The sequence below is a fragment of the Nicotiana tomentosiformis genome, chromosome 1 (genome assembly GCF_000390325.3).
Source record: "Nicotiana tomentosiformis chromosome 1, ASM39032v3, whole genome shotgun sequence".
NCBI lineage: Eukaryota > Viridiplantae > Streptophyta > Magnoliopsida > Solanales > Solanaceae > Nicotiana > Nicotiana tomentosiformis.
The window spans coordinates 30,692,003-30,748,685 of record NC_090812.1 but is presented as its reverse complement, the minus strand read 5'-3'; the positions used below and the strand labels follow the sequence as shown (position 1 = coordinate 30,748,685).

The following is a 56,683-nucleotide window of genomic DNA, read 5'->3' as shown; positions in this document are numbered from 1 at the left end:
GAGCCGAGGGAAGTGGGCGTGGATGTGAAGCTTGAATCACAGGTCATCCCAAGTAGAGGCAGTTTCAAGTACCTCGGGTCGGTTATCCGGGGGAGGGGAGATTGATGAGTATGTCACACACCGTATTGGGGTGGGATGGATGAAGTGGAGGTTAGCATCTGGAGTCCTATGTGACAAAGAGACTACCACCGATACTCAAAGGTAAGTTCTATAAAGCGATGGTTAGACCGGCCATGATGTATGGGACTGAGTGTTGGCCTGTCAAGAACTCACATATCCAGAAGATGAAAGTAGCAGAAATGAAGATGTTGAGGTAGATGTGCGGGCACACTAGGATAGATAAGATTAGGAATGATGATATTCGGGAGAAAGTGGGTGTGGCTCCCATTGATGACAAAATGCGGGAAGCGAGGCTTAGATGGTTCGGGCATGTACAGAGAAGAAGCCCAGATGCTCCGATAAGGAGGTGAGCGGCTAGCTGTGGAGGGCACGAGAAGAGGTAGAGGGCGGCCTAAGAAGTATTAGGGAGAGGTGATCAGGCAGGACATGGCTAGGCTTCAGATTTTCGAGGACATGGCTCTTGATAGGAAGTTGTGGAGGTCGAGTATTACGGTTAGGAGATAGTTGAGTTTTGCCTTACTTCGTACCTTTGTGAGACTAGTCTGGTAGGACTTTTGTCTAAGATAGCTAGTGGTGATGTGTCTTACTACTCTTTCGTTTCTCATAGTGTCAGATCTAATTACTGGCTATCGCTTTTGTTTTGCATCTATCTTCTGATTTTCATGTTGTTATTTTACTATAATCTTTATGGTGGTACTGATATTGTCTATTTTTGTCTTTTTGAGCCGAGGGTCTTTCAGAAACAGCGTCTCTATTCCTTCGGGGTAGAGGTAGAGTTTGCGTACACATTACCCTCCCCAAACCCTATTAGTGAGATTTTACTTTTACGTTGTTGTTGTAGTGATAGTGAATGGGAATATAATGAACAAGTGTTGGGAAAAATTTATTCAAATGCGGCATTTACATCAATTTAATAAATATATGACATGTGTAATTTATATATTTTATTTGATATACAAGTTTCTTTTTATGTGTGATTTTATGTAATATGTCTCAACTTTAACGAATATTCTGTCTTGGTTCCTTTTTTTGTTCCCCTATTTGTTTATTGGACGGATGCAAGTTGCAGTACTCATTGATTCATTCTTTCCGACGAGTACGACCTTACTTGTCATCCGCTCCTTCAATTATTAAAATGGAAAAGCAATAAAGTTGCAGTTGTGGGTCTTTGCATTAGAAAAATTGCTGGTAATAACTTTGCAATATTTGCTACTACTATCGATTTTGTTCACAGGTGATATTACTATGCTGGTCGCAATTTTACTCTATACTAACGTTTAAATCTTATCAACAGCTTTCTCTCTTTCTTTTTTCATTCTTTTCTACTTGTGGTTTTAAAATAAAAGGAAAAAGACCTGTTCAGGAAAGTACATGTATGACTTCTATCAGTTAGACTATCTTGTGTTATGCCTTTAGTTTTAAATTGTTCTTTTCTTTATTTTAATTGGACTTGGCAAAAATTAGTTCCAACCTCTGTTTTAAAAGGTGTTTCTGGGGCGAGGCGTACCAAAAACGCACCGGGGCGATGGTATGGGGCGAAAGTCTCAAGAGGCGTACGCCCCGCAATTTGGGGCGTACGCCCGGGACGTTCGGGGCGCGTTCTTTTAGTAAGGAGTAAGTCCCAGAGACTTTTTCAAATTAAAACAAAATTTGTTGAATTAGTCCTTCATATAATACCCAAATTCTCAAAAGTGAGTTTGATAATTACTCAAAAGGTTTAAAAAGGAACTCAAAAGTATTAAATTTAAAAGTAAAGATCTTTTTTATTGATTTAAGCCCTAATTCATGGTTTTTTTAAATTTTTATCTTGTCCGCTAGTCTGCTAATATCTCCCAAAAGCAACGAATATTTAATTTTTTTACAAATACAAAGAGAACTACATTTTTCTTCGTAACATCAAATTCAAAGTTCAAATTGCAGGTTAATCATCCTTTTTGTTCCTCCATATAGAAAACTTTATTCTTGTAGACTCAAATTACTTGTGCTTGTAAGTAACGTATAATAGATTATTTTGATTAGTTTTTTGTGGGGGTGGAGCACACATATATATAGTTTTCTTCAATATTTATGTAATTTTACCTGTTTATAAATATTAATTGTCATTATATTATTTTATAAAATATTAAAAATTAAATACCTATGGGGCTTACGCTCCGCTGAGGCATATGTAAAACGACCCGCCTTACGCCCACGCCTTTTAAAACATTGGTTCCAACTTGGGTTATATTTGCGATTTAAACTATTTTGGTCAGACTCACAGCTAAAGACCAATTAAAGCATGTCATAACTGCCCCTGGATGTTAAAGATAAAGCAATAACCATGCAACTACTATAATAGGCATTTTTTTCTTTGAAATACAAATCAAATTTACGATAAAGAAACATACGAATAAATCATATTGACTTTAATTACCAAAAAAAAAAATCATAGACTTTACAATATGAAATGACATGTTACTCTTTAATTCTTTTTCTTTCTTTTTGTTTTCTTAAAGAAAGAATTAGCAACTACGTACCTTACTCATAAAATCGAGTCTTTTAAAGACCCCCCCCCCCCCCCCCCAACCCCAAAACTTTGGAATTGAGCTCTTTAGAATTTTATTCTATCATTAGGGATCGTTTGGTACGCGAAATAAGATGGGATAAAAATATAAATTGAGCCTTTTTGTTGCATGAACGATATAAAGAGGTTTCCGTCTAAGTCTTCTAGTCCTCGATTCGGTCCTCTTGGAAGTTGGAAGTGAGGGGGCAGTGCTATGATCAATCTCGATTCCTTTCAATATAATCAACTATGAATGGGGATATTTTCGAAACTCACACAAGAAAAAAGAAGTGAGTTGGACCAAAAAAAAAAAGTAACTTAGACATAAAAAAGAAGTTTGAATAAGTTTATACCGTCAAGCAAACATAATATAAATTTAATCTCAGTATAAACAATCTCGGCTCCTTTCAATATAAACAAGTATGAATGGGGATATTTTCGAAACTCACACAAGAAAAAGAAAGTGAGTTAGACAGAAAGAAAAAAAAAAGTAACTTAGACATAAAAAAGAAGTGTGAATAAGTTTATACCGTCAAGCAAACATAATGTAACGACCCGGACAGTCGTTTTAAAAGTTATAGCCATGTTCCCCTATTTAATGCTCATTATGTGCTTTATAACCGTTATGTAACTTGCCGGGGTAGTCGGTTCGGGTCCGGAGAGATTTTAAAATGAATTGGAACACTTAGTTCTAAAGTTTAAAATTTTAAGTTGAAAAGGTTGGCTGGATGTCGATCTATGTGTAAACGATCCCGAAATAGAATTTTGATGATTCCAACAGCTCTGTGTGGTGATTTTGGACTTAGGAGCGTGACCAGAATTTTATTTGGAAGTTCGTATTAAAATTAGACTTGAAATGACTAAAATAAATAGGAATTTAAGTTTGAAATTTTGACCGGAAAGTTGACTTTTTGATATCGAGATCGGAATCTAACTCTGAAAATTTTTATAGCTCTGTTATATCATTTATGACTTGTGTGCAAAATTTGAGGTCAATTGGACTTGATTTGATAGGTTTCGACATCGAATGTAGAAGTTTAAAATTTTTAAGTTTCATTAAACTTGAATTGGGGTGTGATTTATGATTTTAGCGTTGTTTGATGTGATTTGAGATTTCAAATAAGTCCGTATGATATTTTAGGACTTGTTGGTGTATTTGGTTGACGTCCCGAGGGCCTCGGGATGAGTTTCGGATGGTTAACGGATCAAAAAGTGGGACTTAAACAGCTGCTACAAAAGCTGCTGCAAATTTTCTTCTGCCCAGAAATTGAGCCCAAAAAATCGAGCCGATGATCGAAGGCAAGGCTCGAGGACCATGATCGAAGGCAAAGCTCGAGGGCCATGATCGAAGGCAGGCTCGAGGGCCATGATCGAAGGCAAGGCTCGAGGGCCATGATATAAGGCCCAGGCTCGAGGGCCATGATCGAAGCCACGATCGAGGCCCAGGATCAAGGCCATAATCGAGAGCTGCCTGGGCAGAATTATAAAGGAGGGGATTTCGTCTCATTCGCCATTTTTGACGAATTGGAGCTTGAGTAGAGGCGATTTTTGATAGATTTTCAAGAAAAAATATTGGGGTTAGTGATTCTAACTCGGATTTGGTCAATATACATGAATATATCATTGTTTTCACCATTTAATTAGTGTTTTGAGATTAAAATTTTGAAAATTTTAGAAATCTCATAGAAATAAATTTTTGAGATTTCGGTGTCGATTTGGAGCCGGATTTGAGTGAAATGAATTCTGTTTTGTTTTCACGAGGTGTGCCATTATTTGGTGTAATTAAATGGTGACATACTAGTTGATTCATTTCCATTTTTATTTTATCTTATTATATTGTTAAATATTTTACCATGCCATTATTTATTTTTCAGTAGGGCCTGGCCTCGTCACTACTCTACCAAGGTTAGGCTTGGAACTTACTGGGTACCGTTGTGGTGTACTCATACTATACTTCTGTACATCTGTTTGTGCATATCCAGGTACATCTTACCAGTCCAGATATCAGTGAGTTACCTGTGTACGGAGACTTCGAGGTATATCTGCCAGCGTCCGCAGACTCCGGAGTCCCCTTCTATCATTATCATGTTGCTTGTTTATTTTTCCTTAAACCTTGATATATAGAGACATTGAGGATAATTTCTTAGAAGCTTGTAACTTATTTCTACCGGGTTTTAGGAGTTGTGATTATGTGAATTTGAAGATTATTTATTTCAGATTTCTATTGTTATTCCGCATTGATAGGCTTACCTAATTTTAGAGATTAGGTGTTATCACGACATCCTACGGAAGGAATTTGGGGCCGTGACAAGTTGGTATTAGAGCTCTAGGTTCATAGGTATTATGAGTCACAAGCAGGTTTAGTAGAGTCTTGCGGATCGGTACGGAGACGTTTGTACTTATCATCGGGAGGTTATGGAACTATTATGAGATATTCACTTCTTTGATTCCTTATCGTGCGCAATTGTTGACTTCAAAGTTCTAAATCATTATCTTTCTATTCTCTCACAGATTGTGAGGACATGCACAACTGGATCTGATGAATAGATACCCGCGCCCCCTGTTGGAGCCGCAAGAGGTCGGGGTCGGGGTCAAGGCAGAGGCCGAGCCATAGGCCGAGGAAGACCACGTGGTGCAGCAAGAGCACTGCACAAGCTGTTGCAGTAGAGCCACCAGTAGCTCCAGTTGGAGAGCAGGCACCTGAGACGCGTGTTACTACTCTTGCCTAGATTTTGAGCATGTTTTGCACTCTTGCTCAGGCAGGGTTAATTCCACTTGCTCCTGCCACATCTCAGGCTGGGGGAGGAGCACAGACTCTCGCCGCCCGTACTACAGAGTCACGGGCCCAAGTTTACCATGCCCTAGAGGTTTTACCAGTGCAGCTAGTTGTCCTAGTTCGGTCTGAGATTAGGACAGCAGTTTCAGAGTGGGAGCAGCTTAGGCTCGAGAGGTACAAGAAGTACCACCCTCCCACTTTCAGCGATTTAGCTTCAGATGATGCTCAGGGTTTTCTGGAGGAATGTCACTGTATCCTTCGTACTATGGGTATTGTGGATTCCAGTGAGGTTTCTTTCACGGCATTCTAGTTTAAAGGAGCAGCCTACCAGTGGTGGCAGGCATATGAGTTGGATAGTCCCGTTGAGGCATCTTTACTCACTTGGGCTCAATTTTCAGATGTGTTCTTAAGGGAGTATGTTCCTCAGAGTCTTAGAGAAGCATGGCACGCAGAGTTTGAGCAGCTGCGCCAGGGTTCTATGACCGTGTCAGAGTATGCGGTCCGATTTAGTGAGTTGGCTAGGCATGCACCAACCTTAGTTGCTACTGTTCAAGAGTGGGTTCGCAGATTTATTGAGGGTCTCCACCCTAGTATCAGATTCAGTATGGCCCAAGAGCTAGAGATGGACATCACATACCAACATGTGGTGTAAATTGCTAGGAGATTGGAAGGTATGCGGACTTGGGGAAGGGAAGAGAGGGAAGCTAAGAAACCCCGAGATTTTGGCACATATAATAATTCTCGTGCCCCAGTTGCATCCCGTCATGGTAGAGGTTATGTGAGTCGTCCTATTTATTCAGCACTTCCAGCTTCCAGTGGTATTCCGGCTACTCCCAGACCTCAGGTTCCATATTATGCACCGCCGGTATCTACTGTACCTCCTGTAAGGGGTGCTTTCAGCGAGCAGTCTAGTCGATCATGCCAGATCTAGTTCCAGCAACCACGTCCTCCGAGGGCTTGTTTTGAGTGTAGTGACACTCATCATATCATGAGAAATTGCCCCAGATTTATGAGGGATGCACCTCCACAGATTTCTTAGGCCCCACCCATTCCACAGGGCCCTCAGGCTTCTCAGGCCATAATTACTGCACCAGTTGCCACTCCACCTGCACAGCCAGCCAGAGGTGGAGGTCGGGCAAGTAGAGGTCACCCTAGAGGGGGAGGCCATGTCAGATATTACGCCCTCCGTGCTAGGACAGAGGTCGTTGCATCCGATTCTGTTATCACAGGTATTATTCCGGTCTGTCATAGAGATGCATCAATCTTATTTGATCCAGGCTCCATTTATTTTTATGTGTCATCTTATTTTGCCTCGCAATTGGGTGTATCCCGTAATTCTTTGAGTTCTTCTATTTATGTATCTACACCCGTGGGTGAATCTATTATTGTTGACCGCGTGTATCAGTCGTGTTTAATTGTTATCAGTGGTTTTGAGACCAGAGATGATTTATTATTGCTCAGTATGGTGGATTTCGATATTATTTTGGGCATGGACTGGTTGTCGCCCTATCACGCTATTCTTGATTGATACGCCAAGACGGTGACATTGGCTATGCCAGGTTTACCGCGGCTAGAGTGGAGAGGTACCTCGGATCATGTTCCTAGCAGGGTTGTTTTATTTCTTAAAGCTCAACGAATGGTTGAGAAGGGATGTGATGCGTATCTGGCCTATGTGAGAGATATCAGTATTGATACTCCTACCGTGGAGTCAGTTCCTGTAGTAAGGGATTTTCCTGATGTATTTCCAGTGAATATTCCGGGTATGCCACCCGATAAGGATATTGACTTTGGCATTGATTTGTTATTGGCCACTCAGTCGATTTCTATTTCACCATATCATATGGGCCCAGCAGAGTTGAAAGAATTAAAAGAACAGTTACAGGAGTTGCTTGATAAAGGTTTCATTCGGCCCAGTGTATCGCCTTGGGGTGCTCATGTCTTATTTGTAAAAAAGAATGATGGTTCTATGATGATGTGTATTGATTACCGTTAGCTGAACAAGGTTACAGTGAAGAACATGTATACTTTGCCACGTATTGATGATCTATTTGATCAGCTTCAGGGTGCCAGAGTGCTTTCTAAGATCGACTTGCATTCAGGCTATCATCAGTTAAAGATTCGGGAGCCAGATATACCGAAGACTACTTTTAGGACTTGGTATGGTCATTATGAGTTCCTTGTAATGTCATTTGGGCTAACCAACGCCCCAGTAACAATTATGCACTTAATGAGTAGTGTATTTCAGCCTTATCTTGATTCTTTCGTCATTGTGTTTATTGATGACATTCTAGTGTATTCCCGGAGTCGGGAAGATCATGAAGAGCACTTGAGGATTGTGCTTCAAACTTTGAGAGAAAAGAAATTATATGCAAAATTTTCAAAGTGTGAATTCTGGCTTGATTCGGTGGGATTTTTGGGCCATATAGTTTCGTGCGAGGGGATCAGGGTAGATCCTAAAAAGATTAAAGCAGTGCAGAGTTGGTCTAGACCATCCTCAGCTACGGAAATCCAGAGTTTCCTTGGTTTGACAGGGTATTATCGCCGATTTGTAGAGGGTTTCTCTTCTATTGCTGCACCTATGACCAAATTGACCCAGAAGGGTGCTCTGTTCAGTTGGACCGAGGAATGTGAGGAGAGCTTCCAAAAGCTCAAGACAACTTTGACTAAAGCCCCAGTGTTGGTATTACCTATGGGTTCATGGTCTTCGACCGTGTATTATGATGCATCGCGTATTGGTCTCGGCGCAGTGTTGATGCAGGACGGTAGGGTGATTGCCTACGCGTCCAGACAGTTAAAGGTACATGAGAAGAATTATCTGGTCCATGACCTTGAGTTAGCAGCTATTGTTCATGCCTTGAAGATTTGGTGGCATTATTTATATGGTGTCCATTATGAGGTCTACACCGATCACCGGAGACTACAACATCTGTTTAAACAGAAGGATCTTAATTTGCGATAGCGAAGATGGTTGGAGTTGCTTAAGGATTATGATATCACCATTCTCTATCATCCCGAAAAGGCCAATGTGGTGGTTGGTGCCTTGAGTCGTAAGGCAGAGAGTTTGGGCAGCTTAGCATATTTACCGGTAGCAGAAAGGCCTTTAGCCTTGGATGTGCAGGCCTTGGCCAACCAGTTTGTCATATTGGATCTTTTCCAGCCGAGCCGAGTTTTGGCTTGTGTGGTTTATCAGTCTTCTCTTTATGATCGTATCAGGGAGCGTCAGTATGATGACACCCATCTGCTTGTCCTTAAGGATACAGTTCTGCATGTTGATGCCAAAGAAGTCACTATTGGAGATGACGATGTATTACGGATGCAGGGCAGGCTATGTGTGCCTAATGTAGATGGTTTGCGTGAGTTGATTCTCCAGGAAACTCATAGTTCGCGGTACTACATTCATCCGGGTGATGCAAAGATGTATCAGGAATTGAGACAGCACTATTGGTGGAGGCGGATGAAGAAAGACATAGTGGAGTATGTAGCTCGGTGTCTAAATTGTCACCAGGTGAAATATGAGCATCAACGACCGGGTGGATTGCTTCAGAAGTTAGAGATTCCAGAATGGAAATGGGAGCGGATCACTATGGATTTCGTTGTTGGGCTCCCACGGACTCAGAGGAAGTTCGATGCAGTTTGGGTGATTGTGGATAGGTTAACCAAGTCATCTCATTTCATTCCTGTGATGACTACCTATTTTTCCGAGCAGTTGGCTCAAGTTTATATTCGCGAGATTGTGAGACTTCACGGTGTACCGGTATCTATCATCTCTGACCAGGGTACACAGTTTACCTCACAGTTTTGGAGGGTTGTACAGCGAGAGTTGGGTACTCGTGTGGAGTTGAGTACAACATTTCACCCTCGGACAGACGGGCAGTCCGAACGCACTATTCAGATATTGGAGGATATGCTTCGTGCGTGTGTGATAGATTTTGGGGGTGCTTGGGATCAGTTCTTACCACTTGCGGAGTTTGCTTACAACAATAGTTATTAGTCGAACATTTAGATAGAACCTTATGAGGCCTTATATGGAAGGCGATGCCGGTCTCCAGTGGGTTGGTTCGAATCGGGTGAAGCTAGATTATTGGGTACAGACTTGGTTTAAGACGCCTTGAAAAAGGTTAAATTGATTCAGGATCGACTTCGTACAGGCCAATCTAGACAAAAGAGTTATGCGGATCGGAAGGTTTATGATGTTGCGTTCATGGTTGGTGAGCGGGTCTTGCTCCGAATTTCGCCTATGAAGGGTGTTATGAGGTTCGGGAAGAAGGGCAAGTTGAGCCCTAGGTATATTGGGCCTTTTGAGATTCTGTAAAGAGTTAGAGAGGTGGCTTACATACTTGCACTACCACCTAGTCTCTCTGCAGTTCATTAGGTATTCCATGTTTCTATGCTCCAGAATTATTACGGCGATCCGTCTCATGTGTTAAACTTCAGTTCAGTTTAGTTGGACAAGGATCTATCTTATATTGAGGAACCAGTGGCTGTTTTGGACAGGCAGGTTCGAAAGCTGAGGTCAAAGAACATTGCTTCTGTGAAGGTGCAGTGGAGAGGCCAGCCAGAAGGAGAAGCTACTTGGGATACTGAGCGGGAGATGTAGAACAAATATCCACACCTATTTGATACTCCAGATATAATTCTAAACCCGTTCGAGGACGAACGTTTGTTTAAGAGTGGGAGGATGTAACGAGCCGGCCAGTCATTTTAAAAGTTATAGCCTCGTTTCCCTATTTAATGCTCATTCTGTGCTTTATAACCGTTATGTAACTTGTCGGGGTAGTCGGTTCGGGTCCGGAGAGATTTTAAAATGAATTGGAACACTTAGTTCCAAAGTTTAAAACTTAAGTTGAAAAGGTTGGCTAGATGTCGACCTATGTGTAAACCACCCCGGAATAGAATTTTAATGATTCCAACAGCTCTGTATGGTGATTTTGGACTTAGGAACGTGATCGGAATTTTATTTGGAAGTCCATAGTGAAATTAGGCTTGAAATGACTAAAAAAATAGGAATTTAAATTTGGAAGTTTGACCGGGAAGTTAACTTTTTGATATCAGGATCGGAATCCAGTTCTGTAAATTTTCATAGCTCTGTTATGTCATTTATGACTTGTGTACAAAATTTGAGGTCAATCGGACTTGATTTGATAGGTTTCGACATCGAATGTAGAAGTTGGAAATTCTTAAGTTTTATTAAGCTTGAATTGGGGTGTGATTTGTGATTTTAGCATTGTCTGATGTGATTTGAGGTTTCAAATAAGTTCGTATGTTGTTTTAGGATTTGTTGGTGTATTTGGTTGAGGTCCCGAGGGCCTTAGGTGAGTTTCGGATGGTTAACGGATCAAAAAGTGGGACTTAAAAAGCTCCTGCAATTTTTCTTCTGCCCAGAAATCGAGCTGATGATCGAAGGCAAGGCTCGAGGGCCATGATCGAAGGTAAGGCTCGAGGGCCATGATCGAAGGTAAGGCTCGAGGGCCATGATCGAAGTCAAAGTTCGAGGGCCATGATCGAAGGCAGGCTCGAGGGCCATGATCGAAGGCAAGGCTCAAGGGCCATGATCTAAGGCCCATGCTCGAGGGCCATGATCTAAGCCACGATCGAGGCCCAGGACCAAGGTCATGATCGAGGGCTGCCTAGGCAGAATTATAAAGGAGGGGACTTCGTCCCATTCGCCATTTTTGACGAATTGGAGCTTGAGCAGAGGTGATTTTTGATAGATTTTCAAGGAAAAATATTGGGGCAAGTGATTCTAACTTGGATTTGGTCAATATACACGAATATATCATTGTTTGCACCATTTAATTAGTGTTTTGAGATTGAAATTTAAGAAAATTTTAGAAATCTCATAGAAACGAATTTTTGAGATTTCGGAGTCGAATTTGAGTGAACCTTGTATGGTTGGACTCGTAATTGAATAGGTTATCGAATTTTGTGAGTTTCGCCGGATTCCGAGACGTGGGCCCCACAGGCGAATTTTGAGCTAATTTCGGATTTTATTGAAAAATATAGTATTTTCTTATGAAATTGATTCCTATAATTTTTGTTGGCTCTATCGAATTATTTTGGCTAGATTCGAGCCATTCAGAGTTGGATAATCGAGGAAAAGGCCTACTAGTGGATTAAATTGGAGCAAGTCAAGGTAAGTGACTTGTCTAACCTTGTAGGGGGGAAATTTCCCTAGGATTGATATTAATGTGATAATTGTAATGTGATGAAAGTTGTATACACGAGGTGACGAGTGTGTACACGGACTAAATGTGAAAGATTATGTTTTTAAATCGTGTAGATCATTGATGCATATTAATTAAATTATTAAATCTTGTTATATTCTCCATCATTGATTTGATTTATATACTTTAAATTTGTTTGACCTTCTCCTGCTAATTATTTTTACTTGTTAGCTGAAACTTGGTTTTTTTTATTCGGTGTATTAATTAAAGGTTGAATTTCTTTAATTTCAAATATTATTAAAAATGAAGTATTTTACATTTAAAAAATTGATATTTAAAACAAGGTAGTAAATTTGTGAATTATTATATTTGCTGAATATTTTGTGAGATTTTCGTACTAATTGTGATGGAGCCGTGATCTCTTTATTGTGGAAAAATATTATCATGAATTATTTTGGCATGAGTCGTGAGCTCTTTATTATGAAAAAATATTGTTGTTGATTTATTTTGGCAAATTGAAATATTTGGGCACTTGAGGTGCAAATTGTGATATATTGTGATATTGATACGCATGTGGTGGTATAAGGTTTGGGTGTTGAAACGCATGCTGTGAGATAAGGGTGGCTTGATACGCGTGGCTAGTAGGGAAAACTACTAGAAGTCATGCAGTGTGATAAGGATGGCTAAAACGTGGGATGCTATTTCGGAAAAAATATTTTCTTTAAAATAAATTGTGAAGGCTCTCGCAGTGATATAAGGAAATGAGATATTGTAAATTTATTTATAATTTGGGACTACGAGGCGGTACCTCGGGAGTGCCTTTGTTGATATTGATTTATGGCCGCAGTTGCCTTTGATTATTGTTGTGATTTTCTTGAAATTGAAAAGAATTATGTTTTGTTCCCACGAGGTATTAATTGTCATTATTTGGTGTAATTAAATGGTGACATACAAGTTTATTCATTTCCATTGTCATTTTATCTTATTATATTGTTAAATATTTTACCATGCCATTATTTATTTTCCAGTAGGGCCTGACCTCGTCACTACTCTACCAAGGTTAGGCTTGGAACTTACTGGGTACCGTTGTGGTGTACTCATACTATACTTCTGCACATCTGTTTGTGCATATCCAGGTACATCTTACCAGTCCAGATATCAGTGAGTTACCTGTGTACGGAGACTTCGAGGTATATCTGTCAGCGTCCGCAGATTCCGAAGTCCCCTTCTATCATTATCATGTTGCTTGTTTATTTTTCCTTAAACCTTGATATATAGAGACATTGAGGATAATTTCTTAGAAGCTTGTGACTTATTTCTACTGGGTTTTGGGAGTTGTAATTATGTGAATTTGAAGATTATTTATTTCAGATTTCTATTGTTATTCCGCATTGATAGGCTTACCTAGTTTTAGAGACTAGGTGTCATCACGACATCCTACGGAGGAAATTTGGGGTCGTGACACATAATATAAATTTAATCTCAGACCTAATCTTGGATATCTCATCTTATCCGTTCTTATCCCATCAAATTTGAAATTATTTTATTCCATCTCTCATGTAGGATAAACTAGTCTAGGAATTATAATCATGTAATAATTTAGTCCGCAAAGCATAATTTTCTATTTTCAACCCGCCCGCATAAACCCGCCCAGCCCCGCCTTGCATTAACTCTTCAATTTTTATTTTTTTTCGAGAGAATTCGATATGACATTTTTTCCTTTTCTTCTAATTAGTATTAATTTAATTTAAAAAATTTATACCATCTTACAAAATGTATGTTTAATATGTTCTAAATGTTATCATAATTTAATTAATTAGTACATGAAGGTAGACAAAAATACCTTACTAAATCATGTTACATGTAGCATGAATAAAAGAACAAAATCAAAGAAAAATAATTTTTTTCTCTGTTTACGAGATTCAAAAGTGTAGAATAGATGGTATCCTATGGAAATATTGGATCAAATGTAATGTAATGCCTTCATGGCATAGTTTTGCCAAATTTCATTGGGCGCCCTATTTAGTCGTCCCTTTTTAACTTGTACCCGTTTTATTTTTTCGTTTGTATCCATATCCGTTTTTTTGTTAAAGCATTTTAAAAAGACAATTTTGCCCTTCTTTAATAAAAGACTATTGACATTGTAGACTGCATGACAAAATTTCGGCATGTTTTGGTATGAAATTTTAGCAAATGAACTAAATAAGTTTAGCATGGATTAGCAAAAACTCATTAAAAAATTACATACTGCAAGATAAAAACTTAAGCATGTTTAGTCTGAAATTTTAACAAATGAACTAAAAAAATTCAGCTTGTTTAGACTGAAATTTCGGATAAAACTCATGACAAAAATGTAGACTGCAAGACAAAAGTTCAAAATTGTAGATTGCATGATAAATAACTTTAACATGCATTAGCATGAAGTTTTAGTTTCAACGTAAAAAATTTCACGAATGAGGTTGCAGATCACGCGATTAATGCGTGATGCAGGTTTTATATCTTTTGTCAGGGGTATAATTGTCATATTATTACGGATTTTTTGTTAGCTGGTTACCAAATCAATAATTTTTAAAACGACGAAGGTCCAAATATACCCCTGTACTTTCGAAAATGGTCTAAGAATACCCCTCGTTATACTATTGGGTTATCTATACCCCTGCAGTCATACTTTGGGTTCAAATATACCCCTCATTTAAACGGAGAGACACATGTCATCGTCTTGTTGGCCAATTCTAAATATCTTCTATTTAATTAAAAAGACTTATTACCCATACCCGAAAAGTAATTTTCTAAAGCAATTTTTTTTTTTTGTAAAAACTGGAAAAAAATTGAATTGTTTTTTTTACTAAAAACTGCCAGTTTTTTCAAAAAAAAATGCTTTAAAAAAAACTGAAAAATATTTTCTAAAATAATGTTTTTGTAAAAGCTGGAAAAAAAAATGAAAAGAAATTTTCTAAAACAATTAAAACTGAAAAAAAAAACCGATTTTTTTTAACTAAAAACTGAAAAAAAAAATATTTTTTCAGTTTTTACAAAAATATTGATTTAGAAAATTGCTTTTCAGTTTTTGTTTTTTAGTTTTTACAAAAACAATTGCTTTAGAAATTATTTTTTAGTTTTTTTAAAAGCAATATTTTTTTTAAAACTGAAAAAAAATATTTTCGATTTTTTCAGTTTTTAGTAAAAATATTTTTTAGTTTTTACAAAAACATTGCTTTAGAAAATTACTTTTCATTTTGTTTTTCAGTTTTTACAAAAAAATAGTTTTAGAAAATATTTTTCAGTTTTTTTAAAGCAGTCTTTTTGTAAAAACTGGAAAAAACTATTTTTGTTTTTTTTTCAGTTTTTTGTAAAAAAATAATAATAGTTTTTTTTAGTTTTTACAACAAAAAAAAATTACTTTAGAAAATTATTTTTCGGGTATGGGTAATGAGTCTTTTTAATTAATTAAAAGATATTTAGAATTGACCAATAGAACAATGACACGTGTCCCTCCGTTTAAATGACGGGTATATTTGAACCCAAAGTATGACTGCAGGGGTATAGATAACCGAATAGTATAACGAGGGGTATTCTTAGACCATTTTCGAAAGTGAAGGGTATATTTGACCCTTTGCCATTTTTAAAAATAGGATACAGGTTAATAGGTGACACAAATATAGGGTACGAGTGCAGATCCCTCGCATAGTTTCCGGTAGTAATTATAAATTTGTCTCGGCGGTATGAAATTCAATCAAATGACATTTTCAATTCGTTTGGCCAATAATTCATGGGTTCTCACCTATCACCACTTAAAAGTTTTTTCAATACTTTTACTTCATTTATAATTGTGTTGTGGACAATCAATTCAAATTTCACGTTTTTCTTATCACAGTTGCATAGGGTTTTAATTTTAACTTAGAAGAGGGGCCCTTAGCGTTTTAGATCATTAAGTTTTTGTTGGAAAAAAACTGCGCCGCCTCCCGAGTGATTTTTTGAAAAACAAAAAAAAAAAAAAAAAAAAAGCTGAACCCGCCCCGCACCCGCGAACTCTCTAACCCGCTCCACCACGCAGACTCCCATACTTACCACGTCCCATTGCCATCCCTACAAATGACACCTTAGAGTTCAACACCGCAGAGGAGTTAGAATATTGGTCCATCGATAAACTTGAATCTTAAAGTTGCTCTAGTATTTTGCTACGAATTAATTTGACAATTGTATAGCTATACAACTCAACTCAAGGCACATTTGAATAGAGAGATTGGGTTTCAAATTCATATATTTTTACATACTTCACTCATACATTTGGCTCAACATAATAAACCTTGGATTTTGAGATATCAACTCGAATCTTAGTTCATTCAAACCCCTAATTTTGGATTCATTTGAATGGCTAAAAATCAAGACATGGGATCTAGTTGTCCCTTATTCTGTTGTTAATAGAAGATATGGAATCCAACTAAATTTACCAAAAAACTATATGCATGTATAAAATAGGGAAAGGATTGTGTGGAGATTTGGGGAGCTGCACCGTAATAATTGTCAAATGCCGAGTTCCCCACCCCATTAACACGAAAAGAATAAGAATATTCGTGGGGGAGACAGTCATATTCTTTCTCTACATGCCTAGTGCGAACAGCGAACCTTTCGGTAACCAATAAAGCAAAAAATTAGTGGACAAAGAAATTTAGGAATCAAGATTGGAGCTTGGGTGGGGTAATCAATTTGTTTATTCTTTTCTAACTCAGAATGGTCAGTCTGCATTCAAACAGGAAAAAAACAAATGTTTTCATTATGGTCCACGCAGAGATAGATTTATTTTAAAGTATTTACCATTTAAGAAAGCAAAAGAAACATTTGTTACTTTTCTTAAAAATTTAAACATTTTATTGCTTCAATTAGAAAAATAAATAATCCACTTTAGACAAATAAGATTAAAACTACTAAATATTCTTATTAAAGAGTACATAAAGATAATAAAAGATAGAAAATATAGAGTAAAGGAAATAATATTAAAATAAAAATAAAAAATCACTAGCATTATGCAAATGGTCAAAAGATCATTGCTTCTGAAATTCACCTTCCAACTAGTCTGAAGTCTAAGTCATGTACGTTATGTGGCTCGGTAAAAAAAATAAATTTATATATATATATATTATATTTTAATTCTCTTTAATTTTTTGATATATTTATTTGTATATATTTTTGATATTTCTTAATAAAAATTATGTTCCGCCACTGAGGTACACTAGTCTTTATTTGGGTAGCTAAAGTACAATTGTATAACTAAACTAATTGGACCGGCCAACTTTGGTCAGTTTTTTTGGTCGGTGTTTAGCGGATTTCTAGTAGTGTTACTAGATAACAAAATAAAAGTGAAATCAATTATAAAATTTAATTAAATAAATATTACATTATGTTAAAATTTATTTTAGTTACTACATAAAATTGGTGGATCTGGAATCGACCTACCGGAGTACTAAATTATTGTTATACGTTTCTAAATTATTATGTTATTTAATGTATTTTCAATTTTATTCTATGCTAGTCACCAATTTATTTTATGTTATTTAATGAATATTTTTTCATTTATTAACAAAATTTTATATTTTATATTTGCACTTTTTATTTTTGGGATGGTTATATTTTTTTTATCCAATTATAAATTATAATAAAATTAACTTACTGTTTTATATAAAAATAACATATACGGAAATTAATTTATAAAAAATATATACCAAAATTAAGATGTAAAATTAATATTATAAATATATTACATAAAAAATAATTAGGTATATTAGGGATCTAAATAAAAAAATAAAATTTATAATATGTTAAATTAAAAGTGTTATATAATAAAAATAAAATAAAATATTAATGAATAGTGTTACACTAAATTTGGTGTAACACTATTCATACACTAAAATAGTGTAAAAAATAGTATTGGGTTGGAACACCAAATACCAAATATTACATCAAAATAGGATTTGGTGTAATATATAATGTAAGGTTGGAGATGGTATTAAGCAACAAATATTTTTTGTCACAGTAAGAAAAGTGCAGAGTAGACGTTGAGTACACAACTTGTACGGTATAAAATATTATAGAAATTCCACAGTACCCATATTTCTTTTCGTTTTAATCAACTTTTTAAAAAAATTAAATTGTTTTTCCTTTCTTAAAATTTCTTTCGCTCTATTCTTTTCTTCCATCTTTTCCTTGCTCCGCATGTAATGGGGCAAAATTACTTTTTTCGCTTCTACTTTTGTTTTATGCCTCATTCACCGAAACGGCTTCTTTTTTCTATTTTGCCTCTTTGTTAATTTCTAACAATAGAATTAATAAAATAATATCCAGACCTCCTCAATCACCTTTATGTTCACTCACAAGTCACAACAATCATGTCCACTCCTCCAGCCATCATCATAGCCATGTAATTCCTTCACTCGCTTTTCGCCAATTCTCACAACATTTGTCTAAGTAAAACCGTCTTTGCCATTAATATCAAGATACATTAGCATGCACTAATTTTATATTGGAAGAAGAAAGTCGAAATATTAGAACGTTATCGGAAAAAGGTGAAAATAAAATTGAGAAATAAATTAGAAAAGGGCAAAGTGATAAACTCAAAAGCTTATGTTCCAATATTCTTTACCTTTTTTCAAATAAATAAATAACTATAGAGATATTTTTGTTTTTTTAACTGTCATTCTTGAGAACACTAAGGGATTGTTTGGTTTAGAGATAAGTTATAGTGACTAGCAGAGATTAGTTATGTTTGGCTTAGTATAAGCACGTCAGTACACAATATATAATTTAAAACTTGTGTTTTCCATTAAACAATATAAAAGTTTATTTAGTTTTGTCATTTTTGTGCTTAATCCATGTATTACTAATATTAATTCTTATTTCACCTCTTATCATGCATAAAATTATATGAATTTAGATATAAATATGCATGTATCATAAGTTACGACCAGAACAAAACTACTAATCAAATATTGCATTAAATAATTATTTTGCCTTAAAATCGGACAACAATTAAACTTATAAGTGATTTTAAGGATATGTGATTTCACTTGGCACAAACTGATAAATGTAAGAAATAATGCTAGGGATTAATTGTAAATAAAGCTAACCAATATGATGAACAACCACGGCCCTCGAGCTAGACCACCCTCGAACCAGCTAAGTATGATATTAAAAAGTATGGACTTTAACAACAAAGCTTGCAAGAGAAAAATATGATATATTGCCTTGTTGTGCATGAATGTGTGTTGGTTACAAAATGATTAAGACCCTCTTTATATAGCAGAGGAACCCTATTTATGGTATATTTCTAATTACAGAGGTAAATCCCATGATAGGCTAAATATCTGATCCTAACTCGATATGTGTCGAGATTCCCGCCACGATCCTCGCCCGATCACGGATATCTCGGATTTCCGTTTTTCAGCGTAGCAGGCCTCCTTCGATCTTACTCAATCTCTTTCTTGCTTCGGTCTCGAATTGACCTCGATCCTGATCGACCAGTGATCCACGAGCTTACCAATCCATCTTCGTACCATGTTTCGATATAATTGGGGTCGGGCCTTGATCTTCCATTCCGATTTCGGTTAGTCGTATGAAATTAGGCAAGCCTGATTCTGACCATATACAGATAGTCCCCTCATTTTTTGGAGTGAAATGACAAGAAACAAATTGAATCTTCGAATCTACCCTCGATTTATCATGTCGTAAGCATCGTGACATAAGCGGCAGGGGTGACCGAAACGTCCCTATCAGTTCATTTTCCCAGGCATTTATGGCGCGTCAGTTGTCGGTCGGCCACTAGCCACTTTGAACCGTCGCCGTGGAACCCATAGATAGTCCTTTTTTCTACATCTTCAAATTTTACTTTCAATCTCTTCTACTCTAATCTTCAAAGCTCTTTGCGTTCCTCAAGTTCCTCATTTGCAAATCTTCAAGTTTTATTGCTAATCTCTTTCTAAAACACCAAATATCCTAATCCCCGTTCTTTCTTGTTCATAAAAGTGGCTAAGACCTCTAAAACTGTCCCTCATAAGGAAACCGCCTCTTCATCAAAGTTCGTCGGCGCCGCAGCCGCAGCGAAACGTCCCCTTGAGTACTTCATTCCGACAAAGTGTGCTACTGGTGCTAATTTCAAGGTGGAGAACACACCCCCAATTTCGGGTCGATGTGAGCCGATGTCGAGGTACGTATGTACGATTACGGAAGGTCTCCTCGAGAAGGTGAAGGAGGAGTGCAACTGGGTAGGAAAGGATGTAGTAGTTCCTGCCACCGAGGAATCCATCACAACTTACGTGGAGATGTATCTAAGTATCTATACTCAACCCTTTACGATAGCTCCTTTAGATCCTATCACCGTCGCCTTCTGCAAGAGGTACGGTGTCACTCTAGGCCAAATCCATCCATCATTCTGGAGGATCGTAATCCTTTCTCGATTCTTTATAAGCAAGATCGAGGGCCATCCTTTTACCGTCGATCACCTCAGGTGCCTTTACGGTCCCCGACTTTATCGTGGAGGCATGATCAAGCTTCACCGCTGAGCCACCAAACCCCCATTCTCGAGCATAGATGAGACCCGCGACCGAGGTTGGATGGGCATGTTTGTCCGAATAAAGACTTCAGATCTAATCCCCCCCGTAGACATGTCATTCCCCGAAAAGTGGAACATGAAACGTAAGTACCGTTTTGCCTTTGAATATTCATTTTGCCGTTTTGCTTCTTGCATTCCACCTATTTAAGTTTTTTGTGTTGTAGCTATGGTCGTTGTGCCAGAATTGACCCCCGACCTGGGCAATGGGTCGAGGGGTTAGTATCGCAAAAATCTTACTCCGAGCGTGCCTGGATGGAGTTATCAAAGGGCCAATGAGAGGCCCGTAACCATGGTAATCTTCTTTCCTTAGAAAGGTTTCTGTTCGGGTTTTGTTATTGTATTTACTTTTATTTGTCATTTTGCAGGTCTCGGGAAGGTTGCGCCCATGAGGCCCCCCTCTGCTGAAGGAGAGGCACTTCTCCCCCCATCCGCCCCGAAGTAGAGCAAAGAGAAGAAGAGAAAAGAGGTTCCGAGTCCTCTAGGCTCGGAAAAGAAAAAACCGGTCAAGAGGCCCCATAAGCCTAAGGGGAATGTCATCCACGTATCCCTGGAGTCCGCCCAACGGATAATGGATGGGACCGAAGACGAAGACGAAGACGAAGAAGAAGAAAACTCTGAATTGATGACTTGTGTGCGAGCTGGCACCGAGCTTCAAGGAACTATTGGACAGGCGGGAGCCGAAGCAGCTTTGCCCCGATCCGACGAGCCCGAGCCAGAAAGAGTCGAAGATGCCTTACTTCGAGGCGAGGAGGCTACTGAGGAGGCAGTCGAGGTCGGTGAAAAAACCGAGCTCGAGGCTTCCCAGAACGAAGACGATGCCTCTAAAGACCTACTTGGGGCAATAGTGATCGAGGACTCCTGCTCATTCCCTCCAGTTCCGAATTCGATGATACGTGACGCTCGGGCTGCAGATACTTGTCACGGAGAGGGAACCCACGAAGAGAAAGATTTGTTCCGTGGCTATTTCGCTGACGTGGAAGATGTCACTGGTTTGGGCGATTTGGACGTACCGAGTAAGAACTCGAATGTGGCATCCTCTAGCTATACATTGACCGACCAATTCCTGGCCCCCGGCGTTGACCCTGATCATAAGTGGCCTCTTATAATCTCGATCCTAGAAGATACTCAAGTTTTCTCTGCCCCCGTAGGGGTGGAAAGCTATCTTCCATGCTTGGTCACTGAAGAGGACCAGGCAAAAATGGATGCAGTGGACGTTGCCTATTTGTTCAATGAAGCCCAGCATGCTCTGAATCGGGTAAGTTTAAGGGCCGCTATCTTTTTATGACTTTGAATTGCAGATATCTCTAACCTTTTCTTCCTTTATCGTAGGCTTCGGTGTTGCACCACGAGGTCTTTCTCCGAATTCGAGAGGAACGCAAGGCCAAGGTCCAGGGCCTCACGGAGAAATGTGATAGTTACAAGCTTCTTAGTGAGAAGCTTCAGGTAGACATGGTGGAGGCTCGAGAAGAGCATGCCGAGATGGTAGAGCAGATATTCTGAGTTCTTCGTGACAACGAGGCTGAGTTAGATATAACGACTAACGATCTATTTCTGCAAGTCCGATAAAGGTTTGAACAGATCAAAGACTTCCAAACGCAAATAGATGAAGTGTGAGTCGAGGCCGAAGAGTTCAGGGGATGCATGGACATTCTGGCCACACAGAAGGAAACCACTCAAGCAGAGCTGGATTCGGCCAAGTCACAGCTTCGATATGTAAAAGAGAATGCCTCGGTTCAGGCGAAGAAGGTCGAGGAGCTCGAGTCTAATTTAGACAATTTGGTCAAAGAGCTCGAGGTTGCCAGATCTGAAGCGGTCGTGGCAGATTCTAAGGCCCATGCTACTTCAGCCCAATAAAGAGTCGACGCCGAAGCCACTCTTGAGCATGCCAGGGGCATGGTGGATCATTCGAAGTGGCAGGACCGAAGGGAGGCTATCGAAGGGGTCATTGATCAAAGTTTTGACATATCTACCAAACTCGAGATCGCCAAGTCTGAGGAAGAAAAGGCTCGGAAGTTAGCATTTCCTGACGAGGGTTCTGAGAATGCGAGGATATCTGGTGGAGAAGACTTCGAGGGTGAAGAAACTTCCTCTGATAATGACCGTGCTGCTTAGGCCTAGTAATATTCGTTTTTGCTTCGAGGTCGATCAGCCCTTATAATCTTTTTTTTGATCGGGCCATGCAACCCTTGTAAGAAAACTTTAATATATGAAAACTTGTTTCTTTCCATGGTTCCCAAATTTGTTGTCTTTTAGTTATTTTATGCAAATGTCAAAGTACTTTAGCGCGCAGTTATATGGTTGTATTCAACGGTCCCATATCGGACATTCGAACTCAACCTGAGGCAGCTTCTGATAAATCGGAGCCGAGTGAGATCATTTATCCAGACTCAGAATAAGGTAATCTTTGAGTTTGATGTTCAAGTGAGAATGTTATCTCGAATTCGAAATCAGGTGGCCCTTAGGCTCGAAGAACAGTTCCCGAGTGGGAATTTATTCGAACTCGAGTTAGTAGCTGAGTAAGAGTGATATTTCGAACTAGAAGTGAGAATAGCCCTTAGGCTTTCGAATTTGGCTGATCTGGCCTTTGTATAACGATCATTTTAACATATATAAGGCTTTCTACCCCTTTTTTGGCTTTCAAGAATTCATGTTCGCAAAGGTTGTAATGCCTTAGCATGAAATAATGAAGTCGTGTTCGAGAGTTCAAACAAATTCTTGCTTTAATTGCCTTTCTGGGTTAAGGCGTTATCGGAGTTTGATATTTATCAACTTTTTTTTCTCGAAAATATCTTAAGTTTTAGGATTCTGCTAAGGGTTCCTTTTAGAACCAGTTGTGAAAAAGTTTGAAGGCCTGTTTTGTTACGGAATTCGAACGTCTCCAAGCCGTGTTAATTTGGCCGTAGCCTTTTAATTCGAGATTTGCCCCTTGGGCTTATTTTTCCTTTTTACTTCGAGCTTGACCGAATTATCAGTCCTTGAGTGGGGCGGTCGTGGCCTATAAAAATCGAGGTTTGCCTTTTTAAGGTCTTATAATCTCGAGATTTTAATAATTCGATCTCTTCTATTTATATCGTCTATTCTTCGGACGACAGTCCCCGAGCGTGGGGTTAGTTATTCGAACTTCAGTTTTGATCGGTCCTTAAGCTTGTTTACAAATAGATCAAAAGTATGAATTTGTAAAGTAAATTTTTTTTAAGGCATGAGATATTTGTCAAGAAAAAATTACTTCTCTTAATTGATACACGTGTACATGTTTGATGTCAGGGCTTGAGTAACCTATATAGGAACGGTTCACTCGACCGTTTGGCCCTTACAAAATTTACCTATCGAGACCCTGTTGTCACGAAGTGATTCCTTGCAACAAAGTTGACATTTGGGGGTGATGCCCCCCAGTATTCGAGGTTGATTATAGAGAAGCCTCAGATACTGTTGAATTGTTCTATGTTAGCATGAACAATGGTTGCCTTATTAAAAACCTCACCGGAAAAAAACCCATTTATGATAAAAAAACCGATCTAAGAAAAAAAGAGTGCAATGCGTGCTTTCAGACCTAAAGACTTCGTGTTGAAGAATCCATTGCCGTCCTTGATCGAACACATGTAATTGGTCAACTTAACATATAAATGAAAATGGAGAAGGTCGTACCTTAGCAGTAGTATCGCTTTAGGAGTGATACGTTCCAATTGTTTGGTAATTGTTCGCCGTTCATTGTGCCGAGCCTATAGGATCCCTTTCCGATGATATCGAGGACCTGATATGGCCTTTCCCAATTTGGACCCAGTTTTCCTTCATTCAGGTTTCAAGTGTTGAGGGTGACTTTCCTTAGCACCAAGTCCCCAATTTTAAAGTGTCGAAGATTGGTTCTTCTGTTGTAGTACATTTCAATCCGCTATTTTTGTGCGGCCAATCGAACGAATGCGGACTCGCGTCTTTCATCCAATAATTCTAATCTCGTATTCATGGCCTCTGTCGCGCCCCTCTTTCTCGCGAAAGCGGGTTTCGATATTGACAACTCTTTTAAAAGAAAGGAAGGGTTATTAAAAGAGAGTCGCCACCTAACTGGTTAAGGCGCGTTAGGGCACCTATTGCAAATGACTCGGGTTTACTAGTTTGCGTTATCAAATATCGGGTAAGGGCTCAAATTACCTTGAGGAGAAGGTGTTAGGCACTCCTCGAGGTCCACAACGGTGGGTCCCGGCCGAACTCAAATCATGTGAATTAGTTTAAGAGAAAAAAACAATTGACAAATGAAATAAACGATTTATTTTAAAACAGAAATGGGGGGTCCTAAGTTTTTTAGCCTAAAGGATCACCCTGTGCATCATAAATAATACTTCGTAACTCCCTCAAGACGGGGTGTTACTCATATTATTCAGCAGGCACAGACTATCATCTCATGCTACCCAATTACTATCTTTAAGTTATTTACCTAAAGCACTCTAGTCAATTCTAAGTCGTACTCTATGCGTGCACTACCCGTCCCATGCCTAGGGTCCAGGAGGCATTTAGACCTCTATTTCAGGGTGGTTCTAGACCTTAACTCAGGTTGCTCAAAAGGAGAAAACTAGGCGACATACAAAAACAGTTAGGACTTTCAAATAGAAACAAGTATGGGCTCAAGTTACCCTCCGCATTTAGACATAAAATGCACGCCAAACTGATTAGCATTAACAATTACAGATTTTAGTAAGTTAAGGTTGCAGAACACTATAGGCAGGATCTCTATGTGACACTGAATTTAATGAGCAGACATTTTATACGTAAAAGCCTTTTCCCTTAATACAATTTCTAAAACCGACATAATTGCCTACTGATTGCAGGTATAAGGGATTAAAACCTATAAGCATGATGTCTAGGTGATTCACGCAGTAATTAACAATGGTAATCACAGGATTATGTTCAGAATTGCTTAATCGAGTCCTATAGGCATGGTTTCTAGAATGGTAATTAGCACAGTGTTGAAAACTCTTAAAGAAACGAGCAGGGCGATAATTAAAATGGATTCAGACTCTATAGGCATGATTTCTAGAATTAAAACTGATTTTATATCCTATAGACATGATTTCTATAATTAAAAACTGATTTTAGATCCTATAGGCATGGCATATAATTTGTAGACTAAATTGTAGGTAAACAGAATCCTATGCACACATTGAGATATTAATCATTCAATATCCTATAAGCATTTGAACCAAATAAAGAATGAATATCCTATAGGTAGGATTTCTAACGCACATTTGAGTAAAGTAATGAACCTATAGGCAGGATTTCTACCCATTTCAATACAAGTGTAAGACAAAACACCTTTCCCAATTTTACTAATACCCCAAAATGTTATTACAAGAATTATTAGAGACCCGAATGAATGGAATAAATTACAAAGTAGACTAACTATAGGGAGCCTACATCAGGCCCAAAGATATACCCAGTCAAGCCAAGCCTTCATTCTCATGGCTCATAACAGCCCAAATTTACCTCTTCATGGACATAAGACAGTGAGGAATTAAGTGATTCACCTAGTGGGCATAAAACAGAGTTGAGCATATAGAACCAAGACCCTAGTGTGTCAGAGTTCCCAAGGGCTTCAATAACCCAGGGGAGTGCTCATACTGGGGAGGTTAACAGAGATAATTCAGAGGAGAGACTAGGGATCAAGTCCTAGTGTATCAGAGTTCACAATGGTCTCAAATGAACCCTGAGCAGTGCTCACACTAGGGAGGTCAAAGGACAGAACCTACGTAGCCTTGGCTTTCAGCAGGCTAAGAATGGAATTCAAAGAGCTTAGGTGTCAAGTGAAAGAAGGGACCAAAGTTGAGAAACATGAATTGAGGGATTTAAACAGACACGACCAAATTGAGCAAACAAAGCAAACAGTTGAATAAAGCATAGAACTTTAAAAAGCAAGCTAAATGTAAACTGAGAAATAGGTCCCACACTTAGCGCAAAAGCAGTAATATGCTGAAAAGAAGTTGAGAAAAGAACATATTTGCAGGATTGACAAAGATTGTTATACACAGGTGCAAAACAGGTTGAAGCATGGTTGAATTATGCTATGTACACAATCTTGTATTATTACCAAGAAAACAGGACAACATTGTGATGAGTCAAATAATCATAAAAAGAGCAGGGCATCATGTTAGCACAAAGGTGAGATTACAATCACAAATTAAGACAGAAATGCAAAACTATTACTACAGAGTGGAAGGTAAAATCATTTCAAATAGCAGATATAGGCATTCAAGCTTTGTCATAGTGGTCTAATTAGCTAAAGATGATCCGGTTATAACCAAGGTTTAGCCTAACATTGCAAAGTAACAATTCAAACATGATGAGATAACTGTTCCAAATCACAAGCAAACACCAGAGGGGTATGGGGTCGAGTGATCATGTTGAGTGACACAATAGCGGAGAGGCAGATTATGACTAACAATGAAGGTCTTAACACAGGCTAACACAGATGTGAGGTATCCACTACAGGGATTCAGGACAAAGTAAGTAAACATGTTCATGAGCATTCAGGAGTCAATTCACTAACTGAATAAACCTTAAGAAGGTTCAGATTAATCAGGCTAGGAGTAGATAACTTCAGAACTGGTAACATTAAGAGCAGTTAAATGCTAAAGAGACTAAAAGCATATAAAGTTGACAGAACAATGCCTAAACATAACTCAGAAGCATATTGAACCATGGATTCAGAAGTAAGAACACATACAAGTCAGAGACACGTAAGGATGAAATTGCAAAAGTCAAGTGACTTACCAGTTAAGCGAAAATGCATAAAATAACAGAAGTCCACAATATTCTGAATAGAAAGATCTCAGAACTAAATGGCCTTGGCTTTCAGCCAGCCAAAATCAGAGTATAGAATGCAATATCAGAGTAAAGCTTTAGATCTAGTGAGGCTATAGTGAGTCAAATTGTCCTCTAAAGAGAATGGGGGAAGGGTTTATATAGTGTAGAAATCGAACACATAGACATGGAAAACAAATTAATCAGATGCAAACAAGATAGAAAGAAAATATTCTGGAATTAATTAAAAGCAATTTTAGAGCATAAATTAGAGATTCAGTAAATCAACAGGGAAACACACAAATAATACCAAAAATACCAAAATCATTCAGAGTCATATTTAATGCAAAGAATAAAGTAAAAAATAGGGAAAGATAAGGAAAAAGAGTAGTCAAACACAAAAAAAGAAAAATATCAAGTAAGAATCGGTAAGAAACAAAGGAGAATTCAAACCCTAATTGGCGGAAGTCGAAGATTGGCCGAAATCTCGGTTAATCGGGCCCATATAGCCATGGTTGTGAAGCATATGGACTAGATACATATCCAGATTCAAGTAGTCAAGAGAAAATGGTAAAAATTTGAGGTGTAGTACTTGCCATGTTTAGGCAAGTACTAAAAGGTAACATAGAATCGTAGTAGATGGTGGAATAATACACAAAGGGTAAGAAAATCATGAAAAAATTCATGATTGAGGCAGATTTTGAGAGGTGGAGGGTTAGGGTTTTCAGAGAGGAGAGAATAGATAGGCGACGGGTTTGGAGGGAATGGAGTTAGGGTTTAGGGTTGAGTGATATAAGGAAATGTGGGAGTCGTTTGTGAGCCGTTGATCATTTTTTATCAACGGCTGGGATTTGAGAAGGGGTTGGGTCGGGTTTGGACTGGGTTGGGTCGTTTAGTATTGGACTGGGGTTATTGGTTCAAGGTCTGGGTAGTCAGGTCCGAAATTAGGAGGAATTTAGGGCTAGATTTTAAATACCCAATTTTAATCAAATAAATAATTCATAAAAGTAATAAATAATAACAAAAATATCATTTGTGCATGCAAATGATTAAAAAAAATTATTTAACATTATAAAAATATAAAAAGTTATTTTTGTATAAATAATGTAATTACATGTACATATGGGCTATTATTGCAAAATGTGCGATTTAGCCCTGAAAAATGCAAATGTAATTGCAAGAAATGCACTAAAAATATTTAAAACCTCATATTGGTATAAATGATAAGTTTAGATGATTAAATCATTATAAAAATAATTAGGAGGGTAATTATTGGATGTTTATATAATAAAATATAGAAATAAATTGATTTAAAGTCTTTAAAAATCATGGAAGATTATGAAAAATACTTGTGTATGCTTGTAAATTGAATGATGATGCATATGCACTATTTTTAAAGTATATATATATGAAAAAATATGAGGCAAAAATTGGGTATCAACAACCTCGTTATTCGATTCTTCTGTTGCATATCGAAACCTGAGGCTAGGTTCACCGATCTCGACCGGGATAAGAGATTCGGCTCCATAGACCAAAGAGAACGATGTTGCCCTCGTGCTAGTTTTCGACGTCGTGCGGTACGCCCAAAGAACCTCATGCAATATCTCTCTCTATTTTCCCTTAGCGTCGGTCAATCTCTTTTTAAGATTTTGAATGATGGTTTTGTTGGTCGATTCGGCTTGTCCGTTCCCGCTGGGATGGTATGGCATTTATAGAATTCTTTTAATCTTGTGATCCTCGAAAAATTTAGTCACTTTGCGGCCGATGGATTGTTTCCCGTTGTCGCACACAATCTCGGCATGCATCCCGAATCGACATATAATGTGGTCCCAAATGAAGTCTATGACTTCTTTTTCTTTGACTTTCTCGAAAGCATGTGCTTCAACCCACTTAGAAAAATAATTAGTCATAAATAAAATATACTGAGCTTTACCTAAAGTCGATGGTAGAGGGCCGACGATGTCCATTCCTCATTTCATGAATGGCCATGCGGATAAGACCGAGTAAAGTTGCTTCCCGGGCTGGTGAATCATCAGCGCATACTTTTGGCATTTGTCGCATTTTCGAACGAACTCTTTGGTATTCTTTTCCATATCAGCCCAATAATACCTTGCTCTGATAACTTTGTGAACCAGTAATTCGGCACCGGAGTGGTTTCCACAAGTGCCTTCGTGAATCTCCCGCAGGACATAGTCGGTGTCTCCTGGTCGCAAACATATCGCCAATGGCCCATCGAACATCCTCCTAAATAGCGTTCCATCCTCGGCCAAGGTGAATCGTGCTGCCTTCGTGCGTAGAGTCCTTGACTCATTCGGATATGATGGGAGTTTCACGTTCTTTAGGTATTCAATGTACTTGTTTCTCCAATCCCAGGTCAGGCTTGTAGAGTTTATTTTGGCGTGGCCTTCTTCGATTACTGTTCTCGAGAGTTGTACGACAGTCCCCGAGTTAAGTTCGTCATCCTCGACCGATGATCCCAAGTTTTCAAGGGCATCGACCTCACCGTTCTATTCCCTAGGTATGTATTGTAAGGTCCACTCTTTAAACCGGTGCAAAGTTACATGTAGCTTGTCCAAGTATCTCTGCATTCGATCTTTTCGGACTTCGAAAGTTCTGTTGACTTGATTTACCACAAGTATAGAATCACATTTGGCCTCGATGACCTCTGCTCCCAAACTTTTAGCCAGCTCGAGACCTGCAATCATGGCGTCATATTCGGCCTCATTGTTAGTTAACTTCGAAGTTCTGATAGATTGTCTAATTATGTCACCCGTGGGTGGATTCAAAACGATGCCCAGCCCGGATCCTTTCGCATTCGAAGCGCCGTCTGTGAAGAGGGTCCACACCCCCGATGACGTACCCGATTTTAATAATAGTTCCCTTTCGACCTCAGGCACGAGGACTGGCGTGAAGTTGGCCACGACGTCTACCAAAATTTAAGATTTGATAGACGTTCGGGGTTGATACTCGATATCATACCCGCTGATCTCGACGGCCCATTTGGCCAGTCGACCTGAAAGTTCGGGTTTGTGCAAGATATTGCGAAGGGGATATGTAGTTACAACAAAAATCAGGTGACATTGAAAATATAGTTTTAATTTCCTAGAGGCGCTTATTAAAGCAAGCGCTAATTTTTCTAAGTGTGGGTACCGGATCTCGGCCTCACCTAAGGTTCGACTAACATAGTGAACAGGAAATTGCGTACCTTGCTCTTCTCTAACTAGGACCCCACTTACCGCTATTTTTGAGACTACTAAGTATAAGTAGAGTTGCTCATACGCTTTCGGGGTGTGAAGCAGTGGTGGACTCGACATGTATCGTTTTAATTCTTCCAAAGCCTGCTGACATTCTGGGGTCCATGCAAAATTGCTCTTCTTCCTAAGCAACGAGAAGAATCAGTGACTCTAGTCTGAGGACCTCGAAATGAATCTCCCAAGGGTGGCTATGCGCCCGGTTAGCCTTTGCACGGCCTTTACATTATCTGCGACCTTGATATTCTCGATAGCTTTGATTTTATCGGGGTTAATCTCGATTTCCCGATTGGACACCATGAAGCCGAGAAACTTGCCCGAGCCAACCCCGAATGCGCACTTTTCTGGGTTGAGCTTCATATTATACTTCCTCAGTATATCGAAGGTTTCCTGCAAATGCTTTAAATGGTCCTCTGCTCGCAGGGACTTAACTAGCATATCATCAATATAAACTTCCATAGATTTCCCTATTTGTTCTTCGAACGTTAGATTCACTAGGTGTTGATAAGTTGCACCAGTATTTTTAGTCCGAACGACATTACGTTATAACAATAGGTGTCGTATTTAGTGATCAAAGAAGTCTTTTCTTGATCCACCGGGTTCATCTGTATTTGATTATACCCAGAGTAGGCATCGAGAAAACTGAGAATCTCGTGGTCGGCCGTGGTATCGATCATGCGATCGATATTCGGCAAAGGAAAAGAATCCTTAGGGCATGCCTTGTTCAATTCCTTATAGTCTACGCACATTCAAAGTTTATTTCCCTTATTAGGGACTACCACTGCGTTTGCTAGCCATTCGGGATACTTTACTTCCCGAATGGATCCTATTTTGAGAAGTTTGGTTACCTCGTCCTAGATGAAGGCATGTTTGATCTAGAACTGGGGCCTTCTTTTTTGCTTCACCGAGCAGAATTTTAGATCCAGACTCAACTTGTAAGTGGTAATTTCCGGCGGAATCCCTGTCATATCGAGGTGGGACCAGGAAAAATAATCCATATTAGCTTTAAGGAATTGAATAAATTTTTTCCTGAGCTCGTGAGTTAATCTCGTGCCCAGGTATACCTTTCGATCGGGCAGATGCTTGATCAGTAAGATTTGTTCCAGCTCTTCGACCGTTGATTTTGTGGCATCAGAATCATCGGGGATTATGAAGGATCGGGGGATCATATAGTCATCATCCTCGAAAATTTCCCGTTCCTCCAGTTGGGCCGAGGCTGGCGACTGTGGTTGCTATTTGACTTCCAGCTCTCCCTTTGAATTCGATCCCTTTGGTGATGAAAGTGCCGATACTGGTGTCACCTCATCAATCACAAACATCTCATTGGTGGCGGGTTGCTCCCCATACACTGTTTTGACTTCTTTCGATGTCGGGAACTTCAGAACTTGGTGAAAGGTCGAAGGCACTGCCCTCATGTTATGGATCCAAGGCCTTCCGAGCATGGGCGTTGTACCTCATGTCGCCATCGATTACATGGAACTTTGTTTCTTGGATGGTCTCGACCACGTTCAATGGCAAGATAATCTCACCTTTGGTGGTTTTGCTCGCCATATTGAAGCTGTTAAGTACTCGAGATGCGGGCATAATTTGATCTTATAGGCCGAGCTGTTCTACGACCCTCAATCGAATAATGTTGGCCTATCTACCTGGATCAATCAAAACACCTTTAACTTGAATTTTATTCATAAGCACAGATATTACCAATGCGTCGTTAAGAGGTCGTTTGATCCCTTCCGCATCCTCGTCATTGAAAGACAAAGTCTCTTCTAGTAAGTAATCCCATGCTCGCTTTTCTCTCATGGTCGTCACTTTGGTGCGTTTAAACACTGGTTTTGTGGAATATCGACCCCTCTTACGATCATGTGAATCACGTGTTGTGGCTCTCTCTACTCGTTCTGCCTGTTTGAATCTCATTTTTTAAAGTGGTTCTTGGCTCGATCACTTAAGAATTCTCGAAGGTGCCCCTCGTTGAACAATCGGGCTACTTTCTCCCTTAGTTGTTTGCAATATTTTGTTTTATGGCCATGGGTACCATGATACTTGCATATTTGGTTGGGATTTCTCTGGGTCAGATCGGTCTGCAGAGGTCGAGGCCATCTAGTATCTTTGATACGTCCAATGGCCGACGCTATGGCGAAAGCATCTACGTTGAAGTTATATTATAACAATCGAGGTGCTTCTTTAGATTCGGCATTATTATCGAAACCATTCTTGCTCATGAGCCCTCGGGAGCTTTGTCCTCGATCATTCCTTCTATCATTCCGAACGGGGTTTCGTACAGGGCCATTATCTCTCCGATCTCTACCGTATGGTTGATATCGATCTTTGTTCGACCGCGGTTCCCGATCGAAGTCCCTTTTAACTCTTTCCACGGGCATGTTAGGATAAACTGAACCGGTTGGAGCCCCCAATAGATCATCCTTCACCCTGATCTTCAACTGATATTGATTATGCACATTGGCCCAAGTGACAGTTGAATACTCGATCAAATTCTGTTTCAGTTGTTGTGAAGCTACGGAACTTCGAGCATTGAGGCCTTGAGTAAAGGCTTGAACGACCCATTCGTCGGTGACCGGTGGCAAATCCATCCGTTCCATTTGGAACCGAGACACAAATTCCCTGAGCATTTCGTTGTCTTTTTGCCTTACCTTGAAAAGGTCCGATTTTCTTGTGGCTACCTTAATAGCTTCGGCGTGTGCCTTTAAAAAAGAATCTGCAAACATAGCGAACGAATCAATAGAATTAAGTGGTAAATTATAGTACCATATCATAGCTCCCTTCGATAGAGTTTCCCCTAACTTCTTCAGCAACACAGACTCAATCTCGTCATCTTCCAAGTCATTTCCCTTAATGGCGCACGTGTATGAGGTAACATGCTCGTTCGGATATGTTATCCCGTTATATTTTGGGATCTTGGGCATGTGAAACTTCTTAGGGATTGGATTCGGAGCCGCACTCGGGGAAAAAGGTTTTTGGACAAACTTTTTGGAATCAAGCCCTTTCAACATCGGTGGTACCCCCGGGATTTGGTTGACCCTGGAATTATATGTTTTCACTTTCTTATCGTTTTCCTCGATCCTTTTTTCTCCTGTTTCGATTCGCTTCGTTAGATCCTCAAGCATCTTTATGATAGCGGGATTGGTCTCCGGTTCTCCTCCATTCGATTTATTTGATACCAATTCGGCTCTATGAACAATTTCTTGCGATGACTCGATCTCGATCCTGCTTGGTGCACGATTCTGATTCTGAAGTTGTGTTATTGCAGCTTGTTGAGTCTGTAATATTTTGAATATAATTCGAATTTCGAAGGCTAATCTCGCCTTCTCCACCGCCATATGCGTTCTGATCAGCTGTTCTAGCATCTCTGCGTACGCTATTTTCAGGATCGGTGCCCAAATTCCCATTAATAGCAATTTGGGAGCCGACGTCGATTGGATGCACGGCCAGAGCTTCATCGGGGTTTACTGGAGGTAATCCGTTTCCTAGGGAAGCTATGTTGTCATTCTCGCCATAGAGACCGATGCCATCGTCTGTGTGTGAGTGGGTACTACTTGAGAGTTTGACATGTTGATCATGGAATCAAAGACACTTCAAAGAACAAGCGTAAAATTATACGTGTTACGAAAAATTATACCAAACAATCACTATATCCTTAGCCCCACGGTGGGCGCCAAACTATTTTGCCTTAAAATCGGACAACTATTAAACTTATAAGTGATTTTAAGGATATGTGATTTCACTTGGTACAAACTGATAAACGTTAGAATTAATGCTAGGGATTAATTGTAAATAAAGCTAACCAATATGATGAACAACCACAGCCCTTGAGCTAGACCGCCCTCAAACCAGCTAAGTATGCTATTAAAAAGTATGGACTTTAACAATAGAGCTTGCAAGAGAAAATATGATATATTGCCTTGTTGTGCGTGAATGTATGTTGGTTACAAAATGATTAAGACCCTCATTATATAGTAGAGGAACCCTATTTATGGTATATTTCTATTTACATAAGTAAATCCCATGATAGGCTAAATATCCGATCCTAACTCGATATGTGCCGAGATTCCCGCCACGATCCTCGCCCGATCACGGATATCTCGGCTTTCCGTTATTCGGCGTAGTATGCCTTCTTCGATCTTGCTCAATCTCTTTCTCACTCCGGTCTCGAATTGACCTCGATCCCGATCGGCCAGTGATCCACGAGTTTACCAATCCATTTCCATACCATGTTCCGATATAACTGGGGCCGTGCCTTGATCTTCCATCCCGATTTCGGTTAGTCGAATGAAATTAGGCAAGCCCGATTCTGACCGTATACAATAATATTAAATTTTATTGGAGATTAAAATCTCCTATCTAAACCAACCTCTTAGGATCGTATGATTTGTAGACAAAATTATGTTGGGATTAAAAAATTATAAAGTATGAATTGCAATACTAGGATCAATAATCTTTGAATTTCTTATTGCTAATGTTATGTTTGATTTTAATTAACAATGAAATATTCATGGTATAATATGAAATATGTGTGTGAGTATAAATAGAATATATCCAATTGAACTTTGATTTTAAATTTTAACACGGTCTTGTGTTGATAAAGTTAGAAAGGGCTTTGACAGACGGGTAATTTTATTATTTTAGTTATTTTATCCTGGTATAATCAATTGTTGTAGTATTATCCACATTAGATGTGTATATTTTATTATAAAATTATATCGATATTGGTTATACCAAAAATAAAAGCGCAATATGACAAATAGTATAATAAGAAGTACTGAATTATATATTGAGATAATCTCGAGAACCAAACAAGCCATTAAGGATAATATTCTCCTGTCAAAACACGGGAAAAAAAATACAATTCAAAGCAGACAAAAATTATTTCTTGTTATTACACTTACGAAATAAAAAAGAAAAAGGTCTAGAAAGGAAAAAAAACAAGGCAATAATTAAAAAGAAAAAGAAAAAGATTGTGAGGAGAGAGAGGAAATATGGAAAGAGGAGGTTCACACTACAGCCCCGTCCATGTTCTATTTCCCCACTTATTCCCTCCCCACCCTAACCCAAACAACTCTCTCACCGCTTTGTCTAACGCCCTCAAAATTCTCTTTCATATACAGACCCCTTGCTCAGCCTTAGCCATCGGAAACTCTCATAATTTTTGCGTGTATGATAAAGTAAGAATTTTCAGAGAATGTTGAGGTATTGCTTTCTATAATGAATGTCCAATCCCCTCCACAATTACATATCTTTCCATTTATAAGGATACATGGGCCAACAAGCCCCTAAATAGTACATCTTGGGAGATATTCGCACTTGTACATACAATTTTATCTATTAGTTGTAATTATTTATATTTGTAAGGTATTTTTAAGTTAACAAATCATTAACATTTTGTTGCAATACACTACATTGGTTCTAGTTATCAAATATCTTATTAGTAGATATGAATATTTAAATAATTTAACTCAAAATTTTAAAATATTAGATAATGTTACAGTAAGGAATACTTAAAAGAAAACTTAAAACTTTGAACCAAAATTTTCTAAGACCATATAACTTTTTCTTGGTTTAAATTAATCGTGTCTATTTGTCGAACTGTTGTCACATTACTAGAGCTATTTCCTCACATTTTCTAAAGTTTTGGCTTTAGGCCTTCGATCTCATTGGTCTGCCTCCAAAAAATGCATTCACAAATTCAAACCATCATTCTATGTTCTAACAAGAATATAAAGGAGTATAGCTGATCATACATTTTTAGTTGGTGGCTATATTCCCTATTACTCCCTCACCATACTTTTATATTCTCTTCCATGTTTACATTTTCCCTCCTAATCTTACTTTCTTCATTAACTTTCACATATTAACAAATTCAATTATACGAAAACACAGCCTCGTATTGGTGTTGCTAAACTTATTCTAGGTGAACCAACCTAGCTAGTAGAATTATATAAGGACCCAATCAGTAGTTTTGAGAATTTACGTCCTGCTCAGTGGCATAAGATCTCAAACAGCTCCATATTATGCGTTATGACTTGCGTGTGTGATCGAGTTCGATTTTCGGATGATTCGGGGTCAATTCAGAAGCATGATTTTAGTTTTGGAAGCTTAAGCGGTAAGAGTTGACCGGAGTTTTGATTTTGAGAAAACGACTCCGAAATGGTATTTTGAAGATTCCAACAGGTTCGTATGGTAATTTTGGACTTAGACGTATGCCCGAATTTGGATTTGAAAGTTCGTAGGTTAATTTGAAGCATTTCAGCAAAATTTGGAAATTGAAGTTTTGGAAGATTGGGAGGTTTGACGGGGAGTGAACTTTTTGATATCGGGATCAGATTACAATTTCGGAAGTTAGAATAGGTCTGTAAAGTCAATTATGACTTGTGTGCAAAATTTGAGGTCAATCGGACTTGATTTGATAGGTTTCGGCGTCAGATGTAGAAGTTTAGAGTTTTAAAGTTCATTAGGCTTGAATCGATGTGCAATTCATATTTTTAGCATTGTTTGATGTGATTTAAAGGATTGAATAAGTCCGTATGACGTTTTAGAACTTGTTGGTATGTTTGGTTAAGGTCTCGGGGGCCTTGGGTGAGTTTCAGAGGGTTAACAGAACAAATTTGGACTTAAGGAAAAAGCTGGGATTTTCTGCCTTCTTGTGCAATCTCACCTGCGGAACTATCCTCGCAGGTGCGCAACTGCAGGTGCGGTTGGCAAGGAGCAGAAGCGGATTTGGGGCTTGGCCCCGCAGGTGCGAGTAAGGCTCCACATATGCGGAGTGAAGGAGGGGCAGCCAGGGTCGCAAAAGCGAAGAAGCGACCACAGAAGCGAGGATGCAGAAGCAGACCTCTTGTCTGCAGAAGAGTTATATGCCACAGAAGCAGGGAGGACCTCACATATGCGAAACCGCAGATGCGGTTAAGTTTCCGCAGAAGCGGAAGTGCTGGGCAGACTCTATTAATGTAAGGGTTCGTGATTTTGCCTCATTTCAACATTTTGAGCTTGGATTTTGGCGATTCTTGAGAGCATTTTCGAGGGGTTTCTTGAGGTAAGTCTCTTGTACTTATTTTTTTTTATCAATAACTTTGTTTCCCCCGTTGATTTTTCCACCTAGTTAGTGTATATTTAAGGTAGAATTTGGGAGTTTGAGGCTAGGGATTTGGAGAGCTAAATTTGGGATTTGAGTGGCGACTTGGTATCGGATTTTGATAATTTTGGTATGGGTGAACTCGATATCGAATGGGTGTTCGTATTTTGTGACTTTTACCCGATTCCGAGACGTGGGTTCGGGTCGACTTTTTGGGATGATTTTTCGATTCTTTGCTAAAGTCATAGATTTATGATTTAAATTAGTTTCTTGTAGTTGTATTCATGTTATGTAATTGCTTTTGGCTAGATTTGGGCCATTCAGAGTCGAAAAATCGAGGGAAAGGCATCCTTATCGATTGGTTGAGTGAGATTTGAGGTAAGTATCTTGTCTAACTTTGTGTGGGAGAAATACCCCTTAAGATTTGAGTCTTTGGTGCTGATTGTATAATGTAAAGTCCGTGTACGCGATGTGACGAGTACGTTCTCGGGCTTATTTGTGGAAGGTTGACCTTTTAGGGCTCTTAGGTCCTTATGTCCACTTGATATGAAGTTGTACTGTTATGATTAAGTTCCCCTTTTACTAGTTTCATCTCTACGTGTCTTTATTGGAATTTATTTGCTTCATGTTCCATCCTTATTGCCTATTTGACTCTTGTGTGCCTTGATGGAAGTTGTTGCCTCTTCGAGTGCCATGTTATCCTTGTCCTAATTGCTTATCATTAATTGAAATTATTGTTATCTCTTCTGTAATTGTCTATCCTTATTTGAGGTCATGATTATCTTTTCCGTTGCCTATCCTTAATTGAAATTGTTGTATCTCTTCGTAATTGCTCAACCATAAATGAAGTTTAGCTATCCTTTATCATAGCTGCCTTATCCCTATTTGGAATCATTTGTTACATATAATTTCTCCCTTGTTGAGCCGTTCTTATTGAGACTAGTATTCCCTATTGTGTTTATTCTTTGTGAGCTCGTTCTACCGCTTCTTTGTGATCCAAAACTCTTGAGTTGATTACTTGTTATTTTCTCGTGCTATTGTTGTTGTTGTTGCTGTGGTATTCAGTTTGTTGAGCCGAGGGCTATTGTGATATTGTTGGGAGGTTTTTGTCATGTGTTTGCACGAGATTTCTGCCGTGCTATTATTACTATTGTTATTTGCACATGCGGCATGACAAGGCGGGCTATATATGTTGGTTTGCGTATGTGGCGAGATAAGGTAGGAATACTATTATGCCCGTGAGGCGAGACAAGGTGGGTGCTTACTTTATTATTGCGCACATGGTGAGACAATGTGAGCTATGCGGGGGATTGATTTGTGATGACTTGAGATGGCCTGGGGGCATTGTTGTTGTTGATATTTGTGTAGTGGCGAGCCTAACTTGTGTGAGTTTTAACTTGTACAAATCATGGGGATCGTTTCTTATGTGTCGTTCATTTTCCTCTACCCCTACTCGTTGGTCTGAACTGTGATAGAACACTTGCACAAGCATACACGTAATTAATCACCCTTATCTGTTTAAGAAGATGGATCATTATATTATTTATCATTCATACATACCCTCGTTTATTAACCTTCTATGTGATAATTGTTCTATTAGCACGTGAGTCGTCCATGCCAAGTGATTAGGGTTCACAAATTGGGACCCATGAATTATGGTTAGTTTGAGGTTTGGTACCTCGTGAAGATTATTGGATAAACCTGGTGTGAAAGCGGTTATTCTTATCTAGTTGCTACTTGTCTTCCCTTTATTTGTTTTCGCCGGATATAAACTGTGTTCAGCTTACTCTATTGTGTTATTTCTTGTTGTGTTCCGCTGCTAATTGTTGCTTCTAGTTCTCATTGCAAGCACCGTTTTATTGTTGTCATTATGCGTAGCTTTGTAGAGATATCGTACTTCGTTAGTTTTACACCTATGCTTGTCCATGTTATTTAGTCCAGTAGGTGTCTTGACTGTTCCTCGTCACTACTCCACTGAGGTTAGTATTGATACTTACTGGGTACCGCTGTGGTGTACTCATACTACGTTTCTGCATATTTTTTTATGCAGATCCAGGTATTTCGAAGTCAGTTGATCGCTAGCTAGCTGTACGGATCTGCTATGGAGACTCAAGGTAAACCTATTGCTGCGTTTGCAGGCTTCAGAGTCCTTCTGATACTGTACTTGCACTGTTTTATCTCTATTTCGAAACAGTTGTATAATAGGTTTTCTAGTAAACTCAGTAGAGCTTATGACTTGTACTACCAGTTTTGGAATTTTAAGTCTCGTACAGAGATTTCTACTTCGCATTTGGCGGTCATTATTTAATGTTGTTGTTATTTCAGTAAATGTTAGGCTTACCTAGTCCCTAAGATTAGGTGTCATCACGACATCCTACGGAGGAAAATTTGGGTCGTGACAAATTAAGACATTAGCCAAATAGAACGGAACTAAGTAGAACCAATTTGGCCAGCAAACTTGTCTATAAATAGTTGCTCAAATATAATCAATAGATGTATTGTGCGATTAGTTGGTGATGTATTGGAATGAAAGAATATTTACTTTGAGTTATCATAATATTATGAGCATTAGTCCTACAAATCACATGAAACCAAATGTTATCTTGTTCTATTTTTATTTGGAGAACACCTCATTTTGTCTCTCTAATTAAAATAAAAAAGACCCAAATAATATTCTTTTGACCATTTCTAGCTGACCCATTCCAAGCTTTGTTTTTCTTTTCTACATTTGGTTTACTATTTTCTGATGAAATAATTGTTCGTTATTTTGTGTAATTCCATTCGTTTTCTAAGTAAAATTTGTTACATGTTTTATTTCCCTTGTTCGTAAAACACATTCTACTACTTAAAAAAAGTACATTTAGTAAGTAGGATGAAAATTGCAATAGCTTTCCTACTACTATTGTTCAGTTATCCTTAAATGTTTTTTTTTATGTTTCCTTTGTTTCTGAGCAACAAATATTTCTTGTGATAAAATATTTATTAGATACGTTTGGTAGATCAAGAGTTCACATTAAGAATAGTGTAGAATAGACGTTGAGTCCACAACTTGTACGGTATACAATATTATAGAAATTCCAAAGTACCCTATTTCTTTTCATTTTAATCCACTTTTTTAAAAAAATTGTCTTTCCTTTCATAAATTTTCCTTCGCTCTATATTTCATGTAACGGGGCAAAATTACTTTTTTCGCTTCTATTTCTGTTTTATGCCCACCGAAACAACTTCTTTTTTCTATTTTGCCTCTTTGTTAATTTCTAACAATTGAACTAATAAAATAATATCCAGACCTCAATCACCTTTATGTTCACTCACAACATGCATGTCCACCCCACCGGCCACCACCATAGCCATGTAATTCCTCACTGACTTTCGCCAATTCTCACAATATGTCTAAGTAAAACCGTCTTTGCCACTAATATCATTATATCAGGATACATTAGCATGCACAAATTTTGTATTGCGAAGAAGAAATTCGAAATGTTAGAACGTTATCGGAAAAGGTGAAAATAAAATTGAGAAATAAATTAGAAAAGGCCAAAGTGATAAACTCAAAAGCTTATGTTCCAATATTCTTTACCTTTTTTTTTATATAAAAAAAATAGAAATAATTTTGTTTTGTTAACAATCATTTTTGAGAACACCTAGGGATTGTTTGGTTTAGAGATAAGTTGTAGTGACTTGCAGAGATTAGTTATATTTGGATTTGTTGTTTATCCGCAAATAGATACAGTTGAATTTGTAACGTGATTTATAAATGCGTGGATTATATTGACCCGATAAAATAAAAGAGTAAGAGCAAAGCGAGTATAATAAGGATAATTGAAGAAAAGACATGCTTGAGCTTCGAATTGATCTCTCGTGAGCCAAGAAAAATGTGAAAATCTTAATAACAGTAAAATAAAGATTTATCAATGAGAGAATAGTATTAGTCTTTTTTCGTACAAGTATTTTGTGACCTTCAATGAGTACAAATCTCACAATTTATAGCTAACCTAGTGGAGACAAGATCCTCGAATCATGCCATTTTTTAAGGTGAGTAAAAACTCTTGATAGTTACATAACGGATGAGAAGAAATGCTATAATTTTCTATAACAGATGCTCCTTTAATGCTGACCTCTCCAACTTATACCTTACTTTCAAATTCTCCCCATCTTCCTTAATTCTTTCGAAACTTATAATAATATCGGTCACATGCTTGTAATCAATGTTAGTCATTTACTGACTCATCTCGTACTTGTCTTTACCGCCACATATCTATTCGAGAAGCACACACCTATAATTTGCAAATTTTGTCCAATACATTAGTATAAGCACATTAGTACACAATACATAATTTAAAACTCGTGTTTCCTTTTAAACAAAATAAAAGTTCATTTTGTTTTGTCATTTTTATGCTTAATCCATGTATTACTAATACTAATTCTTATTTCACCTCTTATTATGCATAAAATTATATGAATTCCGCTATAACTATGCATGTATTATTAGCTACGAGCATAACAAAACTACTAATAAATAATTGAATTAATTAATATTGAATTTTAATGGAGATTGAAACCTACTCTCTGAACCAACCCCTTGGGATCGTTTGATTTGTGGAACAAATTATGTTGGGATTACAAAATTATAATGCATGGATTGCAAAACTAGGGTCAATAATCTTTGAATTTGTTATACTAATGTTATGTTTGGTTTTAATTAACAATGGAATATGTGTGATATAATATAAAATATGTGCATGAGTATAAATAGAATAAATACAGATGAACTTTGATTTTAAATTTTAACCTTGTCTTGTGTTGATTAAGCTAGAAAGGGATTTGACAGAAGAGTAATTTGTTATTTTAATTGTTTTATCCAGGTGTAGTCAATTTTTGTAATGTTATTATATTGCTTATACTAATTATAAAAACACAATACAACAAATAATAAAATAAGAAGTACTGAATTACCTTAAGGATAGAATTCTTACAATTCAAAGTGGTCAAATTTACTTCTTGTTATTACACGAAATAAAAAAGAAAAAGGTCCAGAAACAAAAAAAGAAAGAAAAAGATGGGCTCCGTAAAACAGGGGGTGAGGAGAGAGAGGAAATAGGAAAAGAGGAGGAAAAGAAAAGAGACGCTCACACTACAGCCTCATCCATGTTCTATTTCCCCACCTATCCCCTCCCCAACTCTCTCACCGCTTCGCCTAACCTCAAAATTCTCTTTAATATACACAACCCCTTGCTCAGCCTTAGCCATCGGAAGTCCTAAAATATTTTAGTTTATTTATCTCAAAGTTTTTTTTCTCTTCTTCTTGTTGCTATTCGACGGGAAAGATCAATTATATAAATTAAGGTAGGAGTAAACGAAGTTGTAGGTTGTTTTTTGTCGGTAAATTATGGGATTAGACGACGTGGATCTTCCGGACGACGGTGACGGAGGTGGTGGAGGTGAAGATAAGGCATCGGCGGTTGCGTGTTCGATTTGCCTAGAAGCTGTTACCGACAATGGAGATAGATCTTGGGCTAAACTCCAATGTGGCCATCGATTTCACCTCGGTTAGTTCGTCTTTCCAACTTTTTAAATTAATTAATTAACTAAAACGTAACGTAACTGGTACTTTTTGTTACGAAAGCAAGCAATAACCTTGTGGGTAGTTAAATTTACCACTAGATTGTCTGAGATCTGATTAGCTGCTAAAGTTGTGGAATTTTCTACTTTTTTTCTTCTTGGGGAGATCAGAATTTTGATTTTATGAAGAATTTTTGGTTGATTTTCTGCAATCATTAACTTAAACAGGTGGTTAATCAAGTTAAATAGACTTATCACATGATGATGATGATTACCCCTTTTACTTAATACTTGCGGCTAGGTGAGTTATGTATGTTTTAAAGCAACTCAGTGTCTGAAGTTGAAGAAGTTGAACGGATACCAAGAATGGCTAGACGGTCTAAGCAATTGTCACTTTGTCTTTTGTACAGCAGAATGCTGTTAAGAAAAGTAAAGGTTCAAGGATGTTAGCAGATGCTGTTAACAAAATTAAAGGTTTTTGATGTTAAAGGAGATTGATTATTTCTATGACCTCTGGAAGTTACAAAGAGCAAGAAAGGAGGTCAATTTATATAAAAAAAAGTTGATTAATTAAAGGTTCAACTGATAACCGTCGCCTGTATTTTGAATATGTCGTCTGTATTTTCACCATGTAGTCGCAAATATCCTGCCAAAGTAATAGGATTTAGACATTATTCCAAATAAAAGAACTTCAATCATATTTCTTTGTTTTGGGATTGTGCATGTCCTGTTCGAGTCTTAAATATGAGGTCAAGTAGCTGAAACAATGATAAGATTGCTTGAGCACTACATCCATTTGTATGATTTTGCTATGACAGAGTAAGAAGAAGGTTGTAGATGAAAACCAGGAAATAAAAGAAAAAGAAGTGGGTGACTCTTCAAGTTGAGATTTTAAAGCTTAATGTCCAATGTAGTTTTATTTTTGGGACTTACATTGTGATTTCTGAAAATTAGAAGTAAATGAAACCTCCTTGTCTTCCTTTTTTTCTTTTGATAAGTGAAATTTCCAATGTGATTGGCACAATCTTTTCTCTTATTGTCACTGTTGATGATTTTCTACCAGCTCTTCTTCTGCTCCATTCCTTCTCATTGTCCTCAAACATATCCTCATCCTCACTTTATAAACATCATGATTACCTAACACTTTGGCTTCTTCCCTTAATTCTGCCTCAGTCATAGAACATGCTCCCTTCAGTAGCGACAAAAAATTGGAGTGCATGTTGTAGTTTAGCTATCTAAGTCTCTTGTGCTAATAGTATTGCTTACTCTTGGTCTTTCGTCGAGGCGTTCGACACTCAACCAGCCCAGAATCCTACTCAAATGATCATTTTTATGTATAATGTTCTAGCTTCTTGAACCCCTCTTCGAACTAGATGGGTACATACCCTTGGTCACTGGGATCAGTTTCGATTATTGTGGAGTCGATCTGGGGCACATATATTGGAGTCAAACCCAAATTTTCCCCTTGGCAAATAGAAATTTATTGTTGGGCCATATCGTTTCTTTACACCCCATATTAACTAGGCGTATAGCTAGGAGTACAATGAATGAATATCAATGTTGTAGAAGGCAAAAAGGTTATAAAAGTGTTTATATCTATTGGGGCTTTTAAGTACAAAGCACAACTAAGTGTGCACCCTTTATTGAAGAAAGAGGCAAATTTTGTTATTTGTGTTATATGTAATTTAAGAAAAATATCTATAAACACAAATAATAAGATTGAGGAATTCAGAGAATCACAATCAAGTGAATTTACATAATAACACTGATAAAAGTAATTTACGTAATACGAATCATATATATCAAGGTCTAAACCATTTTAAATTTCTTATTCTAATGCAAAAATGCGGCATTAAGTTTCTAATGCAAATTTAGTGACTTTTTACTGTGATGTCTGTGCTTAATAGTTAATACTAACATATTCATGCATAATGGTTCCATGAAAACTAAGGTATCAGTATACTAGTGATATTTATTGTTCAGAAGACAAGTCTGCAGCAGCACAGGTGATGAGACGCACGCATTAGCGACGTTGTGCCTACACCAAAGCGCACCAAGGCGCCTATGTGAAACAAGGTGTCTATCCTGAAGTAAACTTATTCTCAGGGTTGCACATTTTGGACTAGCACTATCTATTTTGCATCTTCTTGATGCCTTTCAATGATATCTCTCTTACTTCATCAAAAAAAAAGAAAAGAGGAGAGATATTCTGGCAAATGTGGCTATTATTGTATTCTCCTCGGTTGGGAGATAGTTATGCTAATATTGCTGCCTTTCTAAAATGAACCCTGTGTCTAGCAATTTATACGTTGTTCTCTGCAATTTGTATCCACTATTCACTTCTTTGATATTATTTTACAGTTTCTTAATGGTGGAAGCCATTATCTTTCTTGTAGGTTTCTTTCAGAAACCATTTTCTATTGTAGCTTCACTTGACGGAACTTTGGGAAATCTAGGATGAACGAGCCTTATCATGTGTTTGTGTGTGGTGGTGGTGGGGGGGACAAATGCGTGCACTTTACTCTTCTTGGTATCTAAGATTATTGTTGTTGAATGTGTTAGTGCGGAGAAGCCGGGGACTACTGAGTGTAGTAACTTTTGTTTCTGACATTCTCTAACAATTCCTTATTTAGAATTAAGTGGGTGTATTTCCTTGTTGACAATTTTCCATTATGGCATGCAGATTGCATTGGTTCCGCCTTTAACATCAAGGGACAAATGCAGTGTCCCAACTGTCGGAAAATTGAGAAAGGTCAATGGCTTTATGCTAGTGGTTGTCGTCCCCTACCTGAGTTCAACATGGATGATTTGGCCCATGATGAAGAGCTATATGATCTGAGCTACGCCGAAATGGTAAAGATGAGTCAGCTTTTACCTACTGTTCAGTAATCTAATAGTCAATCTAACCTATCAAAAACTACTAATAAAAAGCTCTATTCTCCTGGTTTTAATGTGGGGCCATTGTACGTTCCTTTATCTGGTCTTCATAAGTTTCTTTTGGATGATGTGGTTCTCCTACTGGGAACTGATTGAAGACTAGTATTAAAGAAGTAGATGGACTTGCCTTATCTGACTCTTGATTGCTTTTTCAGTTCTGTTTTTGCTTATATATGCTTACTCTGTTTCGGAGATTATTGCCTAATCGTATCTCCTTATCATGATGTCCGTACTCAATCATCTAGACCTTTTCTTTGTTGCTTTAATCTCTTCTTGTTAACAAGAAATAAATTTTTTTGAGCTTAGGACTGTTAATTTTGTATTCCAACAATTCAAAACAATTTGAGGAAAATATTTTCCGATATCTGAGTTTGCAGTTTGCTGAGTTTGACAATTTATGATTGTATAAACATGATTAGTACAAACGGCCTATTGAAGTGGTTTGTGGAACATTCTATTCCTTCTTTTTCCTTGATTAGTATGATAGATTTTTGTCTAGATGTCCTGTTTGAAATTTATGTCATAGATAGGTTATTTGCCTCCGCAACTTACCGTCCTGGGTTTGTCTCCAAAACTTACACGAAACAGTTAGGTTGTAGCCATAATATGAGATATCCTGATCTTTCACATCACCACAAAGTCATCTGCAGCAACTTACTGAAAGGGTAAACCTACACTGGTATTCTGAATCAGTTGCCTGAAGAATTCCAGCACGTTATGAGATTGAACTTGTAAAAACCCATGAGTCTTAGTATTTTGTCAACAAATGTTCCTCTATGTTTCTGTCCATCAGAATTGCTGATTCTATCTCATCATGAACATCCACTTGACAACACATTGGAACTCACACAGAAAACACAAGATTCTTACAGGAATATGTGGAAATAGGAAGCATGTACATTAGAAGAGCGAGTTGGTGCTCTGTTTACTGATTTAACACTGGCTACTATAAAGTTGGACCTGGGTGTTGAGGACTTTCATTTTCTATGATTTGTCAATCATTTCTGGTAGCCAGAAACTGCTTCAATTGGTGTGTGTAAAGTTCCATTTCTGCTATCCATTGCTATAGGAAAAATATTTCTTTTTTGATTATGGTGTGTGTAAAGTTCCATTTGTCCTGTCAAATTCTTTTTCCTTTTAGTGTTTTTCCTGTTGCTACAGGAAAAACAGAAAGAAAAAGAGAAGTCCTGCTTGGCTCATGAACATTTGTTGGTGCATTGCTAGTGCCTAAATATAACTTTGCTTTTCTCTTGCCTTTCTTTTCTTTCCGTGATTTTCTTATTGTTGATTGTTTTCCTTCTCAAGCCAATTATTTAATTTTACTTACTAAACGTTGCATGTCCTGTGCGTGGTTTTGCAGTCATTTGGAGTTCACTGGTGTCCTTTTAGTGGATTAACTCGGGTGTCATCGTCTTTTGAGTAAGAAACGATTTTAATCATTTTTTCTTTTATGGTAGAGATTACTTGTGTTTTTTAACCCGTTCACGATTTTGTTATTGATGATTTTGCCTCATTAGGTGAGCTTGTAATGTTGAAATTGTACTGTCTGCTTATATAGTCTTGAACGAGAATGCTGCCATAATGTTGAAATTGTACTGTCTGCTTATATAGTCTTGAACGAGAATGCTGCCATACTTGTAATTTGAAGTCGGATAGGCTAGTGTAGCATGTGCATATACACCAGTGATTAGTCTTAACTCATAAAAGAGAAAAACCCAAGTAAATGGCCCCATGAACTTTGGCATACCAAAGATGGATCATTCTCTGGCAATTAGCTTTTCTTGGTTTTCATGGTGTATTTGGATTGAGCATAATGCTAGAATGTTCAAAGATCATTTTTAATACAACATGCCTGTATACACTGGCTTTGTTTCCTTAATGTTTTGGTTGACGAATTAATTTTTTTGTAGATTAGTTTGTCTTATGTCTACATCAATAGATTGAATACATGATGCAACTTTTACTTAGGATTAAGATGTTAACGCATATAGTTATCTTCTGGATATTCTTCTTCATCAGTAATTTTTCTTTCCTATGAAAAATTACCTAAATTTCTTTTTAAATCAGTGGTTTACTTGGTATTCTTTCCGTTAGACCAGTTAATGAAAGTAGATTTTGGTGCGAGAACTTATATGTGGAAGGAATCAGTTACGTTGGATTTGTAGAGATGAGATACTGGTGATACCATGGTAGAGTTCATCAGTTCCCTACATAGTTGAAGGGACAATAGTTTTGCTCTTTGCTTCTGTACATATTGCAAATGCTATAGCACCATTGCTATGTTTTCTTTCTATGCCATATTGAGGCTGAGTTACAAGCTGAGTTTGAATACACTGTGTGCAGTGGAAATAAACCATTCATTAGAACATTTTACATCTTCCTAGTTCTAAAAACTGCCCATTGAGCTAATTTGAGTTCACGATGTTGATGGGTGTCCTACTGGGACTAATTAGCCTCAAGTGTGTAAGGATCCCAATGTTTTGAAGGGCCTTGAAGTATGATATGCCCTCAGATCGTTTCTTTCTTTTTGATGGGACAATGTGTTGAGATTATCACATCTTTTGCCTCATTTTGATGCTAGCTAATTTGATTTATGTCCGGATAAGGAATATAAGAAGCTCCTAGATTTCAGCATTAAATTCTAGTGGATCAAAAATGGAAGCACACTTGTCTACAAAAAGAAGTAAAAGTACAACTTTTAACTGAACAAACAATAGGGAGTCACAAATGGTTAGGGTACATCGTATTTTTGTCCTCTAGAATCAGCTGCAATCTGTACTATCTAGACCGCCAGGCTGGAATTGTAACTGCATAACATTCCCCTGAAAGAGACACCTGAAAAAGGGGCTTACATACAAGCTACAAGCTCATCAGCGATGTGTTTTGTACTTCCAAAATTAGAATTTATTTCATTTGGAGATTTAAAAATGGGTTGCAATTGGCTGGGAGAAGGGTGTGGAATCTTTAATCGGATGGGCCTATGTGACTCTTAGGTTGATTGGAGTGGCTGGGCAGTGCAGTATAAGCTGATTGAGGAAAAAAGGAACGGAAGAAAATATTTAATTTGGTAAAAGATGGAATTTACATAACTAGGTGGGCTGGTTGTAAAGGAAAATGAACTAAAAACATTTAATTTGATAAAAGCAAAAGAAATTGAACACTGGGCGGAGCAATGTAGGGCAGGTTGTAAGGGGTGAAATTGGACGTGTGAATAGGGGATACGGTCGTTGGGAGCCTGATATTTAAATTGGAACAGGGTAGAGGAGCAAGTTCACACTCCTCCAAGTTTCGAACATGTGAGCCAACTAAGGCTGGACCAAGTTCAAGTGGGAGCAAGATATTGCCTTTTTTATCCTATTAAGGCTTACATAGAGAATCATCTAATCTACTCCAATTTATCACTCTTTTCTTGTTGGATGAAATGTTCAACAGCATTCTGCTAATAATATTATTTTATACAACTTCTCACAGGTTCCAGAGTCAAATTCATTCATGTAATCAAATTTAAACTTCGATTTGATGATTTCTTTATAAATTAAACTAAACTTTTTCTATTCAATTACTACGTTAATATTTTTTTCCACTACAACTTATGTAATGCATAAGTCAAATTAACATCTTTAGTTCTTGGTGTATCACATGGGACAGAGAGCATAATTAGGACTTCTGTATATCCTATTAATCCCCGTGAAATTAGAGCCCAACTGCGGATCCTAATACTTTCTGTTCTGTGACTGTTTGCTAACCGGTGAGCAAACACTATGTGCCTGCCATTGAGTTTTCTTTTCTTTTTTTTTTTTTTGGAAAATAAGAGTTTTCTTTTATTTGAACAAAGAAAACAAAGTGTAGCGAAGATCTGATGATGAGAATTATCCCTCTATTTTCTTGGCTGTTCATGGAGTAGGGTTGTTTTTCTTGTGTCTTGCTTTTGCTATGCTGTAGATTTTGCTGCTTGTGTCACGTCTAGGCCCTTTCCTTTCCTTTTGCTTTTCTTTTATTTTCTATTAATACTTCCTAACCCCTATAATTACATGCTTGCAGTGAAGGGGATCTTTCATCTAGTGCATGTAAGATTTCTGGCTCTTTGAATTACAGTGCTAAATCATTTTTGTCATGCTTCAATAATGTGAAAGTTTTCATTTCTACTTTATAGATCATGATCTTCTCGGTCAGCATGCTATATTTGCTGAACACACCGCTGTATCATCTGCTGCTCATCCATGCCCATACGTTGCCTATGTTGGAATTCACCCATCATCCTCAAATTCGAGTGGAAGTATCACTGATGGTCCTAATTTCAACAATCATTGGAATAGTCCATCTGTTCCCAGTGAGATGCCCGCTTATGCTTTCCCAGGAATGGATGTGCATTATCATAGTTGGGACCATCATTCATCTTCTTTCCCTGTGACAAGCAGTCGTGTTGGTACTGCTGATCAGTCCTTGATTCCCTCTGTAACTCAGAGAGCTGCCAGAACCAATGCTGATATCCCAAGACCAGGATCTTTTGTCCCTCCATTCCTTGTTAGTCACGGGTATGATATGTGGAATCACAGGCAATTAATTTGTTTCTTATCAAATTATTATCTAATCCTGTTTAAATGGGGTTTTTAATTGTACCTCAAAAAGGAAGGTTCCCTCTACTGCCCTTTACCTTTTTATTTTCGATTTGGGTGAGGGGTGGTGTTTGGAGGAAATATTAAAGAGGAAAAAGACTTGAAACTTTGATTCAAATTTTTCCTGTTTTGAGATCACTTGAGAGAAAGACCAAGATAGGGGAAGGAGGAAAGCTGTTTTTGTATTCATTTCAGATTTTTGATTTTGCGTTGTTTTTGCTGGCCCTTCCCCGGATCCCGCGCATAGCGGGAGCTTAGTGCACCGGGCTGCCCTGATTTTGCGTTGCTTTTGCAGTTCTGCTGCTAGAGCTGGAAGTTCAGTTGCCTCACCAATGATACCTCCTTATCCTGGAAGCGCAGCTCGGACCCGTGACCGTGTTCAGGCTCTTCAAGCATATTTTCAGCAACCAAGTAATTCACCAGCTGTACGTGCTCCTGTTATGTCTGCTACGAGACGATCCAGCAGTCATAGAGGGATGGCTCAAGTAGGAGGGCCAGTTGCCTCATCATCTGATCAGGCCGGTGGCTTCTACTTCTATCCTTCAGGTTCTTCAGGAAGAAACTTTCAAGAAGCAGAAAATCCTGTATCCAACAGATATTGGGAACGGGAACACTTGCCTGCCTACCCCTTGACTCAGGTTGACAGAGATCCTATTTGGGGACCCTTTCATCACACTGGTGTTGGGTCTGATACTGGTAGCCGATCTGGCAGCTACCGCCCGAGGCATGGATCTGAGAGGATGCCGTCCCAGAATCGGTCATAAATTTCTTGTGCTGTTTTGATGAGAACTGTGATCACTGTGAAATGAACCCAATTTATGTATGTTTGAGAAAACAATCATAATGGTTGGAGTCTTGTCAATCTGGCAGGTTCAAACTGTTTTGTGGCCATGAAATGACCCCTTTTTTATGGCCATGGGTTGTGTGATGGGGCGGTGGCGTCCTCTTGTTTCTGTGCCATGGGGGTTATAAATAACATCACAATGTTAATGGCAAAAGTTCAAGCTAGTGGTTGCCTCTATTATCTGCAGTGCTTGGTTACACAAATTTCTGTCAAATTGGTAAATGGTTTGACATAATACGTGAATGATGAACCAAAATATTGTTTTGGCCGAAGGAAGCTGTTGTTCAGATTGGTTCTATGGTGGAGGACCAACTGCATGTCTGCATCCTTATTCCTTGCCCCATGGGTGACAATGAATAAGTGTTGACGATACTAGACTTTTTAATCATTTTAAAGTGGAGATAATGGTTATTTGGTATACTTTGAATAAGATAATGCTTATTATCGCAACTCCTTACCGGAGGAGCCAAACATAAAAAAAGATAATGTTCAATTATAATAACTACTTTTGGTACATAAGAGTGTAGACCTCAAAATGTTCTATTTACCGAATAGTATTTGATAATTTCCCCAAATTTTCCTGTACTTATTAGCCATCATCTCCCTATTTCCGAAAGTAACTTTCTCACATTAATTATTTAGCATTTTTTTATATAACTAAAACTTTTTAGAGAAGAAATTGACATGATCAACCGAAAAAAAAAGAATCTTAGTGAAGGGTATTGATCCACAAGAAGTCTAGTGATCAATGAACTCGTACATTTAAAGATTTGAAAGCACCGTATTAGCAAGTCTACCAAATGTTTAAGGAGTATATAAATAAGAAGGGTAGTTGCCCACATAAACTAGCATAATTTGAAAAAATGATTGTGATCTATTGTTATTTGAGAAACTGGAAATTGAGAATATGATCAAAGCATTTTTTAAATTTTAAAACATAAGTTAGAAGGATGAGAAGTGTTAGGGTATATACTATTAACCATGCATTTAGACATAGTATATTCTAATAATTGTTATGGTTAAAAATCTAAGTGGGAGATTGTGGGAATATATACTATTAACCATGGATTTTAGTTTGGATATAGTATTTATTATGGAACAATTGCTTATTCAATTTTAATAAAGTTTTAAATAAATCATATATTTGTTTGTGTCCTTTACTTATATAGTAAATGATTTAGTGTATAGAGTTTAGCTTATACACGGAAGATTAAATCATCGGTTCTTGTGAGTATAAAAATCATGTTCACAATCTAATGATGGAATTGGACAAACCATCAAGAATGATTGTAGCACAAGATTAAATATAATTTATCTTGATTATGGGAATGGTTTAATTCCAACTTCTTGTGCTAGTACATTTTGTATGTATTGAACGGACCAAGTAGAGATAAGTATTTTATACTAACTTAACAAAATAAATTCTCTAGCCATTAAATGTACTTATACTCTTAATCTTGATATAATTATTATTAGATGTGTATATTATTATTGTTTTGATTTATTAAAAGGCGAGATCCTTTCGTGGGTCAATATACTTGGTAAATTGGACAATAATGATATACATTGGCAAAGTAATAGTTAGTTGGTGGAATCCATGTCTCGGTCTAGAGATTGTTGATACACCTTTATGAAAGCTTATAAGTTTTCATGTGTAAACCATGTAGGTAGATTTTGTATCCGTCACATGAAATAAGTTAAGCGAAAGTCTAAAGGAAATAATCAATGAAATAAATTGTCAGTAATTTAATTTATTTGATTAGTATCTGAATCTTAACATGAGGAGTTAAATAATATTTAATGGAAGAATTTTAAAATTGAACTGAGAGAGTGCAGTTACGAATTTTTAGTGGAATAATTCATAATTTATTATGGTAGTATTAATTCGGATATTTTGAATTAAGTCCATAATAGGAAGCCTCGTTAATTAAATACTGCAGTTCCTGCTGTGCCCGAATAATTAGGAATTAAATAAAATTCTATTTCTTGGTGGAAAAGGAAGACCTAACAGGTTTAGAAAATGTTTTAAACCCTAGAACTTGTGACTATATAAAGGGGTCTTATTCCATAAGGAGGTTATGGTTTTTACTACATGGTTTTCCTAGGAGAAATTCGCCCACACGAGTTTCGCTAATTCCAGTTATTATTTGGGTCACACAGCAGAAGACTGTGGAACTGGAGGATGATCTCGTGGACGATGTTTGCTCTCACTCGAAGGCTCTTTTCTCGATCGCGGTCACACTTCAAGAGATAAATATCGATTTTATGTTAGATTAAAATCTGTAATTATGTGTTGTCTATATTACATGCAAGTGATCTTGGCTATTTGGCTGTTTCCCATTAATTGGTATCAGAGCGTACTTGCATCTAAATAGATAACCTGAAATATGTTTGTGTATATGTGCAATTATATGCAATAACATGTGTAGTCGCTGAAAACCATCGATTGCAGCGGAAGGTCAGATAGTTCCGATCTAATGGATTATGCCATATTCTTGATATTTAATTAAGAAAAGGATTGAGGAATTGCTTGTTGGGTTTGATATGGCGGCGACAACAAACATTATAGATGGTGTTGACCTTTTGCTTGTAATTTGATTTGTTGATTGGCATTGTATACGGTCAAAATCGGTTTTGACTTTCATGTATTTAGTCGATATTGGAACATGATGGACTGAGGGTCGTCATCATAATATCGAGATGAGATCTGAAGCCAGGTTATCGAGCTCAAGATTCAGGGACCGATCAATACTGAGCTCGAGCCAATATTGAGCTCGAGTCAATATCGAGCTCGAGATCCAGAGATCGACCAAAACCAAAACCGGCCAAGATCGAGCTAAGATACAAAGAGCCGTTATAACCGTACCAAAGGAGAGAATCTCGACGGAAATTAAGAAAAAATTAATTAACTAATCTATCATGGGATCCCCACTATGTATTTTTTATTATATCCAAAGTAGGATTCCTCCACTATATGAAAGGTGGCTATCATTTCTGTAAGGGACATTCAACATTCAAGATTCAGACATTAATACACTCTCACATTTCAAAGATTATTACACTGATATATAGTAGAGATTATCCCTTTTGAGTTTTGGACATTGATTCATCTTGCTCGTTTATAAATTATTCTCTACATAATTTGGTTTGTATTTCATTCCTTTTTTTACAGTCAATATTCGATATATTTCTACTTATTTTTTCGATTTATACCATGTTATATCACGTATCCTTAGAACTACGTATAAAATCAACTCTATCCGTTTTTCGGGTAAACAGTTTGGCGCCCACCGTGGGACTAAGGATAATAGTGGTTATTTGGTACGAATCTCCGCAAAACACACTATTTTACACTTGCTCTTGGAAGTGTCTTTGATTTCAGGTTAAAAGCAATGAACTCTCAATCAATGGCCCTACCTATTGACAACGAAGCTGGCCTTCAAGATGAGAACAACAACCTGACGACCGGGGATGAAAGGCCACTCGTCGATCCCGTTGGAGCTCGGGTCATATATCCAATTGACGATAATTCGCATGTGGCCATCGAGGCGAACCAGCGTTCTGACCCCGAAAACAACATTCATGGTGGAACTTGATCGGCAGTTCGAAATACCCAAAATGTTGGAGAAGACGGGATCAACCTGCGTATGATTTTCGAAATGTTGCAAGCTCAGCAGGTAGCGATAGATTAGTTGCAGAGCCAAATCCAGGCACCGAGCACGGCCGAGCCCAGTCCACCCCGAGAAGTCACCCACAAAATAGGGCCAGCTGTAGTAAGACCAAATGGACAAGAATCGGGGACTAATCCCGAAATTATTAAGGTGTTGGAGGAACTGACAAAATGAATTGAGTCAGGAGAAAAGAGGATTGAAGCAAACGACAAGAAAGTAGAAACTTATAACTCCAGGGTTGATCAGATCCCGGGGCACCACCGATATTGAAGGGTTTGGATTCAAAGAATTTGTACAAAAGCCTTTCCCCCCGAACGCGGCTCCTAAACCGATCCCAAAGAAGTTTTTTATGCCCGAAATTCCTAAATATAATGGAACGACGGACCCCAACAAATATGTCATCTCTTACACATGTGCCATTAAAGGGAACGATCTAGAAAATGACGAGATCGAATCCGTACTACTGAAGAAGTTCGGGGAAACCCTGTCAAAGGGGGCAATGATATGGTATCATAATTTACCGTCTAACTCTATCGATTCTTTTGCTATGCTTTCAGATTCTTTCGTAAAAGCACATACCAGAGCCATAAAGGTCCAGACCAGGAAGTAAGACCTTTTCAAGGTAAGGCAAAAGGACAACAAGATGCTAAGAGAGTTCGTATCTCGTTTCCAAATGGAACAAATGGATCTACCACCAGTCACTGACGATTGAACTGTACAAGCTTTCACTCAAGGACTGAAAGAACGAAGCTCGATGGATTCACGACAGTTGAAGCAGAATTTGGCCGAGTACCCGGCTATTACCTGGGCCGATGTGCACAATCGATATCAATCGAAGATCAGAGTTGAAGACGACCAGTTGGGTTCTGGGTCCACTATTAAAAGGGACGTCGACCGAGAACTAAGGTCGAATAGGGACCGATATCGGCCGTATAAAGAAGATCGTAGGGGTAGCGAACCTACATGCAACTCCATACGAGGCGAAAGGAGAATTGATCGAGGCCAAGGGTCTCAGGGGCTGATGAACAAGAATGGGTTCTACGGGCATATCAGACCTAAGGAAGCACCACCGTTATCGGAATATAACTTCAACATCGATGCATCCGCCATCGTGTCGGCTATCGGACGCATCAAAGATACTAAGTGGCCTCAACCTTTGCAGTCCGATCCAGCCCATAGGAATCCCAATCAAATATGCAAATATCATGGCACCCATGGCCAAAGAACCAAAGACTGCAGGCAATTGAGAGAGGAGGTAGCCCGTTTATTCAATGAAGGGCACCTTCGAGAATTTTTAAGTGACCGGGCCAAAAATCATTTCAAAAACAGAGATTTCAATAGACAAAACGAATAAGAAGAGCCACAACACATCATCCATATGATCATCGGAGGGATCGATGTCCCCCAGAGGCCGGTGCTTAAACGCACTAAGATGTCTATTGTAAGTGAGAAGCGATCTCGGACTCAAGATTACACACCTAAAGTAACCATGTCCTCTAGTGACGAAGACGCGGAAGGAATCATACAACCCCATAACGATGCATCGGTAATATCTGTACTTATGAATAAAACTCAAGTTAAGCGTGTGTTAATTGATCCAGGTAGTTCGGCCAACATCATTCGATCAAGGGTCGTAGAGCAACTTGGTCTACAGGGCCAGGTCATTCCCGCTACCCTGGTACTGAACGGATTCAATATGGCATGTGAAACTAGTAAAGGCGAGAT

The 56,683-nt window shown here is 38.0% G+C and overlaps 2 protein-coding genes across 3 annotated transcripts; one reads left to right on the top strand and one right to left on the bottom strand.

The window, feature by feature from the left end:
• Positions 1–32,403: 32,403 nt before the first annotated feature.
• LOC138905208 (uncharacterized) lies at positions 32,404–33,579 on the bottom strand. The gene has a single exon (XM_070193715.1). It carries the CDS (start codon positions 33,577–33,579, stop codon positions 32,404–32,406), a length of 1,176 nt encoding a protein of 391 aa, XP_070049816.1.
• An 8,848-nt stretch (positions 33,580–42,427) lies between these two features.
• LOC104101509 (E3 ubiquitin-protein ligase RFI2) lies at positions 42,428–51,464 on the top strand. Of its 2 annotated transcripts, XM_009608966.4 has the most exons (7): positions 42,468–42,877; positions 45,574–45,743; positions 47,188–47,246; positions 49,084–49,164; positions 49,869–49,894; positions 49,981–50,362; positions 50,739–51,464. In XM_009608966.4, exons 1-7 carry the CDS (start codon positions 42,718–42,720, stop codon positions 51,205–51,207), a joined length of 1,347 nt encoding a protein of 448 aa, XP_009607261.1. In that variant the 5' UTR covers positions 42,468–42,717; the 3' UTR covers positions 51,208–51,464. The 2 variants fall into 2 exon arrangements, with proteins under 2 accessions (XP_009607263.1, XP_009607261.1); XM_009608968.4 differs by lacking the exon at positions 49,084–49,164 and having other exon boundaries at positions 42,428–42,877.
• Positions 51,465–56,683: the final 5,219 nt, after the last annotated feature.

Bases quoted from the DNA above. Each gene is read 5' to 3' on its own strand.
- LOC138905208 (XM_070193715.1), bottom strand. From the start codon at position 33,579: ATGGCGGTGGAGAAGGCGAGATTAGCCTTCGAAATTCGAATTATATTC.
- LOC104101509 (XM_009608966.4), top strand. From the start codon at position 42,718: ATGGGATTAGACGACGTGGATCTTCCGGACGACGGTGACGGAGGTGGT. The intron at 42,878-45,573 runs GTTAGTTCGTCT...TATGGCATGCAG, and splicing joins TGGCCATCGATTTCACCTCG to ATTGCATTGGTTCCGCCTTT. The intron at 50,363-50,738 runs GTATGATATGTG...TTGCTTTTGCAG, and splicing joins CCATTCCTTGTTAGTCACGG to TTCTGCTGCTAGAGCTGGAA.